This window comes from Pelecanus crispus, chromosome 1, assembly GCF_030463565.1.
Source record: "Pelecanus crispus isolate bPelCri1 chromosome 1, bPelCri1.pri, whole genome shotgun sequence".
In the NCBI taxonomy this organism is placed as follows: domain Eukaryota; kingdom Metazoa; phylum Chordata; class Aves; order Pelecaniformes; family Pelecanidae; genus Pelecanus; species Pelecanus crispus.
The window spans coordinates 72,625,428-72,697,516 of record NC_134643.1 but is presented as its reverse complement, the minus strand read 5'-3'; the positions used below and the strand labels follow the sequence as shown (position 1 = coordinate 72,697,516).

At 41.1% G+C, this 72,089-nt stretch overlaps 1 protein-coding gene across 1 annotated transcript; it reads right to left on the bottom strand.

The window, feature by feature from the left end:
- Positions 1 to 20,025: 20,025 nt before the first annotated feature.
- DERA (deoxyribose-phosphate aldolase) lies at positions 20,026 to 69,492 on the bottom strand. Its single transcript, XM_009492655.2, is given in 9 exon segments — positions 20,026 to 20,492; positions 22,247 to 22,396; positions 26,099 to 26,211; positions 49,580 to 49,708; positions 58,251 to 58,385; positions 59,709 to 59,804; positions 61,491 to 61,638; positions 65,172 to 65,271; positions 69,362 to 69,492. Coding segments are annotated over 9 exon segments (1,059 nt in total). The 3' UTR covers positions 20,026 to 20,435.
- Positions 69,493 to 72,089: the final 2,597 nt, after the last annotated feature.

Sequence of the window (72,089 nt, the reverse complement as noted above, 5' to 3'; positions counted from 1 at the left end):
AGGGCAGGGCTCCACCTTGCGTAATGGTTACTCGGGAAGACAAAACACCCCCTTCCTCCTTCTTCCCCCAGCTTTATACGCTGAGCATGATGTCATATGGTGTGGAATACCACTTTGGTCAGTTGGGCTCAGCTGTCCCAGCTGTGTCCCCCCCCAAATTCTTGTGCACCCCCAGCCTACTCGCTGGTGGGGTGGGGTGAGAAGAAGAAAAGGCCTTGACTCGGTGTAAGCACTGCTCAGCAGTAGCTAAAACATCCCTGAATTATCAACGCTGTTTCCAGCACAAATCCAAACCATAGCCCCATACTAGCTACTGTGAAGACAATTAACTGTATCCCAGCCAAAACCAGCACAGCCCATATTGCCAGGATGGGGGCTGCATTTTCCAGCCTCCCTGTGGGAGTTGTGCCATGGCGCAGGAGAGACTCAGCAATGATTTGGGCCAGAGGGAGGGAAGGAGACCATAACCGGCTGTGTTGTTATGGCATTTAGTTTAAAAGAGGGAGTCCTGAGTTCCAGTCCCAGCTCTTTCTGTATTTTATCCATGTAACGTAAAATAGATCACGTCCCAGGAGCGTGCACTGGGACCAAAGACTCTTGCTCTCAGAGGAAGGCTCTCAATAATAATATGAAGAGTTGTGGTTCCTCTTGCTTAGGCACACTCTTTCTCCTCTCTCTCCCTCTCTCTCTCTCTGGCCCAATTAGTACTGAAGCTCTTTGGCTTTTCAGAAGAGGACTCGAGTCTTCACTCATGGCGGTGTTAGGGCACACAGGCACGGTGTCAGTACTAAGCTCTTGCCTGGTGGTTAGGGTAGGAGGTGTGGATCTGAGTCCTCTGACACCAAGAAAAGACTCGCGCCTGGATGTGCTGGATCTCAGTTAAGTGCTGTGACGCTGCAAACCCTACAGGCGGTGGCGGCAGGTGAGGATGAGCCCCGCTTGCCTCTTTGAGGGATGAGGCAGAGTTAGCAGAGCTCAGCTGTGCACTGCGGGGAGGGCAGCGCTCCCCGTATTGCTGGCCCCCCGTCACCTAGCTCTTGGTTAGCTGCCCATCTAAGAGCACTGCTGGGTTTTGTGGATGGTACTTTGGTACCTGTCAGTCTCCTGGTCATCTTACAGGGAAGACAAGCACGTAAGTGTCAGGCAGTTGGGGATCTGAATTACACAGCCTGCAAGATATTGCGTGTAGCTTCTTGCTCCCACAGTAGCTACACAAGCCAGGGAAATCAGTCCCGTTTTGCTTAAATCCATTTTTGCATATGAACCGTAAATTTGTTAACACGGGACTGGCTCTGCCTTACATAGCCAATTTATTCTGAGTTTATAGGTAAGGTCTCACCTGCTGAAACGAGTGTTGAAAAATAACCTTTTGCGTTTGTACTCCGCTTAGTACTGAAGTGCCAACACAATTCAAAGAGAGTCAACGTCGTTCAGTTCCCCCTCGTGTGCCATCCGCAGAAGCCATTTGGGATGCTCTGAGCGCATTGCGCTTGGATGACGAGATTGCGCAGCCATTGCCAGGAGCCAGGATGGCCGGCGGGGCTGCGGTGGTCACACGAACACCCAGGGCTGTGACCGGGAAGGCAAAGCTCAGCTGCTGATCCAAGCCAGGTGAGGAGATGTCGTCATCAAAGGGCTCTTTATTGGCTCTGGCTGACGTTACAGAAATTATTCATGATATCTGGCACTTGCTTTGGTAATATCAGCAGAAATCAGAGGCTACATAGAGGGCAGGGCTATGCAGTTTCACAAGGCCATCTGGGTCTCTTTTCTCAAACTCCACAGGTTTTGGGGGGCTCAGAGAAGAGGTGTGATTTCTCAGGAGGGCTGGATCAGTGGGACTGCTGAGACTAGTAAATCATTACTGATGGAAATATCACCTTTGAACCAATCAAAAACTATTTTGAGGAACATGTTTTTATTTCAGCTTTGGAATCACTAGCTAGGAAGAAATAACAGGGTTTGGGCATTTCTGCAGATCATTGGGGAGCATACTCCAGAGTCCCCTCTTCATTCATGTTTTTCATCCCCTCGATTTTTACAGCATGAGCACTGATCTGTACTCACAGTGTGAGTAACTGGTTTCTGTTTATCCAAAACCAAATGTATATATTTCCATTAAAATGAAATTTTAATGTAGGACTTCATGACAAAGGCTGTTTTTTTCCAGCCTGCCATTAACAAATCTATGCTGCTGTGGTTTAAATGGAAAATTTTAGAGCTGATTATAAAATGTTGAAATCAGACACAGCTATGAAGACTTGATAACACCTGAACTGGAAAGAAAAAGTCCTGTCAGGGATAAAAAAGCAGAGTGAAGGACTGGAAACCAAATATAAAAGTGCCCAGCCAGTGTCCAGCATGGCAGCACCATCTGAAGAACATCATTATCAGTAGCGTGATAAGGCTCTCCCCCAGTACAGGTTTCTTTGGGTTAGTGCAGGAAATGAATGGTACTGTAATACACCTCCTTCACAGATATATTTTGGCTGCTTCAAAAATTAATTTAATAATTCTAAATAAAGAGAAGTTTAAATAAAAAAAGACTGCTTTAAGAAGAGGTAACTAGGATGGAGGGGGAGTGCTGGGGAGGAACAGGAGCACAGAGAGAAGTCTGGGCATCCAGAGAGGGACAGGTTTAAGGTTAGTCCATTATGCTCTTCCTAAAATGAAATTCTTCCCATTGTTTCCTAACCCGGGCTTTTGCACTGTTTTTGGTAACACCCCCTCTGATATCCTAAATACCTGCTTGGGAAGTAATATAGATTAATTTCTACCAGCCCTTGGTATTTTCTGTGCCTGGCAGTGCTCCACAGCGCAGAGGAGGAGGATAGCTGATCTCTGCGTCTGGTTTACAGGACTGCTCGGGGATGAAGTGGGCACAAGCAGGTTTGTGTGATTGTTTAGATGTGGCATTTGAGTGGCCTCTAATGCATTTTGCCTGCATGGAGCCAGCCCTGGAATATGTCTAAAAGGTTCCCCTGCAACAGGTTTTGACAACCACCAGCGCTCAAAGGAAGAGCAAATGTGTGATTTAGACCATTGTTAGGGACTTTTTTTTCGCAGAGAGTTGTCGCGTTGCAAAATTGTGAAGCTGCATATAATAGGATGCTGACTGCAAAATATGTTGCAGTCATGCTCTCCTATTATTTAAAAATGCAGCTATGGCAATTTACCAATCCTAGATTGCCAAACCACAGAGCAAAACTACATGAAAAACTCAGCATGTCTAAACCAAAAATTTGTTCTATCTGAGGTTATGTTGTTGTATTTTAAAATTTTATTAAGAAATAAATCTTTTGTGCATTGTTTGCCTTAGAGGTAAGTGGTTCTGAAACTTTATTTTTTGTTCCCATGTAACCATGCTTCTGTGAATTTGGAAGTTTTAACAAGAGCCGGGGTCAGTTTCCTCAGGCAAGTTGAAGAAATTATTTCTGATTATTTAGTTAGTAGCAGTGGTGTGGTCTTCTTGTAATTATACACCTAGCACCTAGAATGAGGTGGGGAAATTAATCTGTGGCGCACCTTTAAGATAAATGGATAAATAAACCCCAAAGAAATGAAAAGAAAACCACAACTTCAGACTGATTCTAGAACTGGTTTTGCTTTCTGCCAACAGTGGAAGTTTAAATGAAGAAGATGGAGAGCGAGAGACACCAGAAAAGTAAAAATAACCCTATTCCAATGGATAGTTTTCCTGTCTTACACTAAAATTAACAACATGGCACTGTGCAAGCACAGAACAAAGGGAGCTGGTTTGCCCCATACCTTTGCAACAAGAAAAATGCAATTGAAAAATGCAATTAAAAAATACAGCCAGGTCCTTTGATTTTCTTATTTTACTACCCTTGTCTGGATGGCCTTTATTTGTAATGCTTGCTGCTGCATTTCTTACAACCCCTAAATTCCTCAGCTCCAGGATTTGGGGGTACACGAGAGCTGTCAGATCAGGCCATCGCTCTACTTCCTATGGAATATGCTCCCTTCTCAGATGGGGAGCTCCTCCAGAATAGAAATAACTAATGATAGTGTGACTACTTGAAAGCCACATAGAGGGAGGGAGGAAAGAGATGCTATTCACTTTGGCAGTACACATAAAGCAAGAGCTTTCTTTCTACAGTGCATGTGTGGGAAGGGCAACAACAGAGCAATTACATGGTGGGTGGGAAAGGGGATTTTGTCACTTTGGCAGTGCTGACAGACAGAAATAAACTGCTTCTCGGGGGATAGCAGGGTAAGAACTTGCACATCAAGAGCATAAGCAGAATTAAAATGGGCCCTTAAGGGGATTTATTGAGGGCTGTTGTTTTTTTTTTTTTTTAAATGCCTAAGGCCCCTACTATTTCATTGTGTGCTAGCCAAGAATCAGGAGCAGGGAGAGAGAGTGAGCAAGTTGCATCCAAACTAGTAAGAAACAGTTCTGACTGTGAGAATATGATTGCAACCCTTATACAGGTGTTACAGATCTGGGGCAATGGCACATTCAGCATGTAGGGCCAGTGAGGGAAGGAGTCACGGTCAAGCAGGCAGCATGGAAGAAACCCTCTCCCCTTTTCAAACTAATAATGGAGTCCTTTTCCTCTTTTTTGTGTGTAAAACAATGCCACGTATTGGCCACGGTGTCCAGAGAGGTACAATACTGCCTTATGGCACACAACACATTGCCAGGATGAGGCAGCAAATGATTTGAACTAGTCTGAATTTAGATGCGTGGGCACTTGAATTCCCTCTATCTGTGACAGTCTTTTTCAGCAGGTGCAGTTGTGCTACTCTTACTTTTTCTTGATTTCCCTGGAATTCCATATTACTCATACAAAGGCAGAAGGCAAAGTCTGCTCCAGTTCGACTGGAAGAAGGGAACGAAGCATAGCTGTTCTGTACCCAAAACTGCAGGGTGCTGTTGGCCTTCTGCTGGAAATCATATTACTAACATGGTTTACAATAACAATGGATTTTTGATACACACATTCTAGTCATGGAGATTGTTTTGCTTCTTTTTCATGTTTTTTCTCTCAAAAAGAAAACAACTAGTGATGTCCACCAACGTAGGTCGACACGGACAGTTGCAATGCAATCATTCTGAATTGGAAATAGCAGATTGCTGCAAGAGAAATGTAAGAAATATGATATATGGAATACATAGGGATATGTTCATGCACCACAGGTTCATTCACCCGTCTCTATCCCTTATGCTCATCTCAGGGGGAGCCCTCTGGTATAGCGAATCCAGCGACTTCCCTCTCCCTTTCCTTTCCAGAAGTGGTGGAGGGGGTGTCAACCTTCTCTTCCAGTGCTGAGCGCTGTGAAGGGCTGGGTAGTGGAGTTTCCCTTCACACATAAAACATGTACTGCTATTTCACGGACCCTAGGTTTCACCCGAGATGCCAACAACCAAATTTGAGTGGCTCATCGTTTAGCGGTGCCGAGACTGGGCAACTCATTACACTCATTCGATGCAACGTTGCTTGTAACCACAGGCTGTGCTGCCGTGCAGTGTGCTACAGCTAAAACTGAGTAAGCCTGCCTTCAGCAAGACAGCCTAGAGATTTTTCAGATGGCAGATGATTGGTGATGTCACATAAAATTGACAGCTCTTCAGACAAAAGGAAGAAGCTTGACTTAATGAGTGCTATGGGTGGGTGTATAAGCAAAGACTTTTCTAAGAATTATCATTACCTGCGAAAGGCAATTTTCAGCTGAATTGACATTCCAGTAATTAAGGGCCAACATAGAGAATCTTGGTCATTAAAACTATTTAAATTTCCAAATTGCTTAGTTTAGAATTGCTTATGGTTGAACTGCTACTGACAGCTCCATCACTTTCTATTCTCAGCCAACTTGATTGGCAAATTGATGAGGTCTGTACCACGCAGCCACGGTTCCATCTTGGTGCCAAAACCCACTACCTGGAGCAGAACAATGAATAGCAATTAGGGTCAGATGAAATCACAATGAATCCAAGTTTTATGTTCACTTCTTGATAGTGTATATACCTGTTAAAGAGGTCAGTGGGGGGCAGATTCTTGAAAACCATGGCGTAGGGTGTTGTAGTATTTCAGTTACTTAAATTTACCTTATCAGTGTGTTCTTTCTATCAGATTAGTTGGAATCAAGATTGCTGGGCTGATACAAAACAATTCTTTTCTGGCCTTTTTCCTCTGCGTTGACATCCTTGGGTACACAATGCTTTTCAAATAGTGAATGCTGTTTTGTGGTCACAGGAACTTTTTTCAGAGATGGGTAGAAGAAACATCTGGACATTTTGAGGAGGTTGCATTATGTCTTGAAGCAACTTCCCTAATTTTGAAAGTGAACCATTATATGGTGTATCTGCCAGTTGTTTTAATTCTCTTGTCATACCAAAGTCAAAGAGACTGGGAGAGAGAAACCATATTTTTATTTTAACAATTTAGAAGACTTTGTGCATTATTCTGCAAGAATGAAGGCACTGGATCTCTTTTAGCTTTAGCATGTTGGCCTCCTTTTTCCCCCTGTAAAAATGTATTAACTTATCATCTACTTTGTTCTACTGACTTACAGAGAGAATTTTTTTTTTAGTCCCTCTTCCTCTGTACTGTCACTTTTGATTCACAGTTGCTAAGCGTTGCAAAAGCTCACCACAGGGACACTCTCATAGTGTGATTTGCAAACTTTGAAATAACACCCACCAGCAGAAGCACCATATGCTACGAAGTTGCACAGTAAACTGACAGCAGTATTTCATTTATAATTTGAATTTCCAAAAATGTCAGCATTTTTCACATCAACAAATGCCTCTCAGCTTGCAGTGCATGACTCTTTCCTCTGAGTGGACATGAAATTATGCTAATTCTGCTTAAATTTCTACAGACTTTATTAATGACAGACACATTAAAATCAATTCATTTTTATTATTGTAACTTGTAGTATTGAGACAAAATAAATCTGTGAATTTTATGAATGTGTAGCTAAGTAATTCGGCTTATATACTATACAAATGTGTGTGTAGTTTACGGCATGTGGACTTTGTGGCTCTCTGTAACATTGATAATCCAGTGCACCCTTTTTGATAATAAAATAAAGTACCAAGGAATATTTTTTTAATCAATCAAAGGCAAACTTCACATAAAACACAAGCTGTTCCCTTTGTGGTTCATTTTCATCCAGCTGCACTTAAGTACAACAGAGCCAGCGAGAAAACTACTTGGCAACACTTCCTAATTAGGGGACGTTAATTACAGCTAAATACTATACAATTTCTATGTTGTAAGAGTTCATCTAAATCAATGTTATTATGGTACTAAAGGAATTAATAATGATTTCATACTTAGAAGCTGTTGCCAAACTACCCATTAGTTCAGAGTTTAAAATGACTTTACAATGAAATCTCTAAATCTGCATTACATAAAACACTGGCGCATTCACAGACAATCACACATGGCACTTCTATTGTGTATTAATAACTGCGCCTGATGGCATCCCGTTTTCATGCTGGAGTGTTGATGGGGTGGGTGAGAGAGAGAGAGGGAGGGAAAGGCCCCGCGAGACAAGGCATACATCCTTACAAACTGCGAAAGTGAGATCTCTCTCCGAGAACGGAGATCAGCCTGTCCGCTGGGAGATTTGATGCGGATTTCACGGGGCGGGGGACAGGCAGACCCACTAACAAAACCCACAGATACTTCGTGCACCAGCAGTTCAGATTCTAATGCCGAAATACCAGACTGGGGGTGCGTAGGGTTGTGTGCTATGGGATCACAGCCCCTTGGCTGACCGAGGAACACGGCTGGCTCCCAGGCCACAGTTTCAGCCATGCCCCTCCACTTAGGATGGGGAACTTGTTAGGGAGCCGATACATGCTAAAACGCCCTTCACTGCATCTACGCATATTCCTGTTTTAAATACAAAGCAATAATTAAATCACTTTTGTTGCATCTTGCATTTCTAGCAGCATCTGCCTTGTTAAAGTTATGGCTTAGCGGTTCTAAATCAATCCAGCTTAGAAAAAAAGCAGGAACATTATCCTACTATGCAGATGGAGAATTTCTCTCAGGTTGTTTCTTATTACATAGGGATCCACAGGTGCCTATTACTGTCATAGCAGCCACTGCTCAGCAGCCTTGTCAGAACCATGGGAAGAGGCATCAAGACCAGACTAGCTGCACAAAGCAAACTAACACCTGGTCTGTACAGAGGCGGGGAAGCTACTGAGCTACAAGTCTGCAGTGCCTCAGCACAGGCTTCACAGGGAGGAAGCGTGAGTGGCTTAAAGCTTTCTTTGTGCTCACTCAATTTGAGACAACTCTAGACCCTCCACTTTCCCTCAGCCCAATTTGTACAACTTACAGTACTCTCCCTGCGCTGCAAGAGCTCGTTGGGCTTCTCTCCCACCCAGAGTCATTGCTACCCTGGAAAACACTGAGCTGTACCCTTCATTTCCAGTGCCATGGGGAACTTCTCCCTTAGTGTCCAGCTCCTTTTTATCTCATTCTGCCCCTTTTGTTCAGCCTGGTGGATGAGGTATGGTACGCGCAAAGAGATACCTGCGTTCGGGGGGGGGGGGGGGGGGGTGGGTCTGTTTTACAACTTTCTTGGTTTATTTCTGAGAAATGGACAGAGAAAGATTAGTGTTGTTACAGGGAAAAGCTGCTCAATTCATACATTTTAAAGCAAATCAGGATCAAAGCAGGTTATTGATTTATTAATGACATGTAATTAACTGGCAGTCAGTGAACTATACATCCAGGCTCAATATCAGCAGCACAACAGATAAACCACCATACAAGATGCTTTCAAAATGTAAATAAACACTTGCAAATTCAAGAAAGGCCTTCCATAATCCCCAAAAGTTTATACCCCACACCCTCCCACCACATCCACCCCACGTGAGGGTGAAGGATCCCACAAGGTACCATATGCCCGCCTGCGGTGCAGGTCCCCACGCGTTGTGCCCCATACGGTCAGTCCGCTCACAGTGTCCCGGGGAGGAGGCACTGCCTAGCCTTGCTGTGAGTGGGTCTAGGTGAGTGTGGGCCCCCCCCGAAAAGGGTGAAAGAACCTTGCAGGAGTTTAAAGCCCAGCAAAAGAAAAGTCACGTTTGGCAAACACACGCAGAGTTTTATAAGACAGCTCCTGGGCTGCCGGCTTTGAAGAGCCGACCTCCAACCAAGTTATAAAAGTTGTTTTGCTGCGCTGCCCCAGGACAGGAAGATCAGAAGGATCAGTAGCTAGACGCAAAATTAACCCTTTCTAAGAAGTCAGCTGCGGAAACTTGCAGAAGAAATATTTTTAGGTCAATACAGGTAGCCACAATCACCTAAAGAGGATAGGCAACACTGGGACATGCGTAAGCCTTTAACTGAAATAATCACCCATGCAGACTATGGTTTTTAAAGTTTTGTTCCAGCTGTGGACAGAAGCAGTAATGATCAGACAGGCTTGCTAATCCAAATTTATCCAAACCAGCTGGTCCTGCTGGGTACATGCGCACGGCACCTCATGTGGGACACCCCAATGCCACCCCAGAAGAACAAGAGGCACAAGGCCACGTGCCTGAAGGCATGCCCAAAGTAGAAACCAGGAAGGCAGCAATCCTGCAGGTAGGTTTGTGTCCATGGCCCAGGGTATCACTGGAAGGATTAACTGTCATGCTCATAATTTGGATATACAAGATATCCAGGCCTTCACTCCCATCATCACTGCTATTCTTTAGATAGGCAACACAGTACTCTGCAAACCACAGTCTTTTGCCTTGCAGTTTATAGTGAAAGCACTTTTTGTTTAAGAAAACATATCTATATTAGTACTAAAATCATATTTTGGTGAAACATTTAGTAATATTTACACTAGAAGTACACTAGCAGATAGCACTGCATCTTTTTACGTATGGGGCAAAGGGCTGACTTGCAACAGACTGCTATTTTGATAAGAATACCTTCTGCGTAGGAACGATTCTTAAGTTTATTTTTCAAGCGTTATTCCAAATCCATGTTATAAAATGTTTATACGTGCACTTAGAAGCACGGTTATGGTATAGCTGTAAAAGAAAAAAAAAACCAACCCACCCCACAACTGGTGTCTTTTCGCATACTTAAAATGTCAGAATGGATTTGCAGTTCTCTCGCCCTCAGGCTGTGCAAAGCTAGCCCTCGTAACAGGGGGGTGCTGCTAAAGTGCCCATATGCCCCCCACCCACGCAGTGCACTCCCGTGGTGCTCGCCTCTGCACCATGCGCAGTCACAGGGTAGCCTGAGAAATCCAGAGGGAAGCAGAGTGGGTCTGTCACCTTAAGGATGTGAAAGGAGATGTTCCCGTGACAATAAAAGCACTCCTAAGTGCACCTCCAATCATAAATCATTTTCAAAATTGCTCCTGACTTTTTAATTTCTTTCATTTGGAGGATTTATGGCGTGCTGATGTGCCAGAATGTTTATTCCATGGGCTGCCTGTCACGTGGTGCCCCATTGGCAAGGTACCAGGCTCCGGTCCGCGTTAATCTAAACCTCTGCAATAATCATCTGTGGTTTCTAATAAATGACTGATAACTCTGTGTGTAACTCCTGCAGTGATTAAAGTTAACATCGGTACAGAGTGCAGGCTGTTTCAGCCATTTTTTGACGGCTATTTGCCATTCTTCCTTTTTAGTATTGCCATCACTGAAACAAAAAGCTTCTTGTTTGAAAATTATTTATGGAGTGTTGCAGAGCTTTATAAGATTTTCATACACCACTCTGTGTGCTCGTATCCTTTTGGATTAGAGTGTACTCTCAATTTCAGCCCATGGATGAGAAAGACTTGATTTCTTTTCATAGTTTGCGGCTCCAGAAATGTCCATGAATATGTATTGCATCTTTTGACACTCCTTTGTGCTGGTTTTTGGGGAAGGCTGTGCAGAATCAGGGAAGTTAAAGAGGGAATGGACCCATTAGACCATCCAGCCCATGTGCCTCCCTGCCCAGGCTTGCGCTTTCTGAACATCGCTGCCTCGTATTCGGATGGGTCCCAGCTGAGGGGCTTCTGCTGCTTCCCCGATGGGCTGCCAAACAGCCTCGCCTAACTACTTACAGAAAGACTTGGTACTCACCCTAAATTTTCCACTTGTCATTTTTGCCTGGTGCACCTGATATAATCCCAGTATTTTTTTTATCAAACCATGCTCCTCCATTGCTGGAATTCACGTTTACCTCCACCAACACGCTATTGCCTGTTTGCATCAGTGACATGCAAGGGCACTAGCCAGGAACCACAACACATCGCAGCAAGTGCTGTGCAAAAACAGAACAAAAGAAGTCGATCCCTGCCTCAATGAGTTAATTGCTCAGATGAATTAAATTTACAACATGCATGACAAGAAACAAGGGATAAACACTGAAGTCTGGAGGGCGAAGCATTTCAAAGTTACAAAACACTAAGTACTAAGGTTGCCTGTGCCACCATATCTCAACCTTTGTAAATACTGCTTTCAGTGACAGTGTTGTCCGCTGGCCCATCTCTCTCTCTTCTAGCCATTCCCAAAATTACATTCTTGGACAGGAGATTACGTCTGTGAACCATTTTCTTTTGGTCTCAGTATTCCTCCTCTCCTGATGAGACACCGTGTTTCTGGCAGGTTCGCTCCCACTCTTCTTGCCCAGACCACCTCACTCTTGCTGTGCAGCTGCCAGTCTTGCTCCTGCTCTTCTGACGCCTCTGCCCCCACGCCTTTCCTTCCATTTTCCCTGCTCACACTGGCTCTCTGTTTCCTTTATTTCTCTAATCTGTGCCAGTGACTTTCTCTCCCTCTAGTTAGTCTAGCTTTTGCCTGCCGGTGGAATTACACCCCTCCTGTTGGCACCATGCACCGTACTAACACCACGAAAGGCAGGTACTGCAGATTGGGACCATTCTCCCCCTTGCCACAGGTTCATGCTCTGAAATGTGGGAATTTCACAGAGCTCAGCTGCCAAAGTTTCCAGGTGTGGGCTGAAACCCCCCAGCCCACTCTGTATTTTTATTCAGCCTTATTTTCTGACTCTTTTTTTAGAAGAAAGTTCAGCTGAGGAAGACATCTACCTAGAAAATTTCAGTCCCAGCAATTAGCTCGCCAACGCCACAATTGGAGCATAATGGAGAATATAACATTTATGATTTTTATAAGTGTTAGAGACTCTAACTTCTGCCTAGAATAAGCATAGTTTCTAATGAAGGATTTAAACCTCTACTTGTGCTTTGCTCATGCACTTCACTACTCTTCTCTGGAAACATACCCTATTGACCAATTACCATGTGTTCAAACACACAAGCAGCAATTAACTTACTCATCTGCCTCACCTGTCACACGTGTATTTAAAATTCTGTCTTAGCATCTCGGCATTTCTTAATCTCGTCAGCAAAACCCAAAGCACTGATGTATTCTGAGGCGCTGCACATTTTTTTTTCTCTCCATGTGTTGCACCAGTTTTACACCCCATTGAGTTCAGGAGAGCTATACAGCAGGAAATTAGGCCCAAAGTACATATACAGGTTTAAATCCATTTCTAAAACACTGTAACACACTGCTCTGCAGCCCTCTAATGGAGAAAATGGCAGACACGTTCAGCAAAATGAAATGGAATTAACGCTTAACAAAGAAATTTCCCCTGGAGGAGGCAGCTCTGAAAACACATGCTCAATTAAGAGCACACAGACATCTTCCTGCAGTTGAAGCGACTTTTATTTATGCATTTATTTGTTTATTCAGAGCAGAAGGTCATGAGCTTTCTTTTTAGTGAGAAGCGGGGGTGGGGGGGCAGTGAATGAAATTAGATTAGTGGGAAGAGCACGGGTGAAGCCTCCTGGAGACGTCAGCCTCCCCACCTTCGCTGGGGAAGTCATCACCGCTGGGGACGTCCCTGCCTCTCTGCCGTGTCTCCGAGAGACAGTCTGCGGGCAGAGGTGGTGTGTGTCCAGGGAGTGGCCATTCATACCTAGCGATCCTCTCCGAAAATGTTACACCTTGCTAATACCACCTCATTTGACTCTAGTCTAACACAATACCTTTAACAAGTAGCGTACTCTCCCTCGTTGCTAACGTAGCCGTTTCACCCTGGCTGGCTTCGTGGCGTTGCTTCGGGCTATGTCGGCTCCCTCCTCTCTGGCAAATCCTAAGCCAGCGTAATGCCAAGATGCTCCTGCTCGTCAGCGGTTCTCGTTATGAGGATTCTGCACTGGGATCTTACCTGGCATTTTCAGGACAAGCTTAAGAAAAGTTTCAGAAATTGTGAAACAGCTTTGCCTTCAGTCTGCTGGGAATAACTTTTAGGATGCCTTTTACTTCTGTCTCAGCTGCCTCCTCCTCAGTTTAAGTGTCTGAGAGAAATAGGAGTTGTGGGAATTTGCTCAAGATAACAGTAAGAAAAAGTAAAGATATTTTTCTCAAACACTGTAGCAGTATACCCGGCTCTGGATCCCATCGAGTTGTTCGAGTACGTTGGACATTCACACTGTAATGGTAGCCAAAGATATCTGTCATTTCTGACTCTTCCTGTAAGCTGAGGCGTTAGTCACAGAGCTGTGCCTTTTCTTTTTTTTTTAAACCTGCATCCCAGAGTCAGGAATAAAGGAGGAAACCATATAAAGATTATTCTCATTTCATTAGCTAATCTGAACAAGCCAAACAACCCATGCTAGCTCTCCAAGAAATGTAGTGGTTCCCAATCCAGCCTCAGCACGTCTTCAAGGTATTTATTTAAAGCTCCTCGAGCTTTAAACAGGTACAGGGCAGGTGACTTTTCAGACCGTGAATTTTTAGGAGCCATTCTGAAGCACATTTAGCAGAAGAGACCCGGGATGACACTGGTTTACCGAGTGGCACGGGTGTTTTTGTGAGTACTTGCCATCTCCAAGGATGGGTGTGGTCTGGCTGTCGTGGGGAAAAATAGGTGTTTGTATAATGTTCCTCACTCTGCTGACATCAAACACTGAAATAACCTGTTTAAAAGTGCTGCAGAAACTAGAACAAAGTCCCTGGTGCCTAGATCTATAGTTAGAGAGGCATTACTGGATGATGTGATCCTCCCAGATTGCAGGGTTTATTTTTTTTCAACATTAGAGGACTCGTCAACCCTGAAGGGACTAAGGGAGGGAGGATGGAGAGGATGAAACCACCTGGATGTGCAGCACTGCAGGTTTAAAGCTCCAAGTCCCAGGGCTCAGCGCACACAGTGCATCTGTTTAACATCCTTGCTGCTTCTGGGCTTCACCGTGAGAATTCCTCCAGCGCCACAGAGCATCCCTCCTGTGCTCGCATTAGGCTTCTCTTAACATTCAGAGGAAAACAACAAAAGTTCCCCTTTTCCTTTACAGCTTTTTCACTTTCCGCCTAATGAAGGTGGAATATAAAATGTTGAACGAAAAGGCAGTTTTTCCCCTACAGTAGAATTTCCTTTTCAGTTATTTTTAATCTGACATCTGTTTTAACATGCACTCACACACAGCATTTATTTTAATTTTTTCCCTCCCTTGTGTTTTATTATTTACCTCCTGTTCCAAAGAGATCACAAAAGATTACACTTCTGTGAAGCAGTAACAGCGGTGGAGATGATCTCTTACTTCTCCCAACTTCTCTTTTTACCCCTCTGTTTTTCCTTTATCTACATCTTCCTGTCACTGCCCTCCCAGAGGCCTCATTACAGTTGCTATCAGATGGGGTGATGGCATTCAGGTTTTTTTGGAATTGGACAGATTTGTGCTAACTAGAACACAAAGCACTTCTTGTTCAGAGCCCAGATACTCGTTCTTTGCTCTGGTTCAATTCATGCTTTTAAATAAGTTAGAGCAAGAAATCACGCTCTGGGTCAGCCGGTGCCTGTACTTTGAAGAAAGCCCAAGACTCTGCTGAAGACAGCAGAAAGCAGCCAATGCTGAGACGTGCCAGCCTTCAGCCAGACTTCTGACATGATGCCGGCTGAATGTTTCATTTCCCCTGGAAATGAAGATAACATCCTTAATCAACGTACGTGTAATTAAATTAAATCATGGAGAATACGCATTCTCCAGCTTCTCCTCAGAAGCTGGTTGCTCAGGTCTGAGCATTAGGGTGGAAAAAAAAAAGTTCTCAATGGATTGGTAATCACTACAGACAGTTTTAGCACCTTCCACCCCTGGGGCAACCTCTCAGGCAGTGAGAGCACAGGCTGGTTCGTGCAGCCGGCAGGCACGACGGTAAGCCTTGGCAGCTCCTCCACCAGCACACTTGCTCTCCAGGTTGCACCAGTGGCGGGGACCCCTAACCTGCAGGATTACCAAACCAGCCTTGGCACTGTCCTCAGCCCAGATGCAGGAAGTGAACTGGTTGGCTGGTTTGCTTGTTTGTTACGACTAGTAAATAAGTGAGTACTTGTGCAAGTCTTTGAATGAAAACACGAGCTCATGCTATTATTGAGATGGAAAAATCAGCTTATAGAGCTTTCCCTTGTTTTTCTGGGTAAACCGTCATTCATTTTGGGGTTTGGTTTTATATGACACTATACTGTATAGAGATGACGCTAATCTCCACCAGCTGAGCCTGCAAAGCTCCTTCCTCTACTCCTCCCATAGAGAAAGCATGGCTTAAAAAACCAAGTGTAGTCAATTCCAGTATGGCTTCCTCAGTTTGTTAACATTCTTTAAAAAACCCTTTGTTTCCATCTCAGCTAAGGAAGCAATTCTAAACTGATGCTTTTACAATTCAGTGTTTTCAAATGCTCCCTGCGATCTTGCAGATCTGAAACTGTTATGCCTCCAGAAAGCTTTGCTTCCAGAAGACTAAATTTTCTGCAATTTCCAAGAATTAGCAATCCACGAGATGTCCCCAGTGCTCAAAATGGAGCCACTTAAAATCACTAGACTCATTAGGAATGGCTAGAGCGTCTTGTTGGCACTCCTTCATTGCATCAATGTTAAATTTCATTAAAGGATACTAAAACAACTTTGACACACTTTTTCTTGGTAAGTGGTTACTGTAGGTCCTCACAGAAGAGGAATAATCTGTAAATTGTATAGAACAGAGGAAAGGTCTCTACAATATGTGGCCAGCAGGTCGAGGGAGGTGATTCTGCCCCTCTACTCTGCTCTGGTGAGACCTCACCTGCAGTACTGCGTCCAGCTCTGAGTCCCTCAGCACAAGAAGGACATGGACCTGCTGGAGCGGGTCCAGAAGAGGGCCACAAAAATGATCCGAGGGCTGGAGCACCTCTCCTACGAGGCCAGGCTGAGAGAGTTGGGATTGTTCAGCCTAGAGAAGAGAAGGCTGTGGGGAGACCTTACTGCAACCTTCCAGTACTTAAAGGGGGCCTACAGGAAAGATGGGGAGAATCTTTTTAATAAGGCCTGTTGTGACAGGACAAGGGATAACGGATTTAAACTAAAGAAGAATAGATTTAGACTAGACATTAGAAAGAAGTTCTTTACAATGAGGGTGGTCAAGCACTGGAACAGGTTGCCCAGAGAGGTGGTAGAGGCCCCATCCCTGGCAACATTCAAGGTCAGGTTGGATGGGGATCTGAGCAACCTGATCTGGTTAAAGCTGTCCCTGCTCGCTGCAGCGGGGTTGGGCTAGATGACCTCTAAAGGTCCCTTCCAACCCAAAGCATTCTATGATTCTATGATATAGCTGGCTGGGACCTGATAGTCACCCATCACTTGCTTACTCTTGCTTTTAGGGAGTGCAAGGACTGCAAACTTTCTTGATGCTTCTTTCTTTCTAAGTCTTACCACCTCTTAATTTAGCACAGTTCCAGCATTCTGGTATTTTAATAAAAATGGTCAATCAGTAATTTTACCTATGGTGTTGTTGCATATTAAGAATACTCTTATCCTTGGTTGCCCTGTTAAACAAGGACTGACCAGATGGACAATTCTGTGTCTTTCTCTCCTGGGCAGGTTACATCTAATTAAAAGCAGTTCCCTCCTTCTACTCCTACTGCACACTATACATATCATCCAGATGTCAGCACTGGTAGTTTCAGCAAAAGCTCACCAAGATTTTGATAAAACTTGCTGCTGTTGTTTTGTGGGTTTCCCACCCCAGGGGAGGCAGGGAACCAAAGTTCCAACAGAGCAAAATAAAATTAAAAGTAGATCAGTTTTTTCTGTCTCAGTAGCATGTGCTATTGCATATAATGTATGTTCCCTGCTTCACAAAGGAAATGAAAGAATGAACTTATACAACTGATGAAATAAAGATATCAAAGTATTACTTGCCCCAGCTGATATGTACACTTCACATATAATTACTATTTAATATCTTTGTTTGCTACAAACCAGGAAAAAAGCTTACCCTCTCTCCCAATTCCCTCTTCTTGTAAATAATGCTGATGCAGAATCTTCTAGATTTGCAGTTTCTACTTGACTTTCTTCTTGAATTTATTCTCTTCTTTGCAAAGTAATGTGGTCTACAAAATGAAGCTATTTAAAATCCTAAATGAATAAGTGTTATAAAAATAATAAATTAGTATACAAGACCAACTTGCACAAAACATATGTTATACTCTGAAATATATTTAGACGGGAGTGCATAATTGCCTGTTCCTTTTCTAATGGCCTGAAGCACAGTGCTAAATCTGAACTTTTCCCAAAGTCTGTGCAGCGACGGAGCGCTGCCCCTCCCTGGTTCCCAACTGCGTTCAGGTCCCGATCGCCTTTCACGTGCTGTCTGCAAGAGTGACAAGCAGCTGCAGCAGCCTCGACCCCTGACCATGGGAACTAAACAGCAGCAAACATCCGTCAGTGGTGGGAAAGGTGGAAGAGAGGGCAGTGGAAGTGCTGGTCAGGGCGAAGGGCAGCAAGCCTACGAGACCACACTGTGAGCGCTTCCAGTTCCCCGTGGGTGGGGGCGTAGGTCCTGCCACGCCAGCCTCCGAGCTGAGCTCAAAACACGTTAGTCCCTCTATCCCCCGTGTTTGGCTCACAGGCTCAGTACTGGAATAAGCCCAGTGATGCTTCTGGGTCATGTTGGGGGGCCGCAGCCACAGCCAATATGAACACAACTCACTTGAGTCACAGAGAAGTTAACAAAGACAACCAGTCACTCTGTAACACTGAGCCTTCTGCTTATTCCTCAAAAAAAACCCCACCCCAAAACCAGAATCATCTTTATTTGAATGTGTTTACAGGTTCTGTTTACTTTCACATTTTTTCTTTTTTCCCCCCCCAAAATTACAGGTTACAACAGAAAAAAAATGTTTAAATTCCTTTCTAATCCAGCTTTTCCCAAAACACTGGTTGGTTTGGCGTTGCACAGTATTTCACATCAATGTGTTTGCAATGTTCATGGAAAAGGGAAGCGGCTATCTTTGACTTTTCAGGAAGCCAAACCTCTCCCTCCACAAATGGAGCCTGCTCCCCCTGAAGCAAATTAACCAGCAGCAGCCCACATGCACATCAAAATAAAGGGGGGACCATCAACAGAAATATAAACCATTCCTCCTGGCAAGTTCATTAATAGCCATGTAGCTCCCGTGGAAACAGTGAGGTTGTTCTCAGAGTTATTCACGTTAAATAGTTAGGTGGCAAAGTTGGACCTTCATTAATTTTAAGGAACTACACAGAGTCCTTCACCTAGAAACCAAAGCATCTCCAAAAAATAGCTTCTATCTTTGCGCTAAACGTCCAAAAGACAGCCAACAACAACAAAGTGTCCTTTGCAAGTGAAGCGAATTTTTTATGAAAGATTCACTTGAAATACACTCAAACATTTATGCGACTAGAGCTAAACAGGAGCAAAATCCAGCGTGCGGTTGCTGGGAGGGCATGGCAGAGGGTCAACCTGGCAGCACCTGGCGGGAGCCAACTTCATGTAACGGGCTCTGTATTTCTGAAAGCTCAGCAGCAGAATTTTCCTCTAAATACGCCAACAGTCACTGGATTCTTCCTTCAAGAAACTGGCAGTGAAATCAGAAGGAAAACCCGGGGCAAAAAAGGCCACCTTCCAGGAAAAACAAAGGTGTGAAAATATAGTCACAGCTCAGCCTCATTTTCTACGTTGAGACCTAAACCAGGAAAAGGCTGAGAGCCCTGGATGAACTACTGCCTGGGAAATTAAGGCCTACTTTTAGTACTGAATGCTGCATATAGGATTTTGCTTTCTGCATATGTTGTTTCTCTGATATTTTTTTTTCCCCTATTCAGCTTTCCTATCTGTCCAAGGTGTTTTGTAGAGCACTAGTGATTCAGGTGGTATAACCAGATAAATAACTGAGTTGTTATCTTTATGAAGCACAGATCTCTTTGTAATAAATGTACCTTGTAGTTTGATTTACAGCAAAATCCTCCTCCTCTTACTTCCCTGATGAGACCTACTTAAGTCAGTGAGACTAGTCATGATGATAAGATAATTAAGTTTTTAGTACAACTCTGGTTAGTGAGCAGAATGCAGTTCTGAAATAATGAATCTACTAACTCCACTCTGATATTCAAAAGGTGTTGATGATTTCGGTATTATTCTTAATGTGCTCTGAGAAAAGTGCTTTTTACATTAAAGCTGTAAACCCCGTATAGGACACAATTCAAATCACCTTTTAAATTAAAGAATTGCTTTTAGAATGGCAAAGTTGAAGTTCAGCCAGCATAGCAGTGACACCTGCAAAACAACAGTCAAACGCCGCTACATTAAAATGGAAAGATTTGCACGAATGTGTTTTGAAATGACAGGAGATAGGAATGGGAGCTTCTAAGCAAGTTAGACTAAAATTTTAAGAGTGAAATGCCTAAAAATAGGCTCCTGAATGCATAGTTACGCACCTATATAGAGGCTGCTTGATTTTCAGTTGTTCTGATCACCCAGAGCTCCCATTAACTTCAGGAGCAACTGTGGATACTCAGCTGTTCCTAGAAATCAAGCCACCTTTATTCAAGGGTCTAAATATGGATGTCTGTGCCCAAGTCTGGGGGAAAAAATACAAAAAAAAAAAAAAGGTTTTTTTGCCACAGAGACATTTTATAAAAGAAAGTAATAGCAAAGTTTCATTTTCTCAGGTTACAATGCTTGAAATGGAATCAACAGAACAATTAATAGTGCAACACATCTGTGGCAGAAGATTTTGTCTGAGGTGAATGGAAAGCTATTCCAAGATCTGTAGCTCTTAATTAGCAATCTGAAACATTCCATAGATATTTCATATTCTGCGACTGCAAAGTGTTACCAAGCCACCTAAATCTTTTTCATAGTATTTCAGTGTTGCCATTAATAAGCTTTTCAGGCTGGTCTGAGGAAGACTTTGCAAGATTAACTTTGCAAATCTGTAAGTATTAACTATTTAACTATTTCAGAATTACCATTTTTTCTGCTTTTGGATCAAGTACAACCAGCAGGCTTGAGCATATTTTTAAATACTATAAAATATGAAGAAGGGAGAATTAGGCCTTTAATTCTATCATATGCACTTGGTTGTCAGAAGACTTCTGAATGCTGTTCGCTTAAAAACCTCTTTTGTAAAAGTAATCCTGAGTTGATTTTGTGTCTAAGCCATTGCCAGGTCATGCTGAAGTGCGTAAGAGCCAGTCACGTGATAGAAAATCTGCAAGAAAAAAGAAAATTTATGATGGAATTATATATGACTATAAATCTGAAAGTGTCAAGGAAATAACAAATTAAAGGCATGCCAGATGAAGATGATGGATATTTGTGTGTGTGTGTGTGTGTGTGTGCATAAAATATGAGGTAATATACCTTTACATACTTGTTTATAGGATCTGAACTAAGGGCTCTTGTTGTTTTTCTTGGAAAAAAAGAAAAAAGCTAAGACTCTTGTTGCTTTTAACTAAGCTTTCAAAAAGAACCAGGTAGAAGACAATGCTTTACTGTCACTGTAATCTGATTCTGACGATTTCAGTATTATTTTGTGATATTCAAAGTATCCAGAATTGCTTATGCTTCTATATGGCTCAAACTATTCTTTTAACTGTACTGCCTTGGGGGTGGGGGAGTGTTCTCTCCATTTTCTACGTTTGTTTGGGTTTTTTAAAATTTTGTTTTATTGAATATAATGATTGGGACATTTTATCTTACATGTTTTTAGATGGCACAGTACAGCAGAGCTTTGGTCATGACTGGGGCATTTGTGCAATCCCTGGCAGATAAAAGGATGCCACCCTTAAGAAATCAGAACAAATCGTGCAACACAATCGCTGGCTGTGTTGTAAGACTCGGCAGTGATGGCAGTGGCAACAAGAAAGCTCATGCTGCTTTGTCATAACCAGGGACATGATTTTACGTCAAGAGCAAAGCAGAGGCACTCTGGCAATGAAGCAAGCCATATTATTCTGATTGCAGGAGTGAGCCAGGGGTTTTCAACAGTCATGAATATTGACCTGACATCTCTCAGCTGTTCTATATTTCTTAAGACAGGTCAGTATTTCAGTTGCTAGGAAAGGTGGGGAAAGGGAACAGACTGATGCTTTTCTCCTCCCCCAAATCCTCTACAGCTCATGTTCTCCCACCGGCAGCAACAGCACAAGGACTCTCAAACTTTTTTCTTGGTTAAAGCTAATACCACCTCATCTCCTGGGTTTAATGAACATGGTAGTGAAGTTCAGCAGCCCTAATAGTTTAGTAGTTCCTGTGACACTACACTGTTCTCAACCATGCTGTATCTTTTGGGGTTGATACCCTGCGCCAGTGAGGTAGGTTGTGGGTAGATAGGTCAGAAACCTTCTTCCCACTGGGAACTACACATTGCCACTGCACCTCGTACACTGTTTGTCTGCCAGAAAACACAGCGACCAGCCTGCACAAAAATAAAAGCAATTAGAAAAATGAGGCTTTGTAGGAGGCAATTGCTTTTCTTCCCCAGGAAATAATCAATATGCAAAAACTTCTCTATCAGCAGTACCATATGTAGGATGAGACGTGACTTTCTCCACAGCATGGAAATATATTGTGAACAGTTGTGGCACAGTGACACAAAGAGTCTGTGAGATATTTTGAGGGTCAGCTGAACTGGCAACAGCTAGGAGTGCAGGGGAGTGCACTACCATGTATTTGCAAAAGACTCCGTATATGTACAAACTGAGCCTCTTTGCTCCCTGCGTTGCAAACCTGGCCCAGGCAATTGCCAGCTGCTGGAATATCGAGTCCCAGATGTCTGTAATGACAGGCCAAATTTAAAGAAATACTGGGCTGGAAGTGAACCAGTCATTAATAATGAATTAGATGTATGTTCTATTATCTTTTAAACAGCACCAAAAAGCATATTCTGCAAAAACAGTAAGCCAGCACGTTTGGAAAGATTACTTTTTCTCTCCACCAATCTGAAAACCGTTAACAACTAACCTGTTTCTCAATGTCTTCCAGCAAACTACTGGCACCCAGGCGAAAGAGCTCTGGTGTTAGCCATTCTGCTCCCAGTTCCTCCTTCACCAGCATAAGCCAAGTAATAGCTTCTTTTGCTGTCCGAATGCCCCCAGCAGGTTTAAATCCAACCTTTATATAGAAAAAAGAAGTGCAATACACATTTTCATTCATCAGCAACCCTAGAAGAGCAATCAGCATTTGTACACCTGCAGTCTCAAAGTGCCTGTGGTGTATGTAACAACTCTACTCGGTAAGTATCTGACTGCAAACAGTATAAGCTCTGGACTAGTGCTGAGAGCTATCAAGCCTCAGCCATCACTGCGAAAGATAACATTTTCATCCCAAGGGACAGCAACTGAGGGTGTAATACTTTTGATCCTAGTGCACTTTCTCAGGAGCTGGGTTTGAGGTCTAATGGGAGTACTTTGCCCATAGCACGTATTAGGCCAAAGGATTTAGGCAGGACCTGGGATATCTGCGTATCACCTACTGCCCATGTCGCAGTCTAATTCCAAATATATAACAACAAATATACATGCAATAACATAACACTAAAGATGCTGAAATAAAGCACGTGATGTATCTGACTCATGTGGAGAGCAGTGAGAGATGGTTGTACTTTATAAAAAGTCTGTGCACCACAGTTATACTTGATTGGGCTGTACATTCAAACTTGTCAGAGGTTTAATTCTCACTAAAATTTTCCAAATGGGAATTAAATTAGGTCTTTACCAAAAATTGAAAGTTTTGTGCTTCACAGAACTGCAAAACTTCTCTCCCAACACATGCTGGATATGCTTTCAGTCACTTCATGTGAGATATGTGTCATATCTCACAGGTGAACTGTCATGTATGTAGAGGCACACATGCCAAGAAAAACCTATCTTTCAAGTAAAGCATGTCTTGAATCCCATGACCAACCTGCTGTGCAGAGCCAGCACTGAGGTGACTTGGCATCCACCCCTAATGCCAGTCTTTTGGTTATGTGCCGTCTAAATGCATCTCATTCCGAGACAGAGCTTATGGCACGCAGCTATCAGACCCTTCATCAAAAATTTTGTCACCTGCATTAGCCAAAATGTTGGCCAGCAGCAGCTTACTAACTCTTGAAAAACAAGGAGAATTAGGAAAAAGTGTTTCTCCATAAAAAAAAAAAAAAATCTGAACAATCTGTACAGTAGCACACAGTGATTCTTTCTACATTTCCCTCTGCCATAAACCTTTCCCTTCGGTACTCCTTCCCGTCAGCCTCTTTCTGCAAGAATTATCGTTCTGAATTCTGTATATACGTTCCTGAAACCTCACTGCATTGAGGATTTCCTTATGGAAATCAAAAAGTATCTGTTTTTAAATGTGTTTGATAATTTTTTTTTTAATACTGATTTCAAGGACAAACAAACACAGAATAAATCCTTCTCTCACACCGATGCATTGTGATAACAGCATATTTCCAATAAGATTATGAAGAACAATAACAGGAAAAGCTTGATAAATCCAAAACACAAAGACTGTGTTTTTGTGGATGGATGGATGGATGCATGAGTGTATGCATACATCTGTTAACATTAGACTTCCAAAAGAAATTTAAACCACAGCACTGGAAAAGCATCTTCTAGACAATAAATTGAAATAGTGGGAATGTGTTTTCCCTCAGGAAGAGAAATTCTAATGAAATTCAAATTTAGTTTTCTTCCTAGAAATATTACAGCTCTTTGAGATAATCTGTGGCAAAAACAAGCAAAATAGAGTTAATAAGGTAATTAAAAACACCATGCAGAATTCCTTCCCCTTTTAGCAAATTCTGAAAGCTCTTTTCTTTGAAAAAAGCTGACAAAGACAAGCCTGTCCTCTCCTCCATTTACCGGCTTGCCAAACGGCACATCTGAATGCCATAAAAACGCAAAAAGGAAGGGGGGTTGGAATTTAATTCAAGAGCAGTACAAAGTCCAGCTACCACTTTCCTGCTGTTTCACAGCATTTCATTATTTTGCTTAATAAGTTCATCTCCTCAAGAATTTTCTTTTCACCTTATATTATTAAAAGTAATAAGTTTTTCTGGATTGGGGGTTTTCCCAACAGAAAAACCAATTTATGTATGTCCTTCAATAATGACAGGAAAAGATTATTTCCCATTATATTGCACACTTTTCATATCACCACCACAGCTTATCATTCAATAAATGTTACTCTGCAACTTGTTCCTTTCCTCGAAGAAGTTTAATTTCTGTATTAACCTGTTTTTCCCAGCCAACGCCTTGCTAGAAAGCATCCCTACAGCAGCAAAATTAGTTTGTTAAAGAAACCATTTAGAAATCTCTTGTCACTGATAATATTGTCTTCAGTTAAAAAAAGCACATAAAGTCAGTTTACATCTAATTCACTGACACACACATGCACACAGACATAAGGACTCATTCTTAATAACACAATTTATACCATGAATGCATCTTTTTAAAGCAAAAGGTGAATTCAACATTTATATCCAATTATAGGTACAAAGCTGTGTTAATGCAGCAGAGCCCAACCTCTGGCACACAGCTGGTGTAAGCAGCACAGGTGCCGAGGTGAGTCACCTGGCCCCAGGGACGTGCCTCAGTTTGGCAGCAGTGACGACGCTCCCGCAGAAGCAAGATTATCAGCGAGACTATTGGAGCTGCTCGAGTTGTGGCGTGGCAGAGAGATATGCAGGCTGGGGAAGGGAGGAGTGAGGACAGCCCAGGGATCCATGGTGGCCTCATCTAGACAACTACAGAGAGCAGATGGACACTCGTCTAACCTGCTGTCATGTGGTCCTCAACCTCCAACAGCCCCTGAAGGCATCTCAGCCCTTATCCCACTGCTCATCCCATGTCCTAACATCACACCTTGAAAGGCCACCTGCAGAAGGGACAGAAAGGTGAGCTGGAGAGGACGGCAGGGTGACCCAGAAATGGGGAGAGGGTCTTAGCTAGAGATATGGTTTCCTTCCCTGAGGCTGCAGGTGAGGACAGAGCCCACTGCTGAACACCAGCACCAGATCTAACTGGCAGCTCCTGCTTGCCTGTGGATAAAAGAGGTGAGAGGTGGCTTAAACCTTCCTGGATAACCTCCTCCTTTCTCACTGCTTCAATGCAAGGATGGATGCATGGATAGTTCATCACTGGCTCTGCCGTATGCTCCCTCCTGCCTCTTGCCTCCACTGACCTCACTTGACAGTGACCTGATAAATAAATGTTGTGTACCAGGACATAATGTTCTTCCAGCCCCTGCCCCTCCCTCCCTCCCTTCGTCCCAGACAACAGGATCCAACTGGATCTGCCTCCTTGTCCCCTTGGAAAGCCCCTCTGGCAAGGGAGGAAAGAGCAGAATTTATCCCTTGGGTTGCCAGAACAAAGTCAGAAAATACAGTTGTGTACACTGGACATAAATGGCTATAAATTTGTATAGCTCCACTGAGGTTCATGGGAGTATGCCAATCACTGTCAGCTTGAGATTTGCCCTGTTATTAATGGAGATGACCATTTAAATACCTTAAATGGTGAAACAAAACTCAAAACCAAATGCAGCCGGGGATGCATCAAGATTGCATGAGCTTTTAGGGAATGAAGTAAAAGTTATTCAAGTGATGAAAGCCAAAAGTGCTTTTTTTTTTTTTTTTCTCTTTCGCCAAAGTATACAAATATTAGCATGTCAAGTAAGGAATACAAGAAAGAAGTGCCATTACTTATTGCTCATATAGCCATGGAAGCTAACATATGTGGATTTATACGTTCTGCATTTTGAACTATTACAGTCTCATTTCCTTTCGAGTGAGCCTGTTTGGTTAATTTTCATAAAAGTAGCAAGAATTACCTTGTTGCCAGTTTGCCAGTAGAATTCTCTAATGGCTCGCATCATGACTACTCCGACTGGAAAGGTTGCATTTTCCACCTCCTTTCCTGTAGACGTCTTTATAAAATCAGAACCTGAAAGGAAGTAAAAAGCTTTATGGTAGTTTAGAGCAAGAGCCACTCTGCACATACACAGTTCACATGCTCCAAAGATGTCCTCATGCTCCACAGCAATTATGAAGCGTTCCTTTACACATATGTCCCTGTGGTGTCGGTGCTAACCTTGCTCTGGTCAAGGCTAGAGCAGGAGGATGACAACCATCCAGTTTCAGCGCGAGTCAGACATCCCAGTAGCAGTCAGACATCCCAGTGGCTAAATGAACATCGCAGCTCTTAATTCTTTGCTCTAGCTATCAGACCAACAATCTCTTCAGCACAGTCCAACTTAATATATGTTCCTGTACAGACGCTGAATATATGTGTATATATGTACTGGTAGGAATGTGTCTGACTAACCACAACAATGGAAATTATTTCCTCTGAACAAATTTTGCATATAGATCAACATTTTAGTATTTCCACAAGGTTCTTTCTGAATAGAAACAATTTTCATCAGTTTTTTTAATTTAACTTTGCATCTATTTAGTCTCACATTTGACAGTCTAGTATTGTATCTCCTGCAGCTGTTTAAAGTGAAAGGAAAGAAATCCCACATATATTTACAAAACCAGCTGTGTAATACTGTAAACAGGGGAAAAACTCCCTTCTTACGCATTTTACAATTGTAACATTGCAAATTACTATACTTAAAGCCATGGTCTGATATAATGCAGTAACAAGGTCAAAACATTTGTGTTATTTAAAGAAGGAGAGTTAGCCTTGGCTTATTTTTTTCTGGTTTCTCACTTGTGAACAATATTCTCCACTGCCTGTCCTGAATACTTGTGTAGTGTTTTTGTGCATTCTTGCTGTTCTGGGTTGGCTTAAAATGAATCCTGCAGCACAATATAACAAAAAGCTAAGAAACTAACAAAAAAATTTACCTTGCAGTGTATGATCCTGCATTGACACAATACAATGACAAAACTTCTTTAATTGCGTTAGGGCGCACTTCATCCCTGGGAACCTACTTCTTAGAAAAGGTGTACTGTGGGATCATTAATTATCAAAAGTAATCGGGAGAAGAAGAGGGATAATTCAAACGTCGTGTAGTAGTGCATCATCCACTTAAGTCAATTGGAACTGCATCTGCTTCCACTTCAAATTTGGCTTAGGGTCCATTTTGTCTCTTATGTGAATGATGATGCCTCTACAACATCCCCTAGAGTAAGCAAGGAAAGTTTCACTACTGGCTCAAACTAAAGAGTGGCCTAGATTACATTTTGACAGTGTGCTGCGGCACACTCCAGAGACCTGTCTTCCTGATGACACAGCTGACTGGCACACAGCTAGGTCTCAGTCTGATGGGAAGTTAAGACAAAGCCAGGCATGTTTCTGCATCCTGTGATTTAAACACAATCGAATGGTATCACTAACATCGTGTCTTGTAAGATCATGGGTTTCTCTGTAGGCTTCCTGTCTAGGCACTAACTCAGCCCATTGGTGATTAAATTGCACCCTTCTATGACAATTCTCATTCTAAAGAGAAACAGTTATTTGCAAAAAAAGTTCTAACTCCAGAGAAAGTGCAACATGCAAAAGAGGCAATTAATAGTTGCTTGAGCTTTGCAAAGAACGGAGCACATAGGAGAGACAATTGAGTTACATATTTTAGGGCTACTCCCTTCCAGAGAGACACTATGGACATCTGATACTCACATTAAAACAAGTAACAGTGGAAGTGAAACTTCAACATCGCCAAATTATATTTTTAATTTCCCTTTCGAAATGTAGCACTTAAAGTCCTTCAGTGCAATACTTTTCATTATTTCTAGTATAAGGTAAGTCAAAGCTTTTATAAGTCTTATAATTACAAGTCTCTATGGTACAGTTTCATTAAAAACTTTCATTAAACAACAGCTGCCCTTGTATATGGTCTTCTAATCAATTTGGTCAAACAGAATGACTTCTAATCAGCTGTTGATAAAAATAGAAGATGAAATTTTAATTCTAATAGATTAACCACAAACTCAAGATAGTCTTCAAAATCCATCTAGCTCTATTCTCCAGTGGATTTAACGACTATTCAGCAACTCATTACTAAATAGAACAAGATGAACATTTTCCAGTTCATTAAAGAAATGTACTATGTATTTTTGCATTGTCCTCATGATTCGTTACAGGGAGTCTTAATTACAAGATAATGGATAATGGTTATTAAATGCAGACTCCAGTAATGAAGCTCTATTCATTTGCGAGCCTCAGAGACTGCAAAGAGGGGAAAATAAAATTACTAGCTTCAAAAGATTAACGGATCAAATTATTATTCAATTTTGAAAATCTCATTCAGACTTCATAGAAACAAGAAGAGATTAAAAACTAGTATTAGTACAAAAGTAGTGCATTTATATATTTATTTTTAAATAATATCTTAAGGCTATTACCAGAATAATCAGCTTTAGATGTGATTATTAGACAAACATACAGCCAATTTAGTAGCATCCTCTAACAATGAAAACAACACATTTTTATTTCCTGAACAAATTCTATTTATGATACAAGAGCTTGCTAGCAGCATTGCATGCAGCCTCTTGCAGAAGACAGAAGATGCACGCTAGCAGAGAGCACCACAATGGAAGATACTATTAACATTTAGATTTCAGGAATGAAAAGGGGGATTTAAAAAATCAACCACTGCTGTAAAAAGCACCTCATTAAGTAGACTGTATGCCAACCTTGTAATAATAAGGGAGTTTCATCAAGCCTAGTTCTTATTCAAGTTTTCAAAAACAAGTCTAGGGAATGAAGTTCAGCAGGAGTTTCATCTAGCAATTTAGGTGATGTTTTAGAAACTGAGTTTTATCACCCATCTTCTCATCTTCCTATGAATGTATACACTCAAAAAATCAAGGCTAATGTTAAAATACATGCTGGATGGCTTTCCCCTTCCTTAGAGTAGGTTACATGATTCAGTGAAACATTAAATCAAAGACTTAAAAAAGTGAGTTCTTCAGGGTAGATTTCTAGACACAGTGAGCCTGGAAAAGGCTACACTTTCTACTCCTTTCCAATGTGTAACCACAACAGTACATTGCCTTTCAAGGCAGCGAGCCACCTAAGACTCATTGAATCAGTAAAGGGTGGAGACACCAAAGCCTTTTTGAAACACAACAGTGTTACACACCTGTTTCAGGTGAACTTGCTGCTAACCTAGTAACCCACCTGCATGTGATACTTTAGAGCACCACAGCCTGGCAAGCACAAACTGCATCAGCTTACTTTAACCAGAGAAGGAAATCTAAATAAACTTTAAGAAATATGAATAGTGCCGCTGCCTCTGTTTGACAGGCTCTCTCTGGTCAAGAGCAACTGAGCTCTCAGTGCCGTTGGGAGCCAGATCACTTGGGCTGCAGCCACACGTCTTGTGAGATCAGGTAGAGTATTTTAAGATATTAAAATATCCCCTCTTCCCTTGTGCTCTCACCCCCCATACACACACAATCCTCAGCCACTGCACTCCACCAAAGACCACTCAAAATAAGCCAGCTGAATGCACACACACTAAAAAGAAAATCAGTGTCTTCATAGCGTGTTGCCTGAGTCCACACCTAGAGGTCAAGATGAAGTCCATTATATTATTTCTATTCTAGATACTCACACAGCCTTATTTATGGTAGCACCTGAGCAGAGGGGTGTAAAGCTGAGGTATAGAGAAGGTGAGTGACTTGCCCAAGGCCTCTCAGCAAGCATTTGGCAGGGCAGGGATTGAACACCCTGGTCTCCCAAAGGCCAGAAGAGCTGCCATGACTGGCCTGCCCTACTGCTATCCCCTACATCACCTCGAAACGCTACAAAGCTTCCCAGTCCATGTAACATTGAAGCAGAGCATGAGAACTGGAGAATCTTACTTAGATGACAGCATCCAGGAAACACACTCTGGTTCCATAATTAAGCAATAAGGAATAATAAGCAGTATAGCAATCGTGGAATAATCACAACCTTTTGGTTGTGAAGTGCTTCAAATGCCCTTGGGGAATGATTATCTCCCGATAACTACAGACTCTGTGCTGTTGCCTTACTCTTAATAAAGAACAAAGATGGGTCTGGCAGTTTTAAACAATAGTTTAGAGAGAGATGCTTGCAGAGGGACAATTATGCCATGCTACTTCCTAAGTACTTACAACGAGCAGAAATATATCTTGGTGGCTGCAACTCAGATATAAAAATATGCGACAACACAAGGTAAACACATACCCTTCCAAGACTTCTAGGACTGGCGGCAAAAAGAGGCATGCTGCTGAGGGGACCTGCAAAAGCCCCCGCTGTTTGTGCTGACAAGGTAGCAATGATAAAACAGTACACTATCAAATGTGCATAAAGTCCCATTAGTAAGTCATCTTTCTATTTTATGAGTACCTAAAATAACGGTCTTAAGATTCACTCACAATTAGCCTGACTAAGGGTGACCAGGTTATCAACCCTCTGATATCAAGAGGCAGGGTAAGATATAAAAGGCTAATGTAGTAGTTAATTCTTGTCAGTTGAGTCATCGTAATTGTCCACTGACATGCCCTTATCCTACTCCAGTGGCAAGATAAAATACATTCCCTGCTAGCTTAACTTTGCTGTTGAGGAGGAGAAGAGAATACGAAGCTGTGACAACTCACTTAAGCAGTAGCTCACCAAGTAGCTTTAACTCCATCACACATGGCTACACTGCCAGACAACATGGTTAGGTGCTTATGCATGTTTTTACATGCCTGTGTCTAAGCTACCATTTTGAAAAATGCTACCTTATAATTTGGTCTTTTGTGAACAGCCTATTTTTTGCAATTCTTTTTTGGAAAAGTGCCTGCACAGAAGGAGAGAAAAAAAAAATCATATCATAGGGCTCCATGTTTAATGTCTGTTTACAAATAAGACAACCTTTCTAATGACCTATCCTATCATCTCAGCTTGGTTTTCAAGACTGAGAATGGATGCTTCCTCTCTTGTACACCACCTCCGGTAACAGGCATTCTGCAGGCCAAATGATGCCCTTAGGAACACTTATACATGCACACGAAGGGACAAATTGTTAAGTCCATACTTATGCAAAATTCCCTGTAGATGATGTCTGAAAGAATTCAGCATTGCTAAATTACGCATAGCTCGCTAATGCACTATTATAGTGTCTACCACAGGTCTCCATAGAATACTATTACTTAATTAGTATTAGTTTCTTGTGTGTTCATTTGAGATGTATTTCTTTAGAAGGTTCAACAGAAAGATCCATACCACCTTCTGTTGCTCGGCTATATAGCATGGGCTCTTGCTATTTTTAGAGCATTCCTTCCAATCCAATCCCTATTTGGTATGGTGAAAGAGAAGTTAAATAATTGACATGTGCTCCAGGCTCAAAGGTCACAGCCGGAATCCCTGTCAATGGTGGTTCTTGGCTTTAGGCTTCAAACCACAGTAAAGCGCAGGAGGCAACATGCTCCCAGTCCCCTCCCATATTGCCAGGCAGAAGCAGTGTTGGGAGATGCCAGGGTGCAGGAGCAGTTCAGGCAATTACATGCTGCTGGAACAGCCATTCCTCTTCCTCTCCAAAGAGGAAGCAGCAGGATATCCTCCCAAGAGTGACTAGTGGGACCACAAGGAAGTCTAAGGAATCCCTGTATTGTTATCTGCTTGTTAAATTTCATGTTTCTTTACCGAGATCTCATTTTTCTTCTTTAAAACTGTGTACCGTGTATTACACTCAAGGGCTTTACAGTGTATGACCTATATTAACCTTATTTCATTTTGCAGATGGCATTACTGGAACTTGTTAAGCAGTTTGCCTAATGACACATGACAAGCCAAAGGTAAAAAGAAGAAATCAATCAATGCATCCCAACACCTAATCCTAACCTTACTATAATCACCGAGAAAAAATACGCCTTTTCTCTCAGCTTACCCGCTCGCAATGCTGTTTTCCTTTACAGATTATTCTGTGGGCTATTTTTTGCCACACCACTTCTGATTTTGAGCAGACAGAAAATACAAGAGACATCAGTGCAAATCTCCTCTCTACTCTAGCATAGGCTCAGCTTGAGAGCGCACCCCAGTGCACCCAGAGCAGAAGGCAGTGCTGGTGGCACAGCTCTGACCCCAGATGCCCAAAACCACGATGTCCTCCAGCACGATACCCATGACAAAACAGAAGCAGGAAGCCGTGGCACATTTTATCCAGTGGAGAGAAGAGTGAGCAGGGTCAAAGGAGTAGCAGAAGTGGTGCATGGAGATACAAACATGTTGGTTACCATTAGCTTTAAGATGTGGCTGTTCCATTGACTACCAAAATACCTGAAGATTAAAGGGAAGGGAGTAGAAGCAGCACAAACAACTGCAAAAAGCACGGATAATGTGCTAGTGGTGAGAGTAGCCACAGCACTTGCATAAAATGTAGTGGAAGTGCTCCGCAGCACGCATGAAGGCACAGAGCAGCAGACCTGCTCCCTCTGATTGCCACCACCACCACTGTCATCTCCACAATTACACAGTGGCTACATACAAAAAAGGCAGTCACATCTTTCAACACCTCGTTCTGACTCTTTGCTGCAAAGATAGTGATGGCTGAACTCTGTAGATTGCCCTAATGTCCAAAAGTCATCATTTGCATCAAAAAAAGCTAAAGGTTATAAAATAACACATTGTCTCTGTACAGAGATATGGATGTGGCCACCAGCTAAGACGGGGATGGTGACTTTCCCTGCTTTGGCAGAGTGTTAGTGTCCCACACACAGCAGCTAAAGGCATGCTGGGTATTTGAGAAGGAACCACGACATTCATTCTCATCCCTTTACCGGTAACACACAGGTTGCTGCTAAAACAGGTTGTTGCTCCTTTGTGGAGCAACATAAAGGTTGGCCTCTGCTTTCAGATTAGATGCAGGCACTCAGATTCTCAGCACTGAGCCATGTGCTCCTGCTGGGCTGGGTGAAAAAGCAAAATGCTGTGGGAGAAACTAGACTTGATTTGAAAATCTCACCCATTAAGCTTCCTTTACAAACACTGAATTGCATTGCATCATTTACTTGTTCACACCTAAACTAATCTAAACAATGATAAACTATCCTAAACTGTGATATAATTAAAACAGCACTGATCTAGGTCAGTCTTTTTCCCTCTTGGCATTCTTGGTTTTGGATCAATACATCTCAGTCCCTCAAAATGTTGCCCAGTACATGACGTATTACAGACTGAGCCTAAACCCCTGATATATCTACCAGTAATAGCACTGCAGTTTGGAAGAAAATAATAAATATGCATGACTGCTTAGAATCACAGCACTACATGGCATATTGCATACCATGTTTTAGAAACTACATTTAGCTTTGTGCTTTTTAATGTTGATAGCAACTTTGAAACAAATATCTTAACATTAAAACTCAGGTATGCTTAGGTATTGTCTATTAGCTTGTAAAAAAATTACTCGAACAAATAGCTGTTTAAAATCCATTTGGAAATACTCCACACTGAACAAAGCAAGTAGAAAATCAGTCTACTTTATCAAGAAGGTGCTATGAATTTTAAAGATTTAAAAAAAAAAAACCCATACATAATACAGCCAAAATCATGACACTTCAATGTCATTTTGAGTGTTTTTCAACACCTCATGATAAAAGCAGTTTAAGATTCTGTTCTGACTCTAACCCAGAGAAAGGCAGGATTGATTTTTGAGATTTAAAAGTCATGTCTTAATGCCACAGTCAGAATCTGTCCAGCATCCAGCCTCTTTGTCATGCAGAGGACAAACAGTCCACATCAGTCTCTCTTCCACACTGTTCCCTACACATAAAAAGGCAGCTGGCACAGGTGGAGGGTTCAGCACTGGGGGGGATTTCCAGTATCAAAGGCATTTCCCAAGAGCACTTTGTGGCCAGTGTCAAGCTTTTGGCTTTGCCTGAAAAAAAATACAAGGTGCCGCATCTCAGCAGACTCATCTGTGATGTGTTTGTTTCCTCCTGGCTTTTACAAATCAGGTAGAATAGGTTACTTAGGGGCTTGCATAGAGGCCTGAATATTCCACTTCCAGTAATCATACAATTATAGGAAAACGTTAGGCACTTTTAGTTTAGTTTTTATGATACTTACAATCAACTTACAAACACGTAGCTTCTACCATGGACTTCCTGGGTGCAGCTGTTGGGCATTCTCCTGATGCAACAAAAATCCAAAGGGTATTGGCCCTGGAAGGCCTTACCTACACATAAGGCAGCATAGTGAAATAGCAAGTTCTGGTTGTTTTTAAAAGGTACTGATCTTACTCGCATCTCCTGCTTCCCAGATCTTTTTTCCCCTCAGAGTGTTTCCTTCTTCTTTCCCTTGATAATCTGACATTTGCAAAACTGCAAGAGCCCACATGTGTAGGCTGCAATGTGGGTGAGAACTGCCAGGTACTGACAGATGTTTTCACCACTGTCAGTAGGGTTGTTTTACAAGGTTTCTAGGTCTTCAGGTAGCCTGAATACCAAAAAGCCTGCCAGTCCCCTTCAATAAAAAACCAACCAAAACCCCTGACTGTGCAGCCACACTCCAAGCAGGAGGCACCTCTCTGCCGGGGGTCAAGGAAAGATACACTTCTGTTTTTTAAGAAATCTTTTTTCCCCCCACTGTATTATTAATGATGCTTACATGGCAAAACTAGCAATTTTATTTCAAAGGGATGCTTTATGAAGGAGTGTTGCTGATAAATTCAGTCAGACTTTTCTGGCATAACAATCTACTGAGCACTACTTTAAAAAATGAAGGAAATCAAAAAGACCCTTAAGTGCCATCAAAAATAGGCAGCAACTCATAAAAAGGTATTTAATATGCTGGGGCATTTTTTCTCCACCTCTATTTGTCAACAGGCTGTGTGCTGATCTGGTCACGGACTGCAGTTGTGGTGACTATCTCAAACCAGAAGTACCAACAGTCTGATTAAACAGGGTTTAATGGGTCTGGGTTAAAACTAATCGAAACGGATAGAGAAATGCACATTTCGTTAGCTCACTGGCAAAAGGAAGATAATACTTCAATCTTCAAATCTACATTTTATATATAGGTTTTATATTTTTTAAAACCTACACTAAATATATCATTCTGTACTATCATTCAAAAGGCATTCCGCTCTTTTTACTGCAATACTGTGAATGAAAGAAATCAAGTATCAAACTCTCTTTGTGTTAGATGTATATATATCCTCATAGGTATTTAGTGGCAAGTTATTAAATGTCACTATTCATTGAGTCAGTACATTTTATATCTTTCTTACAGAAAAAAAAATCTACCTAAAGTTTGTAGCTTTGCATAGCAATATTTCAGAGCCTTGCTTTGGTATCAAAGGCTTCTTCATCCACACTTACATGTTCAGAAATAGAAGTGGTCAAGCAAAACATTACCTATGTTTTACCATGTTGTCACTTGCCAAACTGCAGCGGTAGTGATGGTGTCACCATCACACCAGGAAGCACAACTGCCTGGTCTATACCTTTCCTGCTGTAATCCTAACCATCTGATATAAATAGCAAAAAGTTGCAGTACTGTCTCTTCATTTAAGCTTGGTCCTAATATGCTCTGTTTACGACATATGGAGCGTAACAGTAAGCAAAGCTACCCAAGGCTGCACCACATAGAAACAGATCTTTGATGTCAACAGACAGACCCTAACCTGATAAAAGTAAAGCCTTGCAGATCCACACTTTTAACTATGACTTCTAATGACATCTAAATTGGTATTAATATTTTCTGTAGTGACTCCAATTATTCAGTGTCAGGAGTGGGATCGTAAGACATACTACCATGTTTTGTGTTTCATCCGTAATCTGAAAGGAAGCTATGAAAGTTTAAACATGATCTGTGGTTTTTTTGGTTTTAATAGCAGTCACTTTTAATGAAATTAATCTTGATCGTGACATGAGACTAAAAATCAGGAAGTTTAAAAACCTGTCACTTGGCTCTTCTCTCCCCTGTCCCAATAGCAATACGTACGTTTCAATAAAGCAGCTGTTTTTCACAGATACTGAATCACAGCTGAAGTTATGAGGAATTATGTGTTCAGAATTTCTCTACATCAAATCACATACAAAGGTTATCTAGTAAGTATTTACATTGGAAAACGGTGGTCTGAAGTGGAGTATAGCACTGTTGCATATCCCTTATCTATCAACTAAGCACAGTATTCACTTTGCTAGACATCTGTAGAGTGCTGTAAGGCCCCCAGACATTAGCCCAAAGCAAAAACGCATTGTCTCCATTTAATTACCTATCTTTTCAAACTTACTGTGATCAAAATGACTGAATAACACAAAATGGTTACTAGTAACAGGAGACTGTTGTTAACCAGCAAGCTATGGTGGGTGCATGTGCATAGAGTTCAGAAGAAAAAGATGCTGCTGCATGCTGTTTGCTTCTCCAATGTGAATTTATAACGGGGAGTTTAAATGCAATATCAAGTGAATTAGCAAGAATTAAAAGGATTAAAATCCCAGGAACCAATGAAGTCAAAGAGAAATGGAAAACGGATTCAGCCCTAAAAAGATAAAATTATTTAACAACTTATTAAAACAGTTCATCATTGTAATTAAAATCCAAGTACCTAGAAAAAAGTGGCACAAGAAAGGTAATTATTTATGAGGAGACTTCAAAAAGCCATTTACTGTGATTTTGGGAGAGAATCAGCCTGAAAGAGTTGGTAGTAAAAAGGAATTGTTTGTTTATTCATAAAACTTATTTTGGTCTAGCATACCACTAAGAATCCCTAACATCTGCTCAATGGCAGCTGTAAGTAACATTAGAAACACTCAGCCAATTTATATCTTTCCTTTTTATTAAAAAATAAACAGGTCTTTTTAAATTATTCACTAGTAAATTAACATAAAAATCAGTACTGTAGCAACTCACATTTTGTGGAAAGGTGTCTGCAAGCTTTGTATGACCATGATGATCTAAACCCTTCTGCGTTTCACTGACTACTTTACTTTTTATGTGATATCCCACCTAATTTAGCAAATGAAAACATAGAAAACCTACAAGCCATACCGGAGTCACAGCCATGAATAATACGGAATGCATCACTGATAGCTCAAATACCATATTAGTTGCCTCCTTCCAACTTGAACGGATTCTGTTCTTACCTTCCCTTTGCCTTCCGCCATTTAAAAATTCCACTCAAATAATCTCAGAACCTCTCCTGCTTCTGTCTTTCATGAACCAGACTTAGACAATAATCCGAACTGGCAGAACCCTTCTCTGAATTATTTCTGAGTAACAAAATGCAGCAATGTTACTAATTAATAATTATTTGTTCTCATCTGCAGCATTTGCATACATAGATTGCAAAGTGCTCTGTATGTTCCTGTGTTTCACTCCAAAATTGTGTTCTTAAGACAGTAAAAAAGGCACCAGTAACCCTTCAAACCGAAACGCTTCTCTCTACCCCTCACTAACACTTTTTTTTTATTTAATCTCTTGAACATTTCAGCAGAAAAATATTTTACTTTCTTCCTAGGTTTCTCTCCTGCCTTCAATTCTTACTTCCTAATACAAGCAAGTCCCTGCAAATGAACTTGCCAAGAAGTTGTTCAAAAGCACGGAGTAGCTCTGTTTATTTTACTAGGATTTTTTTGTTTTAGTTCTAAGCAACAAACCAGCATTTCTGCAGTACACTCTGGAGATAGTTAGTTTAAAGCTAAGTGGGCTGTAATTCTAACCCGGGCACTAGAAATCACTGGAAATGGCATTGTTACAATAGCACATGGTCCATCCAGCTGAAGTTCCTGGAGGACCCCGCCTTGAAGCTGCAACCCTGCTACAAGTGTCAACCAAGCAAACTGCTGTGAAGCTGTATTAGCTCACATCCAGAGTAGCTGCAAACACAGTACCCAATTACAACATAAATGTAACCAGTTAGCTATCAACAGCATGTATATGGTATCTTGCTATCAGAGCACCACCTGAAAATGCTACCCCTCCTTTTACTGGGGACTAGAAGTCATGAGAAACATGGCGCCCCCTTCCATCACACCCCACCAAGCTGCTTTCTCATCCTGGGGCTTGGGTTCATTGCAAAGCTCCATTTATGCATAAAGCTTTGTGCTTCCTTTGAGCTCTCTACACGTCCATTTTCTAGGACCAGTGGGAAGGAGGCTATTGAAGATATGATTCATAATTTGGCATTGCATAATTAAGTTTAATATGCTGCAGAGAATATGAAACATCATCATCTGCTTCCTTTTTGGTCCATTAGAGAGGAATTAACAAATATTGATAGACTACAAGACTTCACCTCTGTGATGTGTGGGATAGGCTGGTAAGTTGGACATTGGAGTGGCAGTGTAACTGCAAAGGTGAAGGAAGGAAGACTTTTTACTTAAGAAAAAGTCCTGGCATCATCAAGGAGGAATCTTTTCTACATCTTAGATTTAGGGAGAACTCAACTTGAGAAATCAGCTGCAGTTGTACACTGCAGGGAAATCACTTTATAGCACAAATGCTAGAGGGGAAGAAACATCAAAGGTGCAAACGACAATCAGATGTCAGATCCCTGTTGACTTGCCATGAAGACTATGGACTTTGCTGTCATCTTTGTCTTTGAAAAAATCCTCTCAAAAGCAGGACCATTACAGACAGCTCTGGGAAAGCTACTGTCTCTAGTAACTATAAAGTAAGCATAGTCAGAAACTAGAAATTGTCTTATCTAAGAGATGCTGAAATTAAAAACTACCATTTCAGAAAAGGAATTAAAAATACAAATCAGGAACATTTCCCAGAGGATAAAATTCCTAAGTATAGTATCAAAGAAGGGAACACCTTCTATTCTTTTCAACATCTTCCCAACATGTTTCGTACTTTGGCAACATGAACCAAAGGAGCACGGAAAGCCTGGGGGACAGGCTCCAAGTAACCCAGGCAGGAAGTCAAGTCCCTTGTGCAACTCACCAAAAATATTGCAAGCAACCACAGAGGCAAGCTGGAAAAAGCCATGGAGCTCTCTTTCTGAACACCACTGAAATGAGCACATTCCTGAAGAATATTGCTATATCCTACGGTCATATTCTGATAGAAATACTCTCCTTTGAGAAAAGACTGATAAAGTCTATTAAGAAGACCTTTTAAATTCCAGTTAAAAACTTATGTTTACAAGGAAGGGAAAATGTTAAATGTAAGCATAAATGTTTGTATTTGAATAGGCAATCCTGTTTGGCTCAGTGAGGAATGTGTTTGGAGCATCATGCAACCGGGCAGTCAGCTTGGGTATTCTGCCTGCTTCTCTGCACTTAATGATGTTAACACTTTGAAATATAGCATCAGCACCATTAGCACATGATCTGTTAAAAGTCAGTGGATGTCTTTATATTGATCTCATTGTATTTTAGCATCCAGTTTATTGGCAAGGAAACTATCCATAACCTCCTTATGGCAAACTTCTTGTTTCGTATGACTAATTTTTGCCCCACTTCTATGTGTCAATATGTATTTTGCTTATGTTTGTGTCCATCTCTTGTTATGCTTCTTTGTTTTCCACTCTATTTCTGTTCCTTATGATTAAATGGGTTTATTCAAATGTGTCCATAGTGTTATAACCTCTTGATGTTCAAGATCACATATTCCTAGTGTATTTTTCCATTCAACATCTTTCTCTTTACAAGTCTAATTTCACTTTTCTGCTGTCATGAGCATATACCTTCAAATTAGGTAGGCACGATCACTAGGCCTTGCCACCTTAAAAAGCGACAAAAAAATCCCAGGACCTACAACACTAAAATCACGTTTAGTTTATTTCCACATCTATATTAAGTTTCTGTTAAGGGATTGGATTTTCTAACTAGTGTTCCTACTTGCAATCTCTTAAAATATACTTTAATATTTCATAAGCCAATTTTGTATAATTGATAGATACAGTAAATTAAATATTTATTTCTATTTTTCACTGGTTTAGTCGAATTTAACACCTGCTGCTAACACAATAAAAAAACAACCTGAAATAACAGAGAAATAAATAGCACCCTGTACATCTATTGATTTTACATAATATTTCCATGTTTTAAAATTGCATTCTCTCAAACCATTACCTTCAGTACCGGAGCTTCACAGATGCAAAGTTTTTTGCTATGAAGCTGTGTTATTTTGATGGCATGTTTGACTAGAGCTATTCACTGTGCAACGATTTCTGAGTCTGAAGTGATATGAAACTTCAGAAGTTTTAACTCAAATTCTAACAAATTATTTAACATAGAAACAAGGTTTCATTCATGGGGAAAATTAATGCAACAGGGGTGCTTTCTCACCTCTCTGCATCAGTTGTTATAAATTGAAAGTATACCATTTAGATATTCCTTAATTAACATGCTTTGCAAAGATCTTGAATATGAGCAAAAGAAAAATGCTACTTGGGCATTTAGGAGAGTTCGTTAATAGACGGTTGACCCTTTCAATAGTATCTTATACTGTCAGTACCTGCCTACTCTCTGTAACCTACTATTTCACAACCAGTTTCAAAGGTCGAAGCATAAAGAATAGCCGCTTTCTTACAGGTCAAGAAGCAGAAATCTGCAGATCAGGGTTCAAACCCTTCTCTGAGATCCAGTGACAAGCCCTGGGATTTCTGGGGACTTACCACACTCCTGCTACTCTATGATTTCTTGTAGGGGTGTACTGCTCATTCCACTTTGCTCAGAGCAGGGGTAACACCAAAGCACAGCAAAACAGGCATATGGGAGGCACCCCAAATCTCTTTCATTTAAAAGAACAGTTTGGGTGGAGTGCCATGAAAACAGCTGAAGGGAGGTGACCTCCCTGCTGCTACAAGCAGTGCTGGTCAATCGTGCAGTGCACGATACCATCGCCTTAGAGTGCCACAGCAAGCTGTGCCAGCTCCCACCCTCACTGTCACTCCCAGGGCTGGCTGTACTTGTAAATCAAGAGTCAGCAGCTTCCACCAGAAAACTCCCAGACTTTCTCTTGCCCCAGTTCCCAATTGCAGTTGTGACCAAGGGTACTCCATCTTCACACTGCTTTCTAGTGAGAGGAACATATTTCTGCTTCTATCTTAATTTACTAGACCTCACAGAGGTCCTACAAAATGTACAATGTCAATTTTAAATATGGAAAAACAGAGAAGCTAACAGAATTGTCAAAGGTGATGGCAAGTTAGGAGTCACTCTGCTGTCTTGAACAATCCTACCCATCTTCTGGCTTCTTGACCTAACTTATTCTTCTGGTGAGACGTGCTTGGAAATAGTACTGTTTCTATTTGTAAATGGGGCTGGTGGAGGGAGAAAGTCAAGCGGTGTTGTGGATAATTCAAAATCAAATAAACAGGTACAGAGCTGACAGATGTCATCTGGTTTACACTGGTATTTCTTCTTGGACTTCAGTAGAGGCTTTATATTGCTATTTTCTGATTACAGTAGAACACCATTAATAGAATAGATCTTTCACGGATTTAGCAAACTGAGTTGCCAGGCATCCTGGTATGACAAATATGAACGGCCCCAGATAACTATCTCCCCTCAGATATGGCTGTATAGGCTAGCACATAGTTCAATAAGCACATAAATAAATGCATAACAAAATGTGGCATTGCATGCACGTCTGGGTTTCTAGCTTAACAAACTGCAAACAAATGAGGTTTTACTGTATACAACCTAACTCTGTTCTCCCTTCACAGTCTCTTTGTATCTTTTTTCCCCCTCAACATCTCTCATGTATTACTTCTGTCTTCTACTAACCAATATAGGGTTCTGCTACTCTTTTGACTTTACTGAAAAGACTTCATTAGAGCCTGCCCTAGTGTTGCTTCAGCAGTTTCCATTCCTTCACTTCTGATTTCCTATACATACGTTATTGAGTTCCAGACAGATTTTTAAGCATTTTGCATTCTTTCAAGGTCTGCTTTACTCAAGACCAACATTTTTTTTTGTGTTACTACTCTTTGTATGGACTCTCATCAGTGATTCAAACCTGAGGATATTGCGATTGCATTTTTAGAACTTTTCAACTCCAAGCTTATCTATCACGCCTACATTATTTCTAGTGATTAGCTGCAGTATCACTGTTAAGCTTGCAGGCGATTACATCATTTAAGGGAGCAGCCTTGTACTGCCTTACTGAACATACAGCTATCTGCATTTTTGTACTACTCGCTTTTTTATTTCCCCCTACTCCGTACCAGAATAAATGAAGTCACTTCTTCCTGTACAGGCCTCAATTATATTTAAAGACTTTCCATATTGCCAAGAACATCTTTTGATCTAGCTCCTAATCCAAAAGCTTTTTTAGTCCATAATATCATTCAAAATTTTGAGACAGACCATGTCATTCTGACCTGCTCTGTATCTTGGTTTTCCACAGTGCGTTTTGTGCTCATTCCTTGCACTAAACTTTCAGTGATGTTTACCAGAGCTCTGAACATGCAGAACAACCACAGGCTACGCAGAATGCAAGACATCTGCTGCAGCAAACAGACAGGAAAGATATCAACTACTAATATATTTCCATAGTGTTAATTACAGTCCTGATGAGCCTCTTACAGCAGCCAACTGCAACCACTTCTACATATTCAAGACAGTAACCAAAGCTATGTTCCGAAAACGACATACAACACTGCATCTGCATGATGCAAAGTACTGAAGTAGTACAAATTCTGCATGTTCAAATTTATCTAAAAATTCTGAAGGAATGGGCAGATCTTTGGACAAATGAGGTATTGTCTACATGCATGCAGACAGAAGAGAGCTGACATAAACATCATTTTATGCACTCTCAGTAAACTGACAGAAATTCAGAAATGTGCTCATGCCCACGCTAGATCTAATCTGTACTGCCAGAAGATAACAGCCAAAGAAAATTGGGATTATTCTTTACCATTTGACAACAGAGGTGGGAGAATTCTCTCTGCACTGTGCTTTGTTCTCTGAAGACAAGCAGTCAGACATGAGAATACGCTGCATTTCAACATCTACTTGCCCTGGTCAGCGAGCACAGCCCAGCCAAGCTGGAACAGCAAGCGACCACCATCACACCTTGGACTCTCTCACTCCTGCTTGGTTGGAGGGAGAGGAAACTGCCACCAGGCCATGACCAAGAAAGCCGTAGTTGCCAGTCATCTTCTTCCTACACATTCAGAAGAGTAAGGACTTACTAGTTTGTCCCCAGTCCTAAACTGGAGCTCCAGACCAGAGCTTCACATCATCTGTCACCCTGGAAAGCACTTGGAGCCAGTTCACATCTGTAGAAAGGACCTGCCAATTTTGACCCGGTCTGCTTTTAGAAGATGACAGCCATGCACTGCCCCTGATTTCTAATGGACCTTTTACAGGGTAAAGTGTACCCTTTACAGATACACTGTAAACTCAGTACAGTTGGTCTTATTTCAGATAGGTAAAACGACACAAACTGAAATCCTGTTTTGGTACGTGTTACCAAGCCTCCTCCCTTAGTTTGCCTTTCATCTGGAAATGCTCTGGGCTCCAATAACTGACTGGCTTAGTATCTAATTACAGCTGAAGTTGTAGACACGTAATTAAATCAAACTTTTCTTTAAACATAGTACAACTCACATGCTACTGAGTGGACCCTCAACTTTTGGTTTAAACATGGGTTTTAAAGTCAGGAACTCACAACTGATCTCAGCTTGACTTCTGACTTGTCTGGTGTGATCTTTGTCTCATACTTTACAAGGCAACTGTGAGATTTATTCTGCTAATGTCTGCATGTGCTTTGAAGACATAAAGTGCTATCTAAGTGCCAAGTATTATTACTTATTCAGTAGTCTTGTTTCCTATGTTGGTAGGATTTACGCCTAGCTTTTCAGTCAAATTTTGCTAGTTTGGTTTCCTTTATTCTCTTTCATTTTTCATGAAAACATTTGCTTGGTAGAAGTTTTGGATCATGGCGGTCCACATTGAGCAGTAGGAAATTCATCCCTTACACTTAGACAGCTGCTAGCGTGTTTACAGCCACACTACATAACCCTGCTCAAAATAAATCTTTGCAAGACAGTGCTCAAAACAACAACAGCTATTGGTACCTTAGAATTTGTCTTCCCATTATTCATACTAAACATGGATCTGCACCAATGTTAATGACAGTATAAAAACCTTATTTAGAGCTGGGGTAAAAGCTTTGTGTAGCTAGGCATTATCCTGTGATGTTCCAAACCACATTTCTTGGACTCTCTCTTCTTATAATCACTAAACTTCTGTATCTTTTCTTAATTCAGGACTAGGCTTTTATGCAGTGAGATATTCCAGTCTTCAGGATTCTTGCGGAAACCTCTTCATACAGTACCCCCATGTCCTGAGTTTTCTTTGCAGGAATCTTGTGGCAGTGCTCTCGGCCTTTAGAGACAAAGACTGAATACTACAGCCCTCAGCCAGTCTCTCTCTGAATCCAGGACAAGGCCAGACCATTTGTGCCTTTAAATTTTGGTAAGGTTTGCTGTGAAAATGGTAAGTGTGTATTAACTGGAACCACTCCTGTAAGACAGGATGAAGCCTGGGAAGACTGATAGTGGGCTCTCCTGAAAACTGCAAGACACGTATTTTCTTTACCATTTGGCTATATTATTTCTGTTCACTTTGGAATGAAGAGTATCAAAGCATCTAAAAGAACTTCATTTCATGTATTTTAGTTTTCTTCTTCTAACCTATCAGCATCAGAGACCTTATTGCCTCAGCCATCTTCTGCTACTTTTTGCAGGATTTTTGGGCTAGAGACTTGAGATGTCAGTTTGTTTTAGCACTCATTCCCTTTCTAAATTCAAGTTTTACATGAGTCAGTATCTCAACTTACAAATTATTTGACTAACTGCTTAATGACCTAAAAAAAAATTGTTTTAAACCCATACATTTAGTAGAGCTAAGAAGAACATACATCACACCTTCCTCATCTTTCCACTGGTACTCATTTAGATATATATAATGAAAACAAGTATCTTTCATATATCACTGCTGTGTTTCCCTTAGCTTCCCAAGTGACGTAGAAGGAGCTGTACTGTCAAGACCAGCTTTCACAGTTAAAATGACACAGATGACGTTTTCACTTTTAAACTACATTTGCTTAATCACTTCCTCCACCTCTCCCCAGTCTGCATATCTTAATTAATATGAATTCTTATACAGAACAATAAAGTGTTTGTAATTAGGTAGTATGGTTAAAACACGGTTTTCCAAAATAAAAACCTTATGTATGACTGAAATATGCAATTAAGTCATCCACACCTTTACTGAAGCGTTCCTTTCCACTGCAAGTTCGTCATCTTTCCCTTCCTTGTCTGGCTTCCTTGGCAGTTTCTGATGTTTGTCTCAAAAAATAAAAATTAAAAAATGGCCCACCTCTCATAAGACAACTGTGTACAAGATCTGTTTTTTTCAAAGACACCATGATGAAGAAGCATAGAATAGCTCCCTCTGGTATGGAGGAGTCAGGCACTCCCATCTGTGTTCCTTAGGACTGTTTATTCCAAGAGGCTAAAAAGACACCGACTTGAGTGTCTCCTGTAGAAATGTAGGTGACTTACACAAGTACACACCAGCCAGTGAAAACCACTAGTTAGTTTGCTGTACTTACTGTCTGGAAGCTGTCTGACAGAGTCAAAGTTGCAGGCAGTCTCCCCTGAGAAGCTCGTGTACTCAAACCACCATCAAGACTTCAAGAAGCTGAAGAAATGACAGTGGACGTTATAAACCAATGACCAAAAGTTCCCTGATTCAATGGTGATATTTTCTCTCAGTCAGTTTTCTGAAAGCAATGTGCTCCTTTGGTGGTGATACAAAGCCACTGATGTGGAATCCTACCTGCCATTATGTCCTGCTTAACACTGCAAGGATTATTCTTGCCAGGTGAGTCACTGTACTTAGAGGGCTGTCAGCCTCTCACTCAGAAACAGGTTCTTAAATATTCCAGAAGAATTTTTAGTGTGTCAGTCAAGTCTGTAAATGTGTGGTTAGAAGACTTTAAGAGAACTGGGTGCCTGCTGCCATGCTGATGTCTTTCTCTTTATGTACGGTGCTAAAGAAGGAAGAAAAAGAGTCACAGTGCTTTAGAGGTACTATTTCAGACACAGGAGGAGCCAAGAGCCACTACTTCAGGTAAAGGCAAATTATTATCACACCTCACTGTGAAGCAACACTTTTTCCCAAGTTCTTGCAGGTGCAAGCATTAACGTCTTCTACACAGGTACGTTGTACAAAGTACTGTTTCTACAACTGGCCTCCACCTCCAGTGCACTGCTGGGATCTGCATGTCTCACTGGGCTCAGCCTCACTCACTGGTGTGTAGTGAATGGCTTCCACTGAGTCCTGCAAGGGCTGTGATTCAGAGTACAGATGTTTGCCTACAGAAGCAGCCTGTGCAATCTGCTTTGAATATGAAAGTGCATGGGCACACCACCCCAGCCTGAGCACGGCCCTTAGCATTCTTCTAAAATCTCAGCCAATGCAGAGGTGCTTATTTTTTGACCTTTTACCATCCTTTTTCAAGTCTGTGCAGCTGGCCTCATGTCCAGTGTCTGAACCCCCACCTGCTATCTGAATCAGACTAGATGTAACATGCTGTGGTTCCCAGCATACACCAATAACTCCTCAAGCCACCAATAACTCCTCAAGCCAGGACAAGGAAGACTGTACAGAAAATTTGGAAAGTTATTTGAGAGAGGAGACATCTGGGTTGTACTCCCTGCTCAGTTAATTGCTTTGTGCAAAGCAGAGCAACTTTATCCGGAAGGACTGACATCCTTAATGGCAAATACACTGTAAAATTGACCCTTGTGTGGGAGAAGAACATCAGTCAGAGAGACCAAGTCCCAGACATCCCAGGCAAGCTTTTTAACCTAGGAGCTAGTGATAAATCAGCACTATGTGACTCTCTCAGCCTTCTGAGTCTCATAAATGAGACACATGGGAAATACATATATTTTATACATATATTACAACACATCTAGTGGCTTTGTGCTTCAGAACCTAGGCGAATGTGTGCATGCTCAGCAATGGCAATGTAAACATCTGTAAGGCTAGGATTTTGCGCTCCCTACATGATACACTTACATTGTGCACTGTGAAAACAGCCAAAGGACTGCACACCATGTCCTCAGTTGCACTGAGTTTCATGCAAGGTAAGGCTGTAAACCAGATTGTTGAGGTGGTAACCATTTAAAAAAAAAAAAACAAACCAAACCAAAACCCCAAAAAACCGACACATTGCCAACCAATCAAAAAAAACCCCACAACAAAGTAGGGACCCCCTTTCTGGAGTAATTTTCAACCATATTACTTTGAAAGCTCAGTTTACAATGCAGCATGATGAGCACTTCTAAAAGCACAGCTGAAAGAGCAGCAAATTTTGGTGTAAAGGACAGGAGCAATTGGACAGCAGCAGCAAAGACTTCTAAAGCCAGTTTTGCAGTTGAATCCACTCTACTGTGTAGCTCATTTCCCCATATAAAACTAATCACTGGAGTCAAGTTTATCAGAGGTGTTGCTTTTCTGAAGATAACAGTTGCCAGGGCCTGCCATATCCACAAGATCATCTGGTTTCTTTCTTTCTTTCTTTTAAATCACGGCACCAGTTGAAAAAATAAATGGATACTAAAGCTAGAATTTAAACACACCATACCAAAATGCTACAAATACAGAGATCAAACAAAATTCAACTGAAATTCGAGGTTCTCAGCAGTTCTGACAAGTCAGAGTCTGAAAACCTGGCCCTCAATACATGTATGTAGGGCACCAATAAATTCTTATTTTTACACCTACCCACAAAGAAAAAGCAAGAGACTGAAATAAGGAAATTACTGCATATATTCAGATGGATAAGTATCTTGTAAAATGAATAACTATGCAAGGAATATCATTAACAATAGAGCCATCTGCTGTATTTCAAAAAAACTACACCAGCAAAAAATCTGAAAGTGTTGAAATGCTTTACAACCTGAATTTTTCACTACCCCATGTTACAAAAAGTGATCATAATGATTAGCACATCAGTTTAAATGATAGGAAATGTGTATTTCTTATACGTCTTCTAATTAAAAGCAGTATGTACTGGCATAATACTGATCCTCTGTATCTAATGATACTAATTGACATTGTAGCTGAGCATGTAAAAAGCCTGAAATGCTTCCCATTCCATTTGAAGTAGATAAGCATAGTGTTTTGTAAGGAGACAATGAGGTCAGTGCAAGTTGAATATTTATTTAAATACTGACAAGACGCTTCGATGATTTTTCTTGCTCTAAAATAAGAAGAAATTCCAGGTCTGAAGAGCTTACAGTAGAAAAAAAAAATCAACACGAAAATGAGGGAAAGTTTAGAAGACAGACTAACCCAAGTGGTTTTTAGTGTATCTTTACACTTCTATGAATGTACTTGAAGAGCCCTCTTTCAAGCACTTTGGAAGAAGCAGGTATCTAGAACAGAGTTCAAAGAACATAGCCTTATCAGCCAATTCCCGGTTTTGCATCTTAAAGACGGCATTAAAACACAGCCTTAAAATCCTGGTTAAAATAGGGAAAATTATACTAGTGCAGGCCCAAAGCTGCAGAGAGAATATACTGCTGTAAATCTGGGCTCAAATGGGTGCTTCACTACATTCACTCTGCAAAAGCTTTAGCTATGCGAAAAAGTAATACCTACAGACTACACACAGCCCCTAAAAACTCTGTCCTGCTCATGGGAATGTGTTTCTTAGCTGAAAGGTTCAGGATAAAAGACAGACAGACTCCTAAACGTCACATCAGATGTAATTGAGTTTTCAAAGACAGGGAAGACCAAACACCTTTTGAAGCACCAATTAATTGCCGGTTGTGAGTGCTACTGCTTTTGAGTGTGCCAGTTAAAACCAGTTACAACTGAGCCCATCCCAGCACTTGCTGGAGCGCGTGGTATTCTTTCCCTCGCTGCACGGCCAGTACAGTTGGTTTCCCGAATTGCACTCTCATAGAGGTGGCTAGAAGAATTGATTGCAAACCAGAAACAGCTGCCAGCTTGAATCTTCACAGGAAAGCTCCCCCTGCATTTAAAATAAGCTTACAAGCCATCTACCTACACCACATCTGTAGCTCACCACAACTGCCTGAATAATATGCGTATCTGCCCCAAATGTATGTATCCTTATTAAAAATACGCCAAGGATCAGACGTTTGACAACAAATATTTTTTCCTACAATCTCTGTCATTTAGCAGTTTTAAGTGTCATTTAACATTTCGTGCAGTTTTTGTAGGTTACACAAAAGAAGTGACACTTCATTACTACACCTACAACTTCAGTAATTGCTGCATAATCGGTTTTGCCTTTTATTGGCAAAACTAAACTTTCACGACTAGAATTTTTTTAAGCTTCATAAATAATATAGCAAAGACATTCTTAGCTTAAAAAGAAAAACACATATATTTACCTGCCATCATAGCTATCATACTGGCTTTGTAGACATTAGCAAGGGACCCCAGTTCACCTGTTGCCAAGATTGTTTTCATATGAGCTTCTCCACAGGCCTCACGGCACCGACGGATCTCCTCATAAAGACCTGTGGATAAAAGCATGTGAAAATGATCAAAGTTGCCTGAGAGACATTTTCAAGTATGGCTGTAATTTCCACTTCTGGATTAATTTCCAATCTTATAATTAGTCATAGCACTCAAGGACTTAAGTTTTGTAAGTTCAATAAATTACATGACTGGAGGTAATTAACAATGCCACACAGTTTCAGACTTAACTTAATAGCTACTAATGTCAGTTCTCTCAAAACTAAGAATGTGCACAGTATGACAAACACTCATGAATACATCAGGAGCAAGAAATGCTATGATAGTCAAGACTGATTTTAAACCAGCTTTTTCAGCAATAAATATAGTAGTACATTGAATCAGTACTAAGGGACAATTATGTTTTCCTGTCCACATCATCACCCCCTCTGCCCCTTCAGCCACATTTGCCAAAGGGCTCAGCCTAAAAGACACCAAAGGTGTGACCAAGTTGCCTAATTACAAACATTAGTGCCACCTGAGATGCCATGACATACCCGCCTTGGCTTCCAGCTGCCACTCCTGGAGGCTCCACATCTCCCTTCGGTCTCCTACCATTCTCCCTAATACCATGGGACCATCTCAGGAAGTCTGATTACGGAGCTAGGTGCCTGTGTTTAGGCATCTGAATCCCACTTTTTGAAAATAAGAACTTCCTGGAAAAAAAATCAATGCGGTCTGCTAACACCCCTGGTGAGGAGAGACCGAGGCCTGGGATCACACCCCAGGGACCAGCAAATCCGCATGGATCCGCGTTTACAAACCACCTCAAGTCGTTGCATTGCCCACGCGGTTACTGAGGACTCGGACCATCCTGTGCCATGACCTCAGGCGGCCCTGACGAGGGTGAAGGAAGCACCGCGGCAGCAGGGCCAGCCGGACAACATGCTGCCGAGCTACAGCTCCAGAGGCAGAGCTGGACCCTCGCTTCTGGTGCCCACGCTCGCTGAGGAAGCCGGCTGGAGCCCAGGAAGGAGGTTTGCCATGAGCCACTGTTACACACACAAGCACTGCCACTCGCATGGACACAGACAGCAGGACTGACTTTATATAAAGCCTCTTCGTTCGGAGATAAAGCAGACCATTATCTCTGCACCTTCATACCACTTGGAAAACGGAAAGCAAATCCTGCCCTGGAGTTGCCCCTGCCTCCCCACAGAGGGCTCCACCGCCTTTGGAGGACCTCTTGCTATCAGTCCGTCTTCTGACCTTCAGCTCTCCTGAGCTCTCGTCTCCAAGCAGTCAGCGTGTCCCTGAGACAAACCCGCACGCATCCCACCGGCTCGCCGCTTCCCAGCGAAGTGCCACTCAACCAGCCTGCCGCCGGCTGCAGCCAGGGAGAAGCAGGGACAGGGAGGACAGGCCAGCGTTTGGCTGCTCATGGACGTCGCCCAGAGCAGACCACCCCCTCGCAAACTCCTGCTTTCGGATCTACAAAGTAGCATGGCCAGAGGCACGCTTAACTCTCTAACAGTTCTATATTTTCACAGACTCAGTAAGGACTGGAATAAATTTGGGCGTAAGCGACTGCATTTTTTAAAAAAGGCTGCAACTTGCAGACCTGGTCAGAGGAGCACAGGGAAACCCTCCCACCCTTTTTTTGGTAAAATTCAGCAGTGCTCCCACAAAATTGTAAACACAGGGAGACTAAAATAGCTAGAAATTATCAAAACATAGCTGTTAGAAGCTGGCCGCTTGGGGATCATTAAGACTCATCCAGCGTTAATGGTGAAAAGCAGCTCTTACAGTTGTAGAGTCACCATTTCTGGGATTTGAATTAGAAAAAAAAAGACACAAAATAAGCAAACAGGATCCTTTGCATGAGAGTCCCTTTCACAAATTGTATTCAAGCTTCAAACACATAACTGAAAAGTTTGTTTATGGAAGGCTAAAATACCGCTTTTAACAAATCTTCCTTGCTAAAAAAAAGTCCAGGATATGGCTATGGAGATTAATTTTTTTCAGCAATACTAGCTTTCTTTCTCCTCAGTCCTCAAGCAAGACCTGGAAACATACAGTAGGGTTTGCCAGCTGCCCTACGGCTGGACCTCCCCTCCACCCGCGATGCTGCCGCATCCTATTGATGCCATCGGCACACCAGGTGGCCGGTGCTGGGATCATTGGGGTGGTCCTCTGAGACGTACTACACACATTAGTAGACAACTGGCTAATGCACTTAGCAAGTCCCTTTATAGACACCAGGCTTCACCTTGTTTCCTACTGTGTACCAAAGGTGTGAATTAATCAGCACTAGCATGCAGTCTAACATGTTTTATTGATCAATTGATGATACTCCAGAAACCTACATCAAATTGAGACTCAAAAAGGAAATACAAAGAACCTGTGCTATTTTCTTGTGCATTTGATAACACTCCTCGTGTTAGACCCAAATGCAGTCTCTTTTTGTGGAGTGACTCTTTCCTGAAGCTTTTGGAAAGCCAGAGAAAACAGCTTTCATGTTCTTCTAGTTTCAGTTACAAGAAGAAAAGATTTGAGCTTTCTCTACCTTTAAGATATGCCACCAAAAATGTTAAAATAAAATCAACAAAATGTACATTTAGGTTGGATTCCATGAAAAGAAATTATATCCTCATAGCTGTTGTTCATTGGAGTTAGTAGGGCAGCTACAGCACCTTCCCTATTGCTGAAAGATACATTTATACGCAATTAGTGCCAAGATCATTTGAACAGTCTCACTATCTGACAGCACGCATCAACCCATGGACAGGAACAACTGAGGATCTTCAATTATCCATGTCTATCAGGTTAGCTCAGGTGGTGGACAAGTGGGCATACTTTAAGGGGCAGGTGTGTAGGTAGTAAATACTGCTCTTTATTCAGAGACCAATTATTGCAGACAATAGCCAGCATTCATAAGACATTCTCAGACCTACAGTAAAAGCACAAACAGAAATGCAACTACCTGTGGGACAGAGAAAATTAACCAGAGCACCCCAGTCCCAGTACAAGCAGGGACCACTTTGATATAGAACAAGTGCAAAAACTCCTTTCAAAAATAAAAAAGAGGTTTCAATTCTCAGTCAGATTTAAATCAAGACACAAGTAACTTCATTACCCTGAAACTTCCTGGCAAATGACTAAAGTATGCATGCAGTTAATCACACTTGAAAATGCACTCAGTGTTTCAAGGGTGTCCTGGTTTCGGCTGGGATAGAGTTAATTTTCTTCCTAGTAGCAGGCATAGTGCTGTGGTTTGGATTTAGTAGGAGAAGAATGTTGATAACACACTGATGGTTTAGTTGTTGCTAAGTACTGCTTATGCTAGTCAAGGACTTTTCAGCTTCCCATGCTCTGCCAGGTGCACAAGGAACTGGGACGGGGCACAGCCAGAATAGTTGATCCAAACTGACCAAAGGGCTATTCCATACCATATGACATCATGCTCAGTATATAATAAACTGGGGGGGGGTGGCCAGGGAGCAGCGATTGCTGCTCGGGAGCTGTCTGGGTATCGGTCGGTGGGTGGTGAGCAATTGCATTGTGCATCACTTGCTTTGTATATTATTATTATTATCACTATTATATTGTTATTATTATCATTACTATTTTACTTTATTTCAATTATTAACCTGTTCTTATCTCAGGAGTGTTTCTCACTCTTACTCCTCCGATTCTCTCCCCCATCCCATTGGGGTAGGGGGAGTGAGCAAGCGGCTGCGTGGTGCTTAGTTGCTGGCTGGGGCTAAACCACGACAAAGGGGTCCCGGGCTTCCTCTGGGACAGTCTGTGCTGCCAAAAAGTCCATCACTTAACTACTCAGTTCCATCAAGCTGATCAGTAGCAGGAGCAGAGATGGACACTGTGGTTCTGGTAATATCTGCAATCTGTGCAGAACACCAGTAATTTACATAGCAGATAGAGCTTCTCTGGTCAGCAGTAGCAGTAGAAAGCTTTTGGGAAAAACCTCTACCACAGAAAACCCCGCAGGCACATTTTCAGCTGTGAGCTAAGACCACCATGAAGAGGTTGCACGAGATTCTCCTTCTGACTGCTAAAAACAGGGAAAAGACAATCAAGAGCTCTCAAAGCAAATGGCCAATACTGTATAGCATCTTGAACACAGCACCAACACACCAAAACTATCCATTCTAAAAGAAGTCTAAGTCTTAAGCCAGGAAAAACAAGCAAACAAACAAAAAAAACCCCAAAACCCAAAGCTAGCCAACTTATATAGAATATATTTGGAGCCAGATGCTCATTGATGTAGTCTGTAGTAGCTTCACTGACTTAGCTGTTAAAATGGATGTGACAAAAGAACTCTTCTACTTTGCACCCACTTACTTAAGATACCTTGCTGCTTTCATGAACTTTAGATCTGCTTTTATTGGATGCATTTATTAAAGTAAGAAAAATTCAGATTTTATAGGAATGAAAAAAATACTTTCATAGTTGTGGTTTTAATTCCACTGTTATAAAAGATAAGTGTTGGAAGGTGGCTTTTTTGTAGTTTTCCTAAAAGTCTAAGTATTCAGTACAAACATTACATTGATTTTTTTCATCTATTAAATGCACCACAGAAAACGTGCCTCCCCCCAACACATCTCTCAGGCAAACATCCCTGACAATTACTGCTGGCTATAATCTGCCCTAGATTGTCTAGATGGCCTTTTGCTTTGGTCTTATAATACATTTGTCCTAAAAATCACATAATAAAGGGGATAATCCATATCTCCTACAGAGGAAATGAAAATATTAAGGGGAAAAAACCACAGCTTAAATTTTTATGAAACAGCTCTTCTCCAAAAATGTGGTGCTAAAAATTTTTTTTTTTTTTAATTCAGCTTATTTGCTGTTTTTATCTAGTCAGTCACATTGACTGATGTTAAGGGTAGAAACTGAGATGAGGAGGGAAGATGTTTCAATTTCTGTTAGACCAAAAGATCAAGGTAATCATGACGGGAAACTGGAAAATGAGCTGGAATCCCTTCTGTCTTGCACATTAATGGCAGGTTTGTTAACAAAATGACAAGCGCAAGGCTATCAGCACAACACGACTCTTTCAGTTCTGCTCTCAGCCACATATGTGCAACTCCAGGCTTCAGTGATTCGCATGAAACTGAAAACAGAGCTTGGCTTCAGGAGTCTGAGCTGCTGCTGACAATATAAGAAAGAAATTGTGCAACTAGACTTTGAGGTCCCAAGTCAGCCTGCACATCTAGAAAATGGTAAATCCAGTTATAAGATTTCTGAACAACATGTGGAGTCTTTTCCAAGTCTTTGGAGTCCAGACTGTATTTTCCCTGCCCTGTTTATAAGGTATGTACTACAAAAGCGGGCTCTAATCGCTGAACAAAGCCTCTAAACTCACAGTTGAATAATTATTAAGAAGAATTGAAAGGCAGCTTTCGTAATGAGGTTATACCTAATATATTTCATGGATGCAGCTGTGTTAAAACTTCTTAGAATATGCTTTTTTTCTCTTTTCTTGTAGGAAACTTCAAGTGACATAGAGCAAACGACAGGTTATCAAGACCTCTGAAGCTGCTGATATTGTGATATGTCCAGGTGTTTGCTAAAAGCTGTGGAACTGGAAGTAACATTATGGTACCCCAGGCAGCTTCAGAAGGTCCAGCAAGTCCAACATATTCATTGATAATAGGGGAAAAAAAAAATTTTAAAATCCATTTTTTTCAACAAATTGCTGGTTAACTTCATCACTCTCTACAAACAGGTGCCACATTCTGGGTTTAAAGACACTAAACTGATTTTTAAGCTTAATACATACTCTGTCGAGTGATACAAGACAATGGTTGAGTAAACTACTGTAAAGTAATATTGCTCTAAAAGCTGATAGGTTATAAAAGGTATACAAGTTCATAAACTTAAAGCTCATTTAATGTTATTTTCCAAGCTAAATTAACTGTGCAATAAAGCTGCTTTCATGTTCAGCACTATTGAAAAGCTCTTAACAATTACTTTGTAAAGATCTAGAAAATACATTCTGAGTGTCATAAAGAGTTCCAACAGTATTTAAGAACTGCTTTAAAATAACTTGACATAACCGGACATACACTAAAATATTTAATAACCAAACAAGCCTTTGAAACAAATCATAAAGTAACACTATTCTATCATGGTGACCCCTATGATTGCACAGGCTAGAAGAAAAGCTAAAAATATATGAACAGTAAGATAAAGCACTCTACCACATACGTACTTTTGTCAATAAGTCCTGAAGTTGTGAAGGACAGACAGCATGAGAAAATAACAATAAAAATATACTAGTGTTATACGCATAAGCAGAGGTTCTGTCATAACTGCAAGGCAGTTCGAGTTGATGAAGTACCTTGAACACAGGCATAGTTACTGCACTAGACTTTTTCAATTTTATGTAGGAATCCAGCCTAAAAAAGACTTCTTCGTCCTTTCTAGCTTCCTTAAACATACTTTATACATTGTTGTGTATCATATCTAATCATTAGATAGAAGTGAAAAGCTGCATGTTTGCACAGGTAACATACACCTATTGAAAGCTAAACATGAAGTCAGGACATTAGATTTTCACCAAAATATTCAGACCACCTACTGAAGTAATTTTTTTGGACAAGCAAATTAAATATTAGAATTTTTCACCCTGTAGCATCATTATCTGGATGGCAAGTAAATTCTGTTCCTGAGGTAGCTTTTTTCAAGACCATGTGAATATACGCCATACACAGATTCACATTCATAACCAAACTTTCAGAAAACATTTGGAAATAATTTCAATTCTACCCTCAGTAAAAGAAATGTAAACTAACCATTGCCAAAAAAGGATGGCTTAAACCCTTGCCATGGCTTCAGCTGTGGATAAAAGAATATGCATACCAAATCAAAAGTCATCCCTAATTTACTTATTTAGTAAACTGACAGTTTTATACTACATCCATCATTGCTATGTCTTTGTGCTCCACCCCTGTAATTTATGACTACAGGAAACGATGTTTCCCATATAGAAAAACCTAGCAATGTATGTCTGGTTCACTTCAATCACTGATACAAACTTTCTCTCTGAATCTAGTCCCGTATTTCTCCTCTGAGTTCTCCTTCACGTAATCCTGGGCAATATAACTTCGAGCCTGCATTTGCAACTGCTTGTATGCACCAGCTTTCTGATCTCTCCTCTGTGCAACTTGCACTTAACAGTGGTTTGTACCACAAAGTCTGAAGCACGGTAACCACAATTAGTCAGAAATTGCTACAAGACAGACTTTTTCAGACACAATTGCAAGTTGCTGCTCAAGTCCAGTTTAGTGGTCTTTTTTTTAGTCTTGGTGACAGATCGCTGACTCAGCTCATTTTGTATCCAAGACCTATATGTGTTCCCAGTGGAGTGCAGCTCCTGGAGGGGGTACCTGCTTTGTAGACTATAGTGTAGACCCTAACAAAAACAGAGCATAGGAAGGTGTACATATACTCTTACTGCCAGCTGGTAGAGAATTTGACCATTGTTCTGTCTTATTTAAAACCACTTAATCACCAAGTCTCCATATTCTAGCAATTTCTGGGGCCATACCTGAATTTAAGATAGTTACTCTGAAAGAAACAAATGTCTGTGACAATGCCCATCCTCAAGAAATCAAACATTCGTAAAGCTGCATATATTTAAGAGCAAAAGAATGGAGATGGTAAATACTACAAAAGAGGCCAAGACGTTAGAGCAAGTGGAAACCAGGATATCAATTCTGAAGACAGAGATGCAGAAACCTGGTTTGTGGTTCAATTCTAACTGCTAATTGAAAGAAGACCAAAATCAGAAAATATGATCTCTTACCATGATGATTGTATTTCCTTAGCCAAACTCAGGTACCAGGGGTCCTTTATAAAGTCTTCCAAGCAAACAGGCTATTACAGCAATGCATTATACAACTAAATGGAAAATTCACTCCAAGACGATGATGTGTTTACCTTCACATAGAGATTAGTTATAGGAGCATTGTCAGCACTTAAGGCAAACCATTCACAGTACATTAAGGAGGCAATTAGAGCAAAAACCATCTTCAGCATCATTGTTCTTACTAATTAGTAGTAGTCTACAGGCACAAGAACATCAATAATAATATGAACAGTCAATTTATACCCTCAACTTTCAGGGAAAAGAAAACAACTAAAATACATATTTTTGTCAAGAATTGAAACATGTATATTTAACAAGGTATCATCTACATTAGCAGCCCCTTGGGGGTTTTAACAAAACTGTTCAAATAATTAGACCATAGGCATTCACTTCCATTCCACTTGCTATTTTTTAATCCTGTACACAAAATGCTCTAAATTCCTCTGAATTTTCAAAACACAAAGTCATTCTGAATACCCAACCCAACAGAACTTGTAACAGCATTCTTTAAAAAAAAAACCCCAACCATTAGTCATAAATTAGTTAAACAGGTTTTACTTAGTTCAGTGCCCCAGATTATCAGTCACTCTTAGGGGAGGGACCAAATTCTTCAAGGACTGATGTGGAGACTGCAGGAAGAGGCAAAGACAGAGCTTGCACATGCATGTACACACACTTAGGTTCCTTGCTGAAGGGTGGGTACTTACCTTCCCACTGGCCAGCCAGCACCAGACTCCTGCTAATGACAATGTCAATCTCTCTGGCACCATATTCCACAGCTAGCTTTATTTCGGCCAGTTTGGTTTCTAGAGGAGTTTGTCCAGATGGAAACCCAGCAGCCACTAGCAAGGAGAAGGATGCAGGCAGAGGGAAGAAAATGTTTTAGAAATTGACCACAAAATTGCAAATACCTCTAATACACCAAAGAGTTTGAAAGCTATTCCTTTTTTCATCCCTACCACAATTCAGAAAATCTAAAGACACCTCATCCTACCCTCTCTTCATCCACAGAAAGCATTTGCTCTTCCCTCAGGAACCAACATCCAGCAAGATACTAAGTACATCTTGCAAAAAGGTCTCTTTCACATGCCTTAAATTTTTCCAAGGCAGCCTACATAAGAAAGCACAATAGATATTGCCTCCAGCAGAATTAAGCAAACAAGGAGTGAACTCATATATGAAGTAATACATACATTTTTCATTCTCCCCAATTCTTTTAAGTAGTATTTCAAATTAAATCCCAGTAATATGTTTAACAGTCACAATCAGCAAATCACAATACAGCAAAAATTGTTTTCAATGAGGTCTACTTAAGATTACTTATGAAGCTTAAGTAAAAAACCCAAAAGTAACTTTGGAAATGGAAGAAACAATGTCAAAGAGCATCTCTGACAAAGAGATCCTCTTTCTGACATATAAATGCATTTAGTGTGTATTTTTCCCTACACAACAATGAAACAACAATAACAAAAAAATCCAAAACCAGAAAACATGGATCTTAGCATTAAACACCTGATCTAACTTCAAAGTTAGCCCCTGCTTTGAGCAAGAGGTTGGACCAGATGACATCCAGAGCTCTCTTCCAACCTGCATAATTCTTTGATTCTGCTTCTTGCTTATTGTAGTTTCAGTACTTGTCTGTTGTGTGTGGTGAATGGAGGAGAGCTGCCACTATTAGATTTGTGAGTACAAGTCCTGAACCAGCAGGCAATAACCCTTGCCTCTGCACACAGCTTCATTGAATTCAGCTTGTAGGATTATACTTAAAAGCCAAACAACTGATAGGGAAAAAAAACCCCTTGTATTAGAACTCCTAAAATCTCATATTGTAGTTTTACTATTATTATTATCTTCTTAGTGTCTATTGACACTTTGTCCTGCACACTGTTGCAATTTCTTCTATTTGGGTGAGGTAAACACTGATAGATCTCAAGGACCTCTTTGAAGAGCTTCCAGCAAAACAGACTTGGCATTGCTGATAAGCTTTAAGTTGAAGGAAAACAAATGATTACACCAGAAGCAAATCCTCCCCTCCATTCCCTTCCTTCCACCTCCTACCTTTTTACCTTACTCTCTGAAAAAAAAAGCAAGTCCAAACTTCTGGATTTTTCTACATATTCTATAGCATCAAAATATTTAGTTGGATATTTTAGAATAAAGCATACCTGAAGCTACTGGTATGTTACAACCAGCAGCCTTTAGGGCATTAACAGCATCGGTGACTCTTGCGGGATATACACAAACCGCTGCAACAGTAATACCTGCAAAAACCACAGTTTACTTTTTCATACGTATAGATTTCCACCTTCTCTAGTGCAATCCATATTATGAGCATCAGTGTGTTGTTTGCACCTCCCACTTCTGCATTCTCAGAAGGATTTTAAGCACCTACACTAGGGATATCTGTTTTATCGTTCAAGCACTTCAGGTGATTCTCCATATTGTAACCTCCCTCATGTTCCTTCACCAGACCCTGGGAGCAAGTTTGCATTAGCAGGAATTAAAACAAGATTTTTATTGACAGATTCACTGTTTAATGCCAACATGTACAGTTAAGACATGTTTAATCGGCAAATGACTGCGTGAGAAATCGCACTGCCAAGCTCTGTCCTTACTTGCTGAGCCAGACTGAGCCCAGCAGCAACTGAGCAGTCTTTATGTTAATGCAGTCCTACTGCATTTCCAGTAAAATGCTATTCTCTCAAAGTCTCAGATAATTGACCTTATATTTAATACTTCAACTGTCTGAAGAGTCCATAAATCCAAGTTTTTAAAAAAAAATGATATTTTATGTGTATGGCTTAAAACCAGAGGCTTGATTCCCCTTTGGTTTTACATCATATGACTTCAGTTGGTGGACCAATGCCCATGTAAAACTGAAATATTTCAATAGTAAAAGCATGCCCCAAATGTCACGGAGATTTTGGTTTTGATAGATCATCATAAGGCCACCATGACAGGACAAAACTCAAATGCTGTTTGTAATCACACATCAGTGATTACATCTTGAAAAAATCCAAAGAGCTGCTCAGATACAAAGAGGTTTTATTGATAGTTATATTGACAGCCTCAATTTACTCTAAAGTTGAATCGTGTTCAGTCTTGGTGTAACACTGGGACTTCAGATGGAGCCTGCTTGAGTAGTATCAATGGAAGTTTTACCACTAGTTCTTAAGGGCTGTCTTCTGCCCCTTAGCTGCAAGTGTGTGTGTGTGTGTGTGTGTGTGTGAAAGAGGGGGGGGAGAGAGAGAGATGCACACAACCACATATACTCACTACAAGACTGATCCCTTAAGGTAGACTGGGCTGCACAGATGACTCCTATCTTAACTACTGAAACAAGCAGGTAACAGATAATGTTTTCTGAAGTAAAAATAACATGCTTAGGACTGCAGAATGCATCTTTTCTGACAGGCAAAGTGGCAGGCTTGGTAGTTACATACAGCAACAGCAGCTAAGCATGAAATCCAAAAAAGTCACATGAACACTCCCCTCCTTCTCCAATTTAGTAAGGACATCAGCAGATTAACAGAATACTCAATTAATTTCACCTTAGTGCACTGCTATTGAAAGACATACACTGAGGTTACACACTTGCGGCTTCTCTATCAAATTTGCTCATCAGGTATTATAACTTACAGTGTCGCCCTCAGTCCATGCTTCACTTTGATTGCCAAACTGAAAATGCATTTTTTTTCTCCTTGTTTTCTTATATTAAGTCAAAGGAGTAGATATTTTGCAGTTAGAACTTAAGACAGTTGCTTTGATTAAGACCACATAGGACCTAGTTTGCTCTCTTGGGACTAATAGCTCTGCAGCGCTGCCTACCATAACTGCTTCCATTATAGGAAGAGGAGGCCATTTTTACACCTATCTGAAAATTGAAAAAACACTGAGGAAATGCAGACATTTTCCCTACACAACACACACAATAAAACCAATCATACCTTTGTCATGCATATCCAAGGCTTTCAGCAGATCCTCTCTGATGGGATGCTTTGCTTTAAAACACAGTCTGTGAACATTTGAAGGAGTATCATCGCCTGAAAGAGTGGTAAGGTCTATGCAGGTGACAGCTTTCAGCAGCCAAGCAGCCTACACAGGGAGTGAAGCAAGGAATACAATATTTCAGTTTACACTTCTAAAACCAAACTGACTTAGAAGATGCAGGAATCAGAAGCCTGGCTCTCACTCTAAGACTGAAGAAATATATAGGATATAACAAGGAGGATATGTAAAGAATGGTTTATGACAGACAGGGATGGCAGATATTTGTTCATGTCTTGAGCCGTATCTAATGGCACAGAAAGGATTTGGAATCAAGTCAGCTCTCTCAGAATCAAAGGATCTAATTCCAATTTTTGGTGCAAAAGCTAACTACCAAATGGGACTCTAAGAATCAGACAAACATTTTTACCTGGACAAAAAGCATCTTGTTTCAAATTTAATTCTGTAAGACAAAGATAAAAACATCACCTATGTAAGGAACCTCACTGTTAACAATATGCTCTGTTCTATATAGTATGTCTGTATCTTTAAAGCTTGCATGTATGAAAAATTATACACATGCTTCAAGAGGAGCACAGGTTTGCAACTACCAATAACCAGATGAGTGTACACATCAGCAGTTTGCACACTTGCATGTCTGCATGCTTCTCCTGCTGTGAGAATGAAACACGGAATCAGTGGGGGGTAAGAACCCAGACTTCTTAAAACTTAGGGTCTAGACTCCAGATGTTTCCACTTTCTTTTGTGTGAATCAGGAATAAAAAACATCTGTAATTATTTGGTGCAGAAAACAAAAGCGAGAGCTAAGTGACAAGGCTAAAGCACTCTTTAGATGAAAATGCTACAGAATTTTAAAAGACTTACTAATTGGAGAAGGGAACAGAAGCACAACTAAATTTTTTTTGAGATTTTTTGCTGAACAAAAACTAAGCTTAAGACATTATTTTGAAATATTTTTTGAAGGTCTTCCAGCAAGTTCTCATTTACAGTGATGGCTTCACTAAAAGCTGACATCTCTTAGTGGGCACTTGTTCAACAAGGGGAGAGTTTGCAACAGTAAAGTCCATTTGAGTCCATAAAGTCCCTCCCTGATGGCTCTGCTCTGTGACATGATTTGTCAGTATAGGCAGCAAAATTTGTTGTTTCTTCATGGGGGTATTACTCTGCAAATCTTAAGATGCTGGCCAGCCTAGAAACCTTTCACACTTTGCTGATGGGAGTCTCCTTTCTGAACCTGCAGTAAGTGTTACACTGAAAGCTACTTAGGGGTGACTAAACAGAGTAATGAACCATTACTGGTCTCTGTTAGTCTAAGCTTGACTGCTGTTTCTAACTGATTTCTACTTTCACCCTATAATACTTCAAAAGGGTTTTTCACTTTAAATGGTTTTAAGTTTCTTTTACTTGGATTTTTTTATCCTTCACTCAAGGGAATTTTTGTCTCATCTCTTATGACATGAATCATAAAGTCATCAAGACAGATGTAGTCAGGGAGTTCCAAGAACTGGTATGAACTTCATTTTTTTAAGAGGGTTTTTCAAATGAGTATTTTGGGAAATGGGCTTCAAAATTTGAATCTGTGGTGCTGCTTACATTCAAACATGCAAATGTTCAAAATCATCTCTGTGAAATAAACAGCACATGATTATCATGACTGCAATGACAGTGTTCAAATACAGGAGAGATGCTTCTGAAAATAATCTCCTGGCATTCTTCAAAGTAAAACCTCACTCGAATAGCTCAGTACCAGTGTTACTACATAGGAGAGTGGAGAAATGTTAGTAATAATTAAAGATTTGTCCTACAGCCATGTTGAGGAATGACACTAAATCCCTTTCTTCCCAATGATTCTTTGTAACCAAAGCCTGTGGCTCTCTATTCCTTTGTTCTTTATATAGTAACTTCTGTCAAATCAGAAGACTTACTTTTTACATTACTGTACCTACAGTACCTAAAGATAGCCAAGGTTATGGAATACCCTGTGGATTTTCTCACTGACACTATTTCTGAACCCAGAGCCACTGCTAAACTTGCTATCAAGTGACTTTTTATGTGTAAGAAACTCTTGGGAAATGCTGACCTAATGTCTAACTTTCCTCAGCTTACGTCCATTTTTTGTTTAATCATAACATTCAAAGCACACACTTCCAGGTTCACGTAACGGGCAGGAAGTTGTTTTCTATCACCTTTCTGTAGGATCTTACACAGCTACCTCAAGTTATCCCCAAACTGTCGCCTGCACGATCTGTGCTCCCTGTGAATGCAGCTTCGGCCACCCCAGAATGGCTGCCTGACATGCTAAGCTCAGGATACCCACTATTTTGAACAGTTTATTGAAGAATTCAGTCTAATTGAATGATTCTTGCTTTGTTCTACTATGTTGGACTGTTACGAGCGACCCTTGAGCGTCTCCTTTTTCCTGCTTCCACGTTAACAGTTACTGTTGCAAGTAAACGATTTGTTCAGCGTGCACAGGGGAGGACTCACGCACATTTGCTTGCAGAACAGCTGTTTGGCCAACGAAGAATCAGCTTGTCCTTCGGACACCAATTACGACCCCATGGCTGAGAGCTCACTGGGAGCTCTGGGTCTGCTCCACGGCATTTCTCAGACCTTGCCCTTGGCTGAATGCTGCTACAGCACTTAGGGCATCCTGCAGCCAGCTCTGCCTGCCATTCCCCTCTGAGCGCTTCCCGTCCTGCCGCTGAAGCGGCAGAAACCAGCACGCGGCCGTGCCTCACCTGCTCTGCTTTGCAGAACGCATTAGCTTACGTTGCTGACCTGACGGCTGTGCATTACGATTCTCATGTACAAACCGGAGAAACGAAAATGCACGCCGGGCCAGTATCTGCCACTTTGGCCAGGGGGGCAGTAAGCAGCAGAGATTGACAGTAACTGCTAAGACATTAAACCTGTGTGTTCAATGAATACAAGACAGCCTTGAAGAAAAGTTCATTTGCACCACTGGCTTTAGCAGTGGCTTACATGAACCTGTTTTATACTAAGATGGACAATAACTGATCATTTACCTTATCTTAGGAGTTGAGAAGTCAGCACCCTTAACACTAGTAGCCTGCTTTTTTTTTTTTCTGTCTTTTTCTTCTTTTTTTTTTGTTCCCCCCACCCCCCCACCCCGTGCCATAGCCAGTCAGGATTTTTGAGTTTTAGGTAAAAACTAGTTAAGCAAAGAAATCACACATGTTGGGGATGTTTAAGCAAAGAAAAATCATCCAGGTAGGTCAAACTTGACAGGGACCATGATCATATCTTACAGCTTTAAAATTAAAAAATAAGAAGGCAGTGTGCAGAGAAGTCTGTCTGGGAAACAGAATAAATGTGGTGGGATAGTAATATACAATTTAATCCACTCATGAATAAAGATGACTTAAATTCATTTGCAGTTTTGCCACTCATGAGTTATAAGGTTTTTAACTTGTTTGGATAAATGCGTCACCTTATTCCATCCCATCATCATCAAATACAAATTATTAAAATAAGACATGGACAAGCACATCTTTTAAGTTTACATGCATCTTGAAAAAAATTCAATATTGCAGCCTGGAGAGGGAGAGTGACTGTTTTAAAAATACAGGAACAGAATGCATAAAAAGAGCACTTACTTGCCAATTACCTTTCACAGTTCTCCATTTTTTAATTCGTTCCGCATGCCTCACAACTGCAGGTCGATTCACATGCACTTTTGAGATCCAGCCAAGTTCTGGGGTGGGAAAAAAAGGAGGAAAAAAAGTCTCATGTATTTCTGTGTTCTCTTAATATACAGTGTGGACCTTCCAAAGAAAGTTGTAGCTTGGTTTGGGACCTCTAAAGAACACGTGCTTCTACGTCCTTTTAAGGGCTTATGTATTTATCACCAGTCCAAAATATCATAATAGCATTAACTTCTGTTAGGGTATGATCTGTGAACTAGATGTTTCACACAGCACGTTTTGTTTGCCATTACAACTGAATTAACTTACTGCTGATGAGAGACACTATGTTGCCACTCCTGGACTACGAAGTTTACTATACATGTAGCGTACAAAAAAACTCCACAAAACAGCCTTCTGCCATTGGCTGCTGATTTACTTCTTGATTCCAGAATACAGCAACATTTATTCAGTCCTTTGTCTGCTGGCACCCAGGATACAACAGCATTTTTTGTGTGTGTGAGCCTTTGTTTATAGGAACTGTACCTCACAGAGTCACCAAAACCCCTGAACAGACCCTTGCATAACAAAGCATTTGAGTTGTTATTGTCTAGAGCTACTTTTATTGAATTTGCTACTAGGGCCTGACTGCCAGTTTCAAAAAACACTGAATTCCTGGGCAACATATCTGCCTGGAAGCTGCTGAGAGAGGTGACAGCCTGGGAAGTGCTCACCTTGCCAAGCACCCTGGGGGACTCAAGGCAACACCTTCAGCGTGGGAATTCCTTCAGATGCCCGCTGCAGACAGCCTGGCTCACAATTTCAATGAGTTTCACTATCCGTAAACAATAACCAGACCCAAAGAGAAGCAGATACCCAACGTTTACTGAAATAATCTAACTGCTTAAAAACAGAAGCACCAAAAATTGGACACCGCTTAACGAAAGGTAACTGACTGATAAAGGAGAACTGAGGGTTCAGGCCCTTGAATCTTGAAATGTCTGCTTAGTATGATAAACCAAAAGCAAAATTTTGAATGTTAATAAACACGAACTGCTCACAGAAGTACACAGGAAAAAGATATCAGATTATCTTTAAAATCTCTCACATCCCAAAACATAAATAATTCTAAATACTAATCATATAAGCAACCCATGAAAATACTCTGAAGACAACATCAACAATCATTAACCACCAATCATCAGCAAATCACCACCATCAATAATCAAATACCATCATCACTTAAGGTCAGTATATGGACACAGGCTCAGATACTAAGAGATAATAATTCTGGGTGACAGTTTATTAAGAGCATCTCATCTCTGTGGTCTTCTTCAATAGTGTATTGAACTTGCATTTCCCTCGAGCACATGGGTTAAAAAAAAGGTTTAAAACTTTTAAAAAAGCTGATAGCGAAAATCACGAATTTTGTACAGAAATCTTATCCTCAAATTCTTTTTCTTCCTACTTTATGGTTTTGATAGACAAAAAAAGTGCAGAACTAATATACTAGCTAAAGTATGTGTAAATACAAGCTTGTTTTCCTAATTAGACTTACAAAAAGCCCTGAAGAAACCAATTTAGGGTAAAGATGACTCAGTGGAAATGCAGGACAAAGGCATGAAACACAGCTAAATGAAATCTTGTTCTGAGCACAGTAAGCCACCTTGCTACCACTTTCCTATTACCACATACAAGTAATTAAATGAGCAGTACCTGCAAGGTCAAAACGTTGGCCAAAAGCAAAAAAAGTTAAAACAAAGAAGGAATTTCAAAGGAATCCTAAGGAATTTAAGGATTTCTTTAAGACTTTAGCATCAGTCTCATTGTATGGCGAAAAAGAAAAGGAGGAGCTTGCAAAGTTGCAAACCAGTCGGACCACAAACCCTCATTACTTCTCTCCACTTTCAAAGCCACAGGCTTATTCATTCTGCCCCAAAAGCAAGAAGCTCAACTGACATGTAGAAAGCAGGGGAGAAAAGCTATTGCTACAAAACCCATGGCTAGAACTTTCCTTCTTTTTGAATATCAGTAAATATAATATAAACACAGACAGCTGAAATATAAGCTAGTGAAAGCTCCACATCCTCTGCAGTTGCTTTAAGGTTGAAGCTCCTATGTGATCAGCAGAGAGCACACATCACTTCCCATGGGGCCATTATAAGCAATATTTCACAAGGTCCACAGGGGAGGAAAACACAAATAAATAAGTAAATAAATGAAGGAAACACAAACTCCGTGTTGTGATTCTCCTACTACATGCCAAATGCTCAGGTGGAATCATTTAATCATAATCCAATTTATCAAGATAATTTTTGAACCCTACTGGGTGCATGATGACCTTTCAGCCACTTTGGAAAACGTGATAAAATCAAAGTAAGCAGTTTAGAAGAGGTACTCAGCTTCTTGCTCTCTAATATGGATCCAGACGCATCAGTTACTCTACCCTAATCTATTCTTTCTACATCATGAAAACCAACCAAGAAATCCAACTAAATAGTTAATTTCTAAAAACCAATGTCTTCTATAGAAGAGTTAGGAAGACTATAGAGACAGGACCCAGTTTGTTAAACATGGAAAATTTTCATCTTCTTGGTTCTTGGGGCATAAACTTGAATTTAAGTGGAAGAACCAAAATTTCCCCCATGAGTAGGTAAACCCTTCATTACTTATTATTTGGAGCAGGTTCATCTTGTGCTGGACTTTGGTAGAAACATAGCGTTACTGTATCTGCCCCTACCTGACTTTTGAGCATAGCTGCTCAGAAGGTCTGAATAATCTCTGCAGGAAACGGAGCACTACACACTAGATTAGTCTAAAAGAAATAGTCAAGTGTAATACCCTTTGCGGGGGTGAGGAAGCAATGTTTAAGAAATGCACAATCAATGGGAGAAAAGGGGGAAGAATAGCGGAAGTGAAAAAAAGCTACTACTTTTGCTAACTCATCTTTGCCCAAAGTCACCTGTGAAAGTTACCATATATCAGCCGATCAGCAATAGCTGATTGCACGTCCTTCGTTCTTTGCAAATACAATGAAATTCATTGGCTTAAGCCCTTTTCACTGTGTAACACATTTTACCTTCTGTTTTTAATAACTCCAGACTAGTCGTGAAGGTAGCTGACCCATGGCAACTCAATAAGGTGCAATATCTATTTTTTGTGCCTGAGATGCAAGTTTCCTTTGAAAGATCATAGAATTTGGATCTCCAAGTATATTTTTGAATGTGGGATATTGAACCACTGTGCACAGCAAAGGCAGAAAGCTTAAAAAAAATTTAATATCATTTAAAAGAAATCAGAACTCCATCCTGTCTGTACAACTTAATGTGAGACATTATGCAGCTTACTAAAGGAAATAAAATGGTGTAATAAAAAAAATGCACGGCGAGGAAGGACAAAGGTTCTGGTGATACGCAGCAGCAGATGGAGACTTCTATCTAACACAGACCTTTTATTCAAGCCCACTTCTCCATTAATTAAAGCAGCAGGCAAATGAAAACAAATATGTCTCAGCGTAATTGTCTCTAAATAGACTTTCAAAGTTTGCCATGTGAGGTCTCACCAAATCTTTAAATGTAAGTGTCTCTATTCAGAAAAATCACTCACAATTCCAGCTTTTTCCTTTTTTTTTTCATTAAATATCAGAATAAAACCATTATTTGAAATAGAACTGACTGCCTTTGGATTCTCCCCCTCCCCCACTCCCCCAAGCTTTATGATTTAGTATTTGGCTAAGGAAAACTATATTTAATTAGGCTCATTAACCTTGCAGTGTGAACACGTCTTTTTTTTTCTTTTTCTTTTTTTTTAAATAAGTCATCTGCTAGTCATCTGCACAGTCATGTGGCTTCAGGGATAAAAGTAATTAAAGCAGTTACACTATAGCTAATTAGCCAATATTCTGTAATCACTCTTCAAGTTTACTTTTTCCTCTGAAGACATTTGAAAAAATCATATTCAAAATCTCAACAGGAAATTCATCTCCTCTCTTTGAAGAACAGCTTATCCAAAAATACCAAGCATTTCCTCAGAAAACAATAAATAAACCCACTTCATTAGTATAATTGCATAAATATCTAAGATACCTAACACATTCCTCATAAAACAGACTAAGCTTTTCAGAAGCTTTAAAAAAAAAAAAAAAAATCTGTCGATGGCATCCCTTCAGATGGTGAAACAGAAAGCTCAAGAATGCCTGAGGCTGTAGTTTCACAGGCATTTTAAGGCAGCGCTGTCCCCAAAAGAAGCTGCCCCCCCCAACTGGTTATTTCCTCCTCTGTGCCAGAAACAGCATGTGTGCTCCTGCTCTTACCATGAACACATGATAAAATGGGTAAGGGAAGTGATGAAAGCTGTTATTTCTGGAGAAGCGAGTGAAACTGTGTCCTGAACCTCTAGTGGAGAAATGAGGTATTCAGCTGGACACAGGCTGACCCCAGCTGGCCATGCATAGCCGGGCACAGCCACTGAAGAGAGAGAAAAGGCTTCAGGATCAGTTATCTTACCATGTAAGCTGTTTAGAGGTTTGGGGGTTATTCAGTTTCTTCGAGACAGAAGCTGTAGTTATTTCTCCGTAGTGACTCTTGCTATGGACCTACTCTATTTTCAGATGGGTCATCCAAGTCATCAGCATTCAGATACTCAAAGCAGGACACCAAGGCATGAGCCCTGAACTAGAATCAGCTCTACTATCTTGTGACATGAGTGAAATTTCACAATGTTGACCGCGGATCACATGAAAAGGATCCTCCAAAGCACTTTGAAAACCGCTGACAAGCCTTTCCTCAGAAAGCGAGCTGCAGAACAATGGCAGCTTAGTTACCTGCAGGTCCAAGTCCTCTGCTATTCACTCTCTTCTTCCCTGGCTCGAGAGACCCAGCTGTCCTGTTATGGTCCTTACGACCATGGAGTAAACCAGGACATTGTTACTTGCATAAAGCCCCAAAAAGAGATGTAATGAAAAGTCATGTAAATGCTGAGCTGTGCCTGCCTTTCCCTCAACAGAAGGACTAATTTGGTCACTCCACCCAGTGACTGACTTACTTCTGAGACATCTATCTGTCCTTTAAATTTGATTAAAATTATCCAGCAGATTCAAAAGGTGTTAGAAAGGAACAGGGAAGAAACAGAGCCACAGTACAGGCTAAAACCAGCTATTAATGTATTAGAAGAGAATTATGCTGTCTTGAAAAGGGATGCAACACTTCATTATCTAAATGCCACTTACCAACAGGCTAGCACATGTAAATGGCTCAGAAATACCAACTATAATTAAAAATATCAATTGAAACATAATGAATGTATTTCTGGCCCTTCAACTAGAGGGGCTGAGCAATGCGGGTAGATTATTTTTTTTTTAGAATCCAAGAATCCACTTTGCAAAACAACTGTAACTAATTATTCATTACTCAGAATACATACTTTTATATGCATATATATTATATGCACACACACATAGATACACACACAGAGGTAAAAAAAAGCATATAATCATAGAATAATTTGGGTTGGAAGGTCTCTGAAGGTCATTTGTCCAACCTCCTGTGCAAAGCAGGGTCAGCTCCGAGCTCAGATCAGGCTGCTGAGGGCTTTATTCAGTTGGGTTTTGAGAGTCCCCAAAGATGCAGACTGCACAGCCTCTCTGGGCAACCTGTCCCACCACCTGACTGTCCTGGATGAAGAGGTTTTTCCTTACATCCAGTATGAACTTCTGTCTCAAGACAAGCCTGCTGTCTCGTTTCATCCCATCATACAATGCTATGAAGAGCCTGGCTCTGCTTTCTTGATACACTCTCCATAAGGATGAGCCGGCTGCTGTTAGGACCCCCAAAGCCATCTCTTCCCCAGGCTGAACCAGCCCAGATCCCTCAGTATCTTCTCACAGGGCAGGTGCTCCAGCCCCTGACCATCTTGGTGGCCCTCTGCTGAACTTGTGACAGTTTATCAATCTCTTTCCTCTACTGGGAGGCAACAAAATCACACACAGTCTTCCAGATATGGCCTAACAATGACAGACGACACCAAGCTGGGTGGGAGTGTTGATCTGCTGGAGGGTAGGATGGCCCTGCAAAGGGACCTGGACAGGCTGGACCGATGGGCTGCGGCCAACTGTATGAGGATCAACAAGGCTAAGTGCCAGGTCCTGCACTTCGGTCACAACAACCCCATGCAGTGCTACAGGCTTGGGGAGGAGTGGCTGGAAAGCTGCCTGGCTGAAAAGGATCCGGGGGTGTTGGTCGACAGCCAGCTGAACATGAGCCAGCAGTGTGCCCAGGTGGCCAAGAAGGCCAACAGCATCCTGGCCTGTATCAGGAATAGTGTGGCCAGTAGGAGCAGGGAGGTGATTGTGCCCCTGTACTCAGTACTGGTGAGGCCACACCTGGAATACTGCGTCCAGTTTTGGGCTCCTCACTACAAGAAAGACATTGAGGTGCTGGAGCGTGTTCAGAGAAGGGCATCAAGGCTGGTGAAGGGTCTGGAGCACAGGCCTTATGAGGAGCGGCTGAGGGAACTGGGGTTGTTTAGCCTGGAGAAGAGGAGGCTGAGGGGAGACCTTATCGCTCTCTACAACTACCTGAAAGGAGGTTGTAGTGAGGTGGGTGTTGGTCTCTTCTCCCAAGTAGTTAACAATAGGATGAGAGGAAATGGTCTCAAGCTGCGCCAGGGGAGGTTTAGGTTGGAAATGAGGAAAAATTTCTTTATGGAAAGGGTGGTCAAGCATTGGAACAGGCTGCCCAGAGAGGTGGTGGAGTCCCCATCCCTGGAGGTGTTCAAAAAACGGGTAGATGTGGCACTTTGGGACATGGTTTAGTCTAGTCTACCCTTGATTGGTTTAGTGTGGACTTGGTAGTGTAGGTTAATGGTTGGACTGGATGATCTTAAAGGTCTTTT